At 42.2% G+C, this 72,089-nt stretch overlaps 1 protein-coding gene across 1 annotated transcript; it reads right to left on the bottom strand.

Annotated features, from left to right (window-relative positions):
- Positions 1-41,258: 41,258 nt before the first annotated feature.
- On the bottom strand, positions 41,259-63,893 carry Med30 (mediator complex subunit 30). Its single transcript, XM_052747805.1, has 4 exons — positions 63,618-63,893; positions 55,892-56,050; positions 54,252-54,356; positions 41,259-43,255 (listed from the first exon to the last, which is right to left on the bottom strand). Exons 1-4 carry the CDS (start codon positions 63,792-63,794, stop codon positions 43,160-43,162), a joined length of 537 nt encoding a protein of 178 aa, XP_052603765.1. The 5' UTR covers positions 63,795-63,893; the 3' UTR covers positions 41,259-43,159.
- Between the last annotated feature and the right edge of the window lie 8,196 nt (positions 63,894-72,089).

The following is a 72,089-nucleotide window of genomic DNA, read 5'->3' as shown; positions in this document are numbered from 1 at the left end:
CTCCAGCCCCTTCTACTGATGCCATCTCAAAGAACTGATGACACACAGTCTGTAGGTTTGGTTTCCTGCAGGACTTTGAAGATCTTTGTGTTACTCGCTTTTCTATGGGTGTTAAAATACTTGATAAAAATCAACTTAAAGAGAAAAAGGTTTATTGCGGCTCATGGTTTTACAGATGTAAGTTGATGATCCACTGGCTTTATTATTCTTAGCCATGCATTGAGGCAGAACAGGAAATCACGGCAAGGAATGAGTCATGGAGAGCAGAGTTGCTTATCTTGAAGCAGCTGGAAAGGGAGGCAGTAAGAGGGTTTGGAGACAACATACACTTTTCAACCCATGCCTTCCATGACCTACTTTCTCCAAGCAGGCCTCATTCATGAAAGTTTCCACCCAGAAGTGCCACCAAACTGAGAAGCAAGTCCATTGGAGTCACAGGAATGTTTACGTGACATTCCAGATCCAAATCTTAATAAGCCTTTAAACTGAGGTCACACATAATGAATCTTGGGTGGGAGGACATAGCACGCAGTGCTCCCAAACTGACTTAACTGTGAGCCTCTCCATTGTCTTTTAAGAGCCTCTTTGTCAGAGCTGCTTTCAGCAGAACTTATGGCAAAGCTGATGAGAAGCAGAGATGAATGTGGATGATTTCTGTTGAGAACCATGAGCATTAGATGTGACCTTTGTGTGGCAAGTGCATAAATAATAAAACCCCAGAGTCATCCTTGGTCCTTAGGAGACAGATCTGAAGTGCGAGCCAAGAGAAAGCTGGCAAACATCTTCCCTTTGCTTATAAGCCCCGAGAAAGAAGACAGCGATTAGGTTCTGTTTTTAACTGAATCACGGTTACTGTAGAATTCATTATAATAAAACATGGAAGATTAGAACGTAGTAAAGAGAAAGACGCTTTTGCACCATTTTCACAAGATCAAGACAGAATTAAATCCTTTAATTCCTACCTCTCTGTCAAACATTGTTTAACACTCATTTTTGGTTGCAAATTGACTAGATGGCAGCGGATAGACATTCAACACTGGTATGGGATCAAAAGTTGCACTGGAGGGGGTAGTATGTGGGTATCTCTTTGTGCATCCAGATGCCAAGGTCAGAAGTAGACGGATGTGGTAACTGTGTATTCACAGTCACTGGCAGCTTCTCCTGTGACTGCTCAGTAGGAATAGGAGACAAGATCGAGGCTGCATCCCCTCCAGGCCTCAACCCGAAGGGTCATACTTTTAAATCCCTTCTAAGTAACTGAGCTAACTGCTTAAATGGGTCTTTTGAAAATAGGTTCATTTATTGGCTTAATGGCTTAGGATGCACTCTTTGCAAATTCAGCCCTGAGGGTCCAGTTGGAAGATGAAATATGTCTGCCTTGGCTTTGGCAGGAATTGATTACAGGAGGCACTTGCTTACTTCCTGGTCTTCTGCCTAACAGAATAGGAATTAAAATGCAAGTAAGATATTGCTCTTACCTTCAAGTGGAGCTTGGGTGAGTTTTTTTTTTCCTGTTAACAGGGAAGTAGTTAAGGTAATACACACAGAGAACCTCAGTCTAACATGCTGGATAAACATAAACAAACCTTTCAAAAAGGAATAGCTTTGAAACATATTTAGTTGTTTTCAGTGTGCCAACTTTGTAGGGCATGGAATGAAGATAGTGTGGAATGGAGACTTTTTGCCTAGGCAAACTTGCCTATAGGGATCTGTTTCATTTTCCTGGATGTTGTATCAGATTGGAGAAGGAATGGTCACAAGAACCATGGTGGATCCCGGTTGGAATAAGTTTCCCCCTTCTCTTGAGGTCCCATTTGGACAGAGAAAGGGAGTGGAGCATGCTTCTATCTAAAGCAAGGCTCCGAAGAATCCATCTCCCCTTCTACTTCCAATCGCATCTCTGCTGAGATTATGTTCTCTATTCTCCTGATATCATGCTCTGTATTCGGCTTCTCAGTGCAATGTAATCCATGTTTAAGTGTTTTCAAGTACAGGGACACTAAGTTGTGACAATTGGTGGGGGCATTGCAAGTTTCAAAAGCCTTACTTAAATTGACTTCAAAAGAACCATAACAAGAAGAGCATGGGAAGAGACAGGACTTCCTGTCACCTCAAGCTAAAATGTGTGAGCTTTTTGAGGACACTGCTGTATCCGGGCTGCAAGGAGTCTTCAGCACCCAATCTCCTTCCACTGGACTTCTTTGTCTCTGCATTATCTTCATCCTGGAGCAGCCTCTTTTATGGTTTAGATATGAAAAGTGTCCACATAAGCTCATGCACTGAATGACAATATTTGTGGAGGTCCTGGAAATTTTAGGACATGGGTTGTTGTTGGAGGAAGTAAGGAAACAGAGGCATGCCTTGGAGGGTTAGTACTTTGTTCCCTGGCTCTTCCTCACTATATGATTCTGGTCTGCCATGAAATGACCGGCTTTTGACACATGTCATTATCACCATGGTATTCTGCTAGTTAACATAGACTGAGCCATTGAAACCTGAGGGTAAAATGAAATCTTCCCTTGAAGCTGATTTTTCACCTGTTTTGGTCACTTCAACATAACAGTACCCAGATCCCTCTCCTTCTATGGGAGCAAGCTGATTGGCCATCTGGAATCCAAGTTCTTTATGCCACCAGTTCAGCACTCCTAGTGGAAAAGCAGTGTTTCTTTCCAATGAAATCCCTAAGTTAACTTCCCATTCTTCAAACAAATGAAAGGGAATTACAGCAGTACGTAAGGCAAGTGAGGTCTCTGCCTTCTTCAGGTGCCACTTCACTGGAGATGGTTGTATTGGTTGCTGGGTCCAGATAACTCCAGGACACCCAAACCTTTCTGCTCTCCAGTAAAACAGATATTTCAGAAGGTAGTGCTCCCTCACCGTCTGTAACTTGATTACAAATAGTACTTTTTCTTTGTATCCCCAAGATGAGGCTAGAACTGCATGTCCCAAGTGAAGCACCTTCTCCTTCTCCAACTTGGGAAATAATGATAGTAAGTGCTCATCAAAAGGCTTTGCATGCATCCTCTCCTGTAATCTTTCCTACAGATCAGAGATTATATATTGTTCCCTATACCTATTTTAAAGAGAAAGAGCAGAGATAAAGAAAGTTGGAAAATATGGTCATAGTGCTCAGGCTCTATGGAAATGGGAATGGCACTAACTGACAAAACTTGGGATTGTTTCCTCTTTCTCCAAGTGGAGGGATAATAGATTATTTATTATATTACTATTTGCAGAAGGATCATAAAAGATAGAGAGTTCAAGGGACAGAAATCATCATCCCTTCCAAGCAGCAAACCCACAAAATGTATTTTACTGAATCGATAGCTATGGTTTTGAAATGTGTTTGAAAATCTCCATTGTATAAACTAGTTTCTCTTTTCATTGTTCAGTCTTTGCTAACACACTCAGTGAAGGACACATACTCTTTTATTGTGTTGGAATTTTGTTGAGCGAATGATGATTTAGAATAATCGGACAAGGGTTGAGACTAGGGATTCTTTTCCAGGAGATGGCAGGTTTGTTCTGATAGGTGTTTGCTGAAAGTGGTCATCACCTGTGAGCTCTCTAGTGCATCGGAACAGGGAAACTGACCTCATCTTTTGTTACGACTGTGCTTGTGTTCATGGAGAATTGGCTGCCCTCTAATTTACCAAAAAACAATAATAAACCAATATTGCTTTGCAGTGTGTGTGTGTGTGTGTGTGTGTGTGTGTGTGTGTGTGTGTGTGTGTATGTGTGTGTGTGTGGTGTGTGCATTTTTAAAAAAATTATTTTCCTTAGCTAGAAAACATATCAATTATTTCCTAGCCTATTCCTGGGTGTTTTTACTATGATGAACTTGAACTTAAGATGATAAATGTAATGCTGTTCCCAAGTAGGTTCTGTAAATACAAGTGACAACATTATCTTTAAGGTAGCCAATTACATACTCTGTCTCCCAGTTGGCAATGGGAACTTGAGAAGAAGGTTGTTAGATAGCCATTGGTGGTGACCTACTCTTGGAAATAATGCTTCCAGCAACTGATTTTCATATGGCTGCTGACACAGCAGGCTGTTCAGATGTGCAATGTAAATGTTAGCCCAAATGGCCCTCACAACAGGTACATTAAAGTAAGCTCAACCTTCCAAAGACTTCCAGAGGAAACAGCCTAAAGGGTTTGGGAAGGACTTGGATTTATCATCTGAATAGGAAAGTGGAAGGTATGTTTCCTTTTCTCTCAACAGAGTGGGTGTTTCTCAGAGTTCTAGAAACAGAAGACAAAATGCCCTTGCCTACCAGGTCATCAATTTCAGAGGCTGTTGTTTTCTGGGTAGTTAGAGTCCAAGATTTGTTATCGCTGATGGTCATTTGTAGCATCCTTCTGTGCAGAATAGATTTTAAGATCACAAACCACAAGGCAAGCATCAAACTGAATGTGAAAATCAATGACCCATCATAGCTACAAGTATGTAGATGGCTATGCCATGATGCACAGACCACTGCAGGGAGGGGTATGCTTTACAAGGGCAGCTTTATTTACTCACTTCTCTCTGCCTCCTGCCCACCACCTGATCTGCCACTGAAATGTGTCAGGGAACTTAAGTCACGTAATAATCTGTGACTAATCTATGTTAGGCTTTTAAGCCATAGATCTCCTTCAATTTAGGAGAGACTTCTGAGTTCACAAACATCATTTCTTTCTCTGGCTATCCTTGTTTATACAGAGCATCCTTTATACAAGCTCCTGAAACCCAGCAACTCCATTGACAAGAAAACTGAACATAGTTCTTTAAGATATTCCTCTGGATGCTGGAAGCTGTAGAGCGGGTGAATTCATACTTCTGTTATTATTTGGCACACCTATATCACAGATCAGCTGAGGGCCTTTTGCTCTATATGATGCAAATCCCAGTAGAAAAGGAATCTCTTCCACCATTGGACTTCATTGTTTGAATGACACCCGAGAGTGGTGTCAGGAGACAGCCATGAGTAGCAGCAGGTGGAGCCCTCTAGTGTCACAACTGTTATGCGAACTTTTAGCTCTATGCTTCATCAGGGGCAGAAGTCTGGCAAGCCTAGGAAGTCAGCATACCCTAGGCCTTGAGAGTGGCCCATGTTATAACTTCTGGGACTCGGGTATGGTGGTATTTTATTTGTACTGAAATGTGATTTTAATTGTATGTTAATAAATAAAGTTGCCTGGGGGTTAGAGCTATTAGAGCCATAGCAAAAGCTGGGCGGTGGTGGCGATTGCCTTTAATCCCAGAGCTTGGTAGGCAGAGCTAGGTAGATCTCTGTGTGGTCAAGGATACAGCCAGCATTGGAGACACACGCCTTTAATCTCAATACCATAGAAGACCTGGAGGGCTGTACATACAGGCAGTGACGAGGCAGTCATGTGTTTGGGTTTACAACCAATGAGAAGGCAGAACAGAAAGTCTATATAAAGACAAACAGACAGGAAGTAGCTCTCTTTCGAAGTGGTCTCTTGGCTGAAGAGGCTAGCTGCAGCAGGCTGGTAAGGCTCTTAGCTCTGATCTCTTGGCTTTCTTATTTGCATTGGTTCTGTGTTTCTTATTTAATAAGACGGTCAGTTACATCTACACTCGGGTGCCTGAGACCTTTGGCAGTAAAGATCTGGCAGCTCTCTGCCATGTTTCCATTGACGCAGGCCAGATGCTCCTGTTCCCTGCCTCTTTAGAGCCTTCTATTCTTGGCTCTCAGCCTTTTCTTGCTTTCTTTTATTTCTACCGTTCCCCTTGTTCCTGTCTCGTGCACTCATTTGAACTACTCAGCTGGCTTTTGTAGCAACAGCCACTGCCAAGGCTGCTGCTGCCGGGGGTAGCAGCCGCCACGGCTTCTGTTCCAGCTGCTTTTGCTCTCCACCGATGTTGCTGCTTCTTCCTGCTCCATCAAAGATGCTAAGCTGCTGGCTCTGAGACTTCTGTGACTTTCAATGGCACCTACTGCTCTCTAGCTCCGCTGTTTCTGTAGCTTGGCCTTCCAGTCACTCTACAAGCAAGGCTGTCTCCTCTACCACCTCTTCGTTCCTCATGTTACCAAGTCATCCTGTACTAATGGCAAGCAGCGAAAGAAGGCAGAAACTGCGAGAAAAGCCTTTACTGAGCCTAACTTTTTTTAAAACCCCTTTCTTGATTCTTTGTGGATTTCACATTATGCATCCCAATCCCACTCATCTTCCCACTGTCCCCTTGCATCTGCTCTCTATCCTTGCAGCCTCCCTTCCAAACAAAACAAAATTTAAAAGAACAACCTAAACCGAAAACCAAACAAACAACAACAACAACAACAAATTTCTTGGTGTGGAAGCTGTAGTGTGGTCCATTGAGTCACACGGTTTACCCTTCAGTTCATACATGTTTACTTATAAGTGGTCATTGCTATGAGCCATTGGTCTGGTTTGAGGTCTCAGGCTTCTGCTGCACCATGGATAATAGGCTCTCAGTGGGGCTCCTCTTGGATACTCTGATGTTGTCCTGTGTCATGGTTATCCTGCAGTTTTGGATCTGTAGGTCCAGCCCCTTCGCATGCTCCTGCAGTTCAAACTGAGGTGGATGTTGGGTGAGCTAACTCATAGCCCTGGTTCTGGCCCGGGTGGTAGCTGGGTTGGTCAGCCTACCAACTTTCCCTTGTCATCACCACCCAGGAGAGCTCTGCAGTACTCACCCAAGGCAGCCTGCAGCAAGGAGCAGTAACAGTTCTCCTGCTCTCAAGCCCTCGGGTCCAGCTCGCCCACACTTACCCCACCATTGCTAGCACTACTGTTTTGCTCAGGTGAGGTGCAGGGCCTGCTCTCCTGGTTGGGTTGGGGGGGCAGGGTCTGCTCTTATGCCCTCAGGGCTGGATCACCCGTGTCCCAACCAACAGGGTCAGCTCTAGTTTACTGCAGTCGGTGAGGGACCAGGCTAGCTCTCCCACTCTTGTGACCTGGGGTTAGCTCTCCCACCTGTTGCAAGTAGTTTGGGGGTGGGGGGTAGAATGAGGTGGAGGGGTGGGGGTAGGGGAGTGGTGGGTGGGGGTAGGATCTTTCCCTCACCCATGCCCCCACATGGCAGATGAGTGTAAGGGTGTCAGCTCTCATGCTATCTCACACTTCGGGCTGGCTCACCTGCACCCACACCAACAGCTCTTCTGTACTGCCCAGGTGAGGCACAGGGCCCACTCTCCAGCATGCTGGAGCAGATGAGGGACAGTGCCAGTTCTTCCACCCATCACAGGAGTGGCGGGGCTGGGAATGGCAAAGGTCTTCTTTCCTTTGCCCACTCCAATGTATAGCAGATGAGGGGTAGAGTCAGAGTGCTCTCTCTCTCTCTCTCTCTCTCTCTCTCTCTCTCTCTCTCTCTCTCTCTCTCTCTCTCTCTGTGTGTGTGTGTGTGTGTGTGTGTGTGTGTGTGTGTCTGTCTGTCTGTCTGTCTGTCTCTCTCTCTCTCTCTCTCTCTCTCTCTCTCTCTCTCTCTCTCTCAGCTGTGAGCTGACATGTGTTGCTAAACCTGCATCCTATTCAAGAGAAGCAAGTGCTCTTAACCATTGCCGAGCCATCTCTCCAGCCCTCAGGTTTATATTGACCACACAGCCTGAAAACTAAATTAGCAATGGAGAATTTTCACCCAGAATTCAATGTCCCTTGCAGAACAAGTTTTAAAATACCTTCAAGGCAATCTCCTTTTCTGTTTGTTTTTTAAAGTTATCTTCAAATCACTCAAATATTTATCACTTTAAAGAAGTCACAAATATGTGCCTGTATCGATTCTTAACCTTTTATGTTAGCATGACAACTTTTCATAGCCGATGGATTAGTCACCACATTATTTTTCACTAAATTTCCACAGTGCATTTGTATTTGTTGTTGTGGTCGATATCTGTGTGTTTGTGGGATGGTTCATGATTGTGGAAGGTTGACCTTGGGTTTCATTCCTCAAATATAGTCTTAGACACTTGAGTTTTGAGTCTCTCACTGGGATGTGGGACTCACTGAGTGCTCTAGGCTATCTGGCCACTGAGCATGAGGAATCTGCATGTCTCTGTCCCTCTTCCCCCAAAAAGGGACTTACAAGTGAGTGCCACAACATCCAACTTTTATTTTTAATGTGTGATCTAGAGATGTAATCTAAGTACCTATGCTTACACAGCAAGCTTTTTACCAACTAAATTGTGTGTCTCAGGATCCAATTAGACAGCACCTTTCATTGAGGTATTCCATTTTTTTAAGGCTTCTCTTGACAGTGACAATTTTTCAGACTTTTCTTGTTTTCTGTTTGTTTGTTATTATTTTTTTTTCCGTGACAGGGTTTCTCTGTGTAGCTTTGGTACCTGTCCTGGAACTCACTCTATAGACCAGGCTGATCTCGAACTCACAGAGATCCGCCTGCCTCTGCCTCCCAAGTACTGGGATTAAAGGTGTGTGCCACCACCACCCAGCTACTTTCCTTGCTTTTAATGACCTTAATAGTTTTGAGGATTGATCAGATGTCTGTTGATTTAGGCTTGCCTGATGGTTTTCTTAGGCATCTGTTTTGACTCCTAAGCAAATGCATGTGGGACTGGAGAAATGACTTGGCAGTGAAGAGCTCATACTGACCTTGCAAAAGACCCAGGTTCAGTTCCCAGCATCCATTGCAGGCAGGTTAAAAATACCAAGTCAAGCTCCAATGAGATCTAATGCCTCTGGTGGCACCAGCACCTGGACTCAAGTACACACACACACACACACACACACACACACACACACACACACACACACACACACGTGCGCGCGTGCGTCCTTGCGCTCGTGCAAAAGTACATGTTAAGTTTCACCAAAAAATATTGTGTGTAAGCTTTGCACTATCCTGCCTTCTATGTACAGATGAGGAAAGGAACTCTTTGCTATTCCAGGGCCAGTATTCAGGGAGCCACTTAGGGAAAGTAAACGTATATGCAGAAGTCTTTTGGATGACTGAATAGGAGACATTTCCTAAGAAATTCTTCATCTTAGAAATATACTCCTGCAAAACAAAAACCTCAGTTATTTATAAGAAAGTTAGAGAAAATAATATGGTAGGTAAAGCTATGATTTCAGTTAATGACCAGATTGTCATTGCAAATAGCACATTTGTGGCCAACAAAAGCAGATGTCTGTATAACAATTTAGAGCCATCCAAAGCATAAAGCAATTTGTAGATAATCTCCTAAGCAGATATAGTATCAAAATGTAATCATTGTCAATAAGACATATATCCAGGCTAGATATCTAATTGACCAGTTAATTCCTAGGCTGTCTAGGGAGCTACTACACATGGTTTAAAATGGAGCCCTTGGTACTAAACCTCAGAGAGACCCGATGTTGATACATAAAAGAACACATTCCCCTGCTCATGTAAGGAACAGAGAGTCCAGAGTGGTGTGTTCTTTCTGCAGAATCAGGCATCTCATCAAGCGTTGTTGACTCAGGCAGAATAGTTAATGTGATGGTGGATAAGGTATGATGTCCATTTAGTGTGCTTGCAATGGAAACTGTTGCAAAGAAACATACCTTTCACCACGATGTGGTATTAGATACATGCACACAAGACAATCGCATCCAAGAAAGGCATCCTTAACAGTTCAAGCTGTTTCTAATAGGTGTTCTAAATATACAACTGTGTTTTGGCTACTTTAGTGGGTAAAGATGTCCCTGCTTAGTTACTTCTTTTTGATAGCTACAAAAAAAATCACCTCTCAATGCCATTGATGAGACATACATATCATCTCTTACTTCGATAACTACAGGTAAAGAGAACTACCCCAATAACTTTTTTAAAGGTTTATTTATTTATGTATTTCATGTATATAAGTACTCTATCTGCATGTATGCCTGCATGACAGAAGAGGACATCAGAGAGAAGAGGGTATCAGATCCCACTATAGATGATTGTGAGCCACCATGTGGTTGGTGGGAATGAAACTCAGGACCTCTGGAAGAGCAGCCAGGGCTCTTCACCACTGAGCCATCTCTCCAGCCCCTGTTCCAGTATCTTTCTACAAGATGAAAGTTTATGCACTAGAAGAAACAGACATGATTCATTACAGGAGGGATGTGGTACACCTAAGCAGAACTCATGGTGAGTTTTCTAAATACCCTATAGCTATATTGCTAGTCATGGGCTCCTGTATGCTTTTCTCTATCTCTGCCACCCAGTTGCCCTTCACTCCAGGGATATTTGCAATCCAGGAACATAGCCAGAAAGGGATTGGAAAGAGTGGGGAAGTTCCTGATGTATGGGCAACATAAGGGCTTTATCTTTGACTAAGGGCTCTAAATTTTCTTTATGGGACTTGGAATTTGAAGGCCCTTATCATCTGGAAGGCTGAGCTGCATCAGAAGTTGCGGGCACTGCGTTATGGATTGCAGCTGCGTCCTTGTTTGGCAGAGAAAGACGAGTATAGAAAGTAAACATAGTTCCATTTGGCAAAGGCACATTCCAGGTGAACAGCAATCAGGAAAGATGCCTGGAGGCAGAGTTATAAGCCATGGAGACAGAACCTGCAGTCCTGGGATAGATAAGTGCCTTGTCTCTTAAAAGAGGCCTTCCTCAGAGGTGATGGAGACTAAACACATCTCCTTTGTTTACCTGGGAACACTGACTGCTAGGGTGTGTGAATTCCATGTGTTGGTATATACATGTGAGCGAGCCTTTAACAAGCTTCCATTGGACTTCTGTATGTCTCAACTGGGACTACACAATGATATTTGGAAATTAAACTTGGATGTATTAACCACTTACAGATTCCCTAAAAAAATCTCCTAATATGATGGCCTGTCTTTTTGCTGAGACCAAGTTGCTTGTGTGTGTGTGTGTGGGGGGGAGGGGTTGAGATGTTTATCCGTCCCATAAAGGTTAGCTGCTAATTCATCAAGCACAATACAGTGGAGTTTATCGCAAGAAAACAGCCACTCTTGAGGTAAATGGTAATTTTATTTCTTCATTAAAAATGAAGTGTCCCCTTGCTCAACTATGTTCATAGCATCATTATTCATAATAGCCGGAAACTGGAAACAACCTAGATGCCCCTCAACTGAAGAATTGAAAGAAAGTGTGGTACATTTACACAATGGAGTTTTACTCAGTGTTAAAAAAGCAATAACAGCATGACATTTGCAGGCAAATGGATGGAATTAGAAAAAAAAATCATCCTAAGTGAGGTAACCCAGACTCAGAAAGACAAACAGGTCATAAGTGGATATTAGATGTAAAGCAAAGGATAACCAGGCTACAATCCACAGCCCTGAGAAGCTAGATAATAAGGAGGACACTAAGAGGGATGCATGGACTGTCCTGGGAAGGGGAAATAGATGAGATCTCCTGATTAAACTGTGGGTCTGGGGTTAGAGGGGAGGGGATAGGAAATGGGAACATGAGGGATCAGGATGGTTGAGTTGGGGGAGGGATGGCGAGGGAGAACAACGAAAGAGATATTTTGACAGAGGGAGCCATTATGAGGTTAGGGAGAAACCTGGTGCCAGGGAAACTCCCAGGAATCCACAAGGATGACCCCAGCTAAGACTCCTAGCAATAGTAGAGATAGTGCTTGAACTGGTCTTCTGTAATCAGATTGGTGACTACCCTAATTGTCATCATAGAGCCTTCATCCAGTAATTGACGGAAGCAGATGCAGAGATCCACAGTCAAGCACTGGGTCAAGCTCTGGGAGTCCAGTTGGAGAGAAGGAGGAGGAATTAGATGAGCAAGGGGGTGGGGGGTCAAGATCATGATGGGGAAACACACAGAGAGAGCTGATGGACTCTAGGCCAATAGCTAGGGAACCTGCATGGGACAGACCTAGGCCCTCTGCATGTGGGTGACAGTCATGTAGCTTGGTCTGTTTGTGGGGCCCCTAGCAGTGGGACCAGGATCTGTCCCTGGTGCATGAGCTGGCTTTTTGGAACCTATTCCCTGTGGTGGGATGCCTCACTCAGTCTTGATGCAGGGGGAGGAGCGTGGTACTGCCTCAACTTGATTTGCCATGCTTTGTTGACTCCCATGGGAGGCCTTATCCTTTCTGAGGTTTAGATGGGGATGGAGGTAGAGGGGAGGTGGAGAGAGGAAATGGGAGGAGAGGAGGGAGGGGGAACTGTGGTTGGTATGTAAAATAAATAAAAAACTTTATAAAATGAAGTGTCCTGGGATGAAGACTGTCTTCTGGACTCTGAATGAGCATGAAGAAGGCCAAGAGGACTTCAGATTTAACACAGGCCATTGCAGAGGTGTGAGTTTCCCTCCTGAAATGCCACTAGAGTGTAGGCAGAGAATTTGGGTAGAGGAACTCCTACGAGCCACCACAGAAGAGACAACACAAGCCACAGACTGGCAACAGCGTCCAAACAACAGGGATGGGTGTCTGGAAGGTGATCAACAAGCAGAGGGAGTTAAATAAGTGCCTGAGATTCAGGAGCCACGGGTCAGACACTAGTCCTCTGGGATGCAGGAGAGGGACAGGGGTAAAGACAGGAGATTGGTGGAAAGTGTATCTGATGCATTTAGATCCCCGGGTCCTCGTCTTCATCGTGGCAGTCATGTTTTTAAGAGTTCTTTTATTAACTAATGCATTAAGAAGAAAGAACTGATTTGTGATGTTTCACTGCAGCATGTATACACCACGTAATTTCAAAGCAGGTTAAACATATATCTCCTCAAACACGGATTTCCTTGGGATGGAATATTCAAAATACTTTCCTCTGTGGCTTTTATGAAATACACAATATGTAATTGTTTTCTATGGTGACCTTACTGCACAGTAGGCCTGGAGATCTGTTATCTAACTGTAAATGTACTACCTGTTAGTCAGCCTTATCCCCATTTTTACTTCTGCTGACGGCATTCTCTTGTAAACACAATCATGCTCTTAACTTCTACGAGCGATATTTTTAAATTTCATACATGAGGTCATATGGTATTTATCTTTTTGTGCCTGGGTCACTTAACTTAACAAAATGACTTCCAATTCCATCCAAGTTATTCAACAACAGCAACTAATCTTTTCTTTGGCTGAATAGTATTCTGCTATGTATATGTACCTTTTTTTTTTTTTTTTTTTTTTGGTTTTTCGAGACAGAGTTTCTCTGTGTAGCTTTGCACCTTTCCTGAAACTCACTCTGTAGACCAGGCTGGCCTCGAACTCACAGAGATCCACCTGCCTCTGCCTCCCGAGTGCTGGGATTAAAGAGGTGCACCACCACCGCCCAGCTTTGTACCATATTTTTTTATCCATTCACCCATTCATAAGGATTTTGATGTTGTTTCCCACCTCTCTCTCTCTCTCTCTCTCTCTCTCTCTCTCTCTCTCTCTCTCTCTCTCTCCTCCTCTCTCTCTCTCTCTCTCTCTCTCTCTCTCTCTCTCTCTCTCTCACATACACACACACACACACACACACACACACACACACACACACGAGAGAGAGAGATGTATACTACATACATATTCACACACCACACACATTAATACACATGAAAGATTATTCTTTATAGAAATTTAATCACAGAAGTACCAAATATTACAAAATGGAACCGCAGAAGTGGACCGAAGTGGATCAAGAGGAGGCTGAAAACAAGGGTGCTATGAGAGAGAGTTCCAGCACAGTGCCTTCTGTCCCCTTTGTCTCCAGAGCCAAGTGCACACACATAAGGGATGAGAGCTCGTTAATGGAGGGACTGAACAGCTCTTTCAAAAAGATCTAGAGATAGTGATGCAGAAATCCCACAACAAAAAAACTAACACAAAGCTCAATTGCCCTATGTAGTAATTGCCAGTCCACAAGACCCATCAACACACAAATTAAATGTTTAATTTCTAATGCAAGTATCTCCTGACATTTGGAGAAATTTTTCTCCACAAATGCCTGATCCTAAAATGATAAACATGAAAAAAAAAGAATCTGGGATGAACCTATGAAGAAAAGCAAAAATGTGAAGCTATTCTTTCCCCTCCCCTCCCCTTCCTCCCTCCTCCCCTCCCCTCCCCTCCCCTCCCCTTCCATCATCTCAACTCCTCTCCTGCTCTCTTTAGCCATCAGGGGCACACACACACACACACACACACACACACACACACACACACACACGTGCAGCATTATAAATATATATTGTATTCTTGCATCAGAAAAATGAAAATATAGAAGTAGGAATACACACACATTTTTAGAATTAAGAGAACATGTGGTCAAACTTAAAATTCCATTCAGAGTCTTGAAAGTCAATTTGAGGGAACATTCTGGAAGAAAAAAGACAATGAAAATTATACCAAAATTCCAGGGGAAAACATAAGAAAAGCAGAAATCCAAATTAACTGTCTTTTCTCAATCTACCATTGAAGAAAAAAAACTATCAAGAGAGGGGTCAAATTATCAAAGAAATGTTCCAAGAAAATTGCCAACAAGGGAATTGTACTCGTTCCCATATTAAAATGGCTCCTGGAGCACTCCACAGGATGGAGGAAGGAAAACCCACACTAAGACATGATGAAGTTTCACAGGCTGGCAGCACAGAAGAAGATCCTAAAATAAGAATGAAATTCAGCTTCTCGAGAGAAACGCTCGATCCAGCCAAGAGGATAAAGGGGAGGAGACAGCACATCCGTGACGGGAAACAGATTGTCAACTATGAATTCCAAACGCAGCCCAACTTGATTTTCAGAGATTCAAGGAGTCCAAAAGCGTGCATTCTGGGTCCTATTACTTAGTAAAGTAATAAAAGACAGTGGCTTGTTAAGAAAGTAGTAAAACGAGCTGGGTGGTGGTGGCACACGCCTTTAATCCCAGCACTCGGGAGGCAGAGCCAGGCAGATCTCTGTGAGTTCGAGGCCAGCCTGGTCTTCAGCGCGAGATCCAGGAAAGGCGCCAAAGCTACACAGAGAAACCCTGCCTCAAAAAACCTAAATAAATAAATAAATAAATAAATAAATAAATAATAAATAAATAAATAAATAAATAAATAGAAGTAGTAAAACAGAAGAGACCAAGACATAATTCCAAGAAATGGAAATTGTGCTGTGAAGCACAAAGGTAAATTGAAGGCAAGCCTCTGGACTAGGAGAGAGCTGAGCCAGAAGGTAGCTGGGCAGACTTCAGGTCCCAGGACAATGGTTCTCAACCTTCCTAATGCTGTGACCCTTTAATACAGTTCTTCATGTTGTGGTGACCCCCAACCATAAAATTATTTCATTGCTACTTCATAACTGTAATTTTGCTACTGTTATGAATTGTGAGATATACATCTGATATGCAGGATATCTGATATGTGACCCCTGTGAAAAGACCACTTGACTTCCCTGGAGTGGTGACCCACAGGTTGAGAACCACTGCTCTAGGAACAAGCTAGAACTGATTGTTAAGATTTCAGTTACTTATGTGGGTAGCAGGAATGGTCAAACTGAAGAGTGTAGATCTGTCAGAGTTGAAGGGGTGACTCAGTGACCAGACACAAGAAAGTTAACCAAATAAACAGCAAAATAATGCGAACTCCAAGAAAAAGGCTTTATATAAAATGTTACACACAGTCATGAAATGTAAACATGCAACATGATTTACTCTAAATGTATTTAAAGGACAAGCGTGTGTGTCAGTGTTTTTGAAGAAGGGAGCTGAGTTCATTCAGCAATATATAAACTTTCAAATTGACACATGAAGAAATAAAAGAGTATATTATAAAATTATGTGTGTACTCTAGGAAAAACAATTGAAAACCAAAGGAGATTGGTTCTGAGGCATGAATGATACTTTATAGAGTATACATTTTTTTTTTTTTTACTAATGTTTGGATTTTTGATGGTGTTTATAAATACTTTAGATAAAAGTCAAATTTTATTTAAAAATAACAAGCCCAGCTCCAGTTTGTCATTTGAGATTAGCACTGTAACCAACCTTCATGAGAAACACTTCTCACTGCTGTGGACTGGAGCTAACTGAGAAAGCCCAAGCTGGCCAAAATGCTGAGACTATGTCATGGTAGAGTGCTTGGCCCCAACTGGGACAGCTCTATCACTCCCTCCAAGGCTCAGCAAACACCAAGGAAGAGGAGCAGCAAGAATGTACAAACCGAGGATGGAGCGATATGGATGTTTTCTGGATGTTACATTGCTATCACCTTCTCGAACTCACTCACTGCATCTGGAGTTATTTGCATAAGTTTGGGCCTGTCAAGATTTCATTACAGGAGAAAGATGTTATAATGCTCTTTTCACACTGGAAGTTCTCGACATTCTTTGACTATATCCCTGTCAGTTCCTAAGATTTATTGACGTAAGCACAAATGAAGAAAGAAGATGCATTGTAGGAGATTCCTGGCATCAGTAAGAACTTCTTACTTCACTGCGATTGTCTCTAGGAGTCCTTGAGATACTTCCCTTGGATCATTTAAATCTTTACTTATATCAACCTCAGTGAAGAGTGAAGAAAAGATAGAGGGAAGAGACACTGAAATTTGAAGAGCTGGGAGCTGCTTTGGTTCCTTGGTTTCTAGGAAGACAAGCAAACACAGTCTGGGTATCAGGCGGGCGTGAGTTAAGGGGAAGAGACTGCCTCCACCCATGTTGACATCAACACTGCCCCTGAGGACCATGGGCACTCCTGTGTTGAGCAGGATGCATATTTATCACAGTTAAATGGCACGGTAAAACAAAAATTCCCTCAGCAGGACCTGGCAACTTCTGAGCCTAAGAAACTTGAAAAGAAGGCAAAGCCACTTTGTAAAGGAAGGAAGGAAAAAAAAAATCACTTCCTCTGAATACAGTTAAGGGGAATTTAGGGTACTTTTTAAATTTTTCTGACCCCTATTGAAAAAGCACTGTTACTCAGTGACCTGCCTTCATTGAGGAGAAAGCAGCAGCATGCACAGATAATAGAGTAAACATAAAGGGCAGGTCACCCCCACGGTCTCATGAGGCAAAACTTAGGGGTACAAAAATCTCCTTAGGTTTTTTGAATGGATGGTGACATGTGGCCCCTTTATAGCCACCCAAACCTGAAAATTGTCCCCCAACCATCATAAACCATTATAAAATGACAGAGGTGGTCTGATAACAATACTCTGGTGTATGTTCCCATTTTTGCTGGTTTCTAGAAAGTCACCTCCTCCGCTCTCAGTACCTGCTTCCTTTCCTATCGGGTACTCAGCGCTCCCTCCACCCCAAGGTAAAGCACCTAGCACCCTAGGGAAAAGGAGAAGGAAATCAAGCAACAGCCTTTTGCTGACATTTTAGAACGCAAGGGCCCTTCCATCTCTGCGGCATGTCACCAGGGAGAAGAAATGCCGGTACAGCAGGATGGAGGTCGGCAGTAGTCCCTCCTTTGCAGATTTATGCAGGGCTGGCGAGAACCAGCTGCTGGCCCTGTCAGAGCTGAGATGACACATGAGCCAGGAGCAGCAGCTGGGCCGGCTCTTCTTGCCGGAGACTTAACAGGCTTCTCTGCCTCTCTCTCCTTGTGAACTTGACTGGTCCCCTACCTCCACCGGCTTTTTCCTGAGACCCTGACGGATGACTAGCCCAGCAGCTCAGGTGATTTGAGAGGCCGCTTCCCTTTCCTCCTACAGCTAATAATAACTACGTCATGAGATTGTTATGAATGGTAAAATCAGTGTTAATTAAATGTAAGATAATTAGAAGAATCTATGGTACAATGAGTGTCCATTATCACTCTGTGCTGTAGTCATGGTAATATTTAAAAGTGCAACAAAGGTGCAAGAGAGAAATTTGCAGGTTTTCTGAAGAGGCAGCTGGGTGACAGAATTGCTTTTTATTACATGCTTAAAGTGTAGGTGAGGCTCTAACAAGATATCAGCTGGTGCTGGAGAAAGAGGGTCGATGCGCATGCGCCTGCCGACGAAGTATGTCCAGAGAGGCCCCAAGCACTGAACCTATATGGGTTAGATACCAACTAAAGAATCATAGGGTATGAGAGAATAAATGCTGTGCATTGATTTATTCATGAGCACTTTTGAGCCTTTGGGCCGAGGCCTCCTTTTACAGTTGAGAAAATGGAGAGGTCAAGAGGTTATATCAACTTGTCAACAGAGGAACCGCTAGTGGGAGGTCCCTAAGAATGCTTCTGTCAATTATTCCACTGCGTGTCAGGCTAGGAGGAAAAAAGACTGAAAACCAAAACAAAACAAGAACAAGCAAGCAAAAAAGCTAGACTCAGTGGTGCACACTGGAAACTCCAATGCTCATGGAGACAAGAGAATCAGGAGTTCAAAGTCCAGTCTCAGCCGGGTGGTGGTGGTACACACCTTTAATCCAAGCACACAGGAGGCAGGGGTAGATGGATCTCTGACAGTCCTAAGCCAGCCTGGTCTACAGAGTGAGTTCCAGGACAGGTACCAAAGCTACACGGAGAAACCCTGTCTCAAAAAACCAAAACAAAACAAACAAAATCAGCCTCAACTACATAGTGCTGTGTGATGTTGTGTATGGCAAATGTGTTGCTGATTGGTCAATAAATAAAACACTGATTGGCCAGTGGCTAGGCAGGAAGTATAGGCAGGACAAGGAGGAGAATAAAGCTGGGAAGTGGAAGGCTGAGTCAGAGACACACTGCCAGCCACCATGATGAGAAACAGCATGTGAAGATGCCGGTAAGCCACGAGCCATGTGGGAAGGTATAGATTAATGGAAATGGATTAATTTAAGCTGTAAGAACAGTTAGCAAGAAGCCTGCCATGGCCATACAGTTTGTAAGCAATATAAGTCTCTGTGTTTACTTGGTTGGGTCTGAGAGGCTGTGGGACTGGCGGGTGACAGAGATTTGTCCTGACTGTGGGCCAGGCAGGAAAACTCTAGCTACAACATAGCACGTTCAAGGTCAACCTGAGGTTCATGAGACCCTGGGACAAAAAAAAACAAAAACAAAAACAAAACAAAACATAAAAAACAACAAACAAAAAGGAAGGCCCACTTTTGTTAAGCTGTAATGAGCTTTTTTTTTTTTTTTTTTAATGTTTTTTTTTTTTTGAGACAGGGTTTCTCTCTGTAGTTTTGGAGCCTGTCCTGGATCTCACTCTGTAGACCAGGCTGGCCTCAAACTCACAGACATCTGCCTGGCTCTGCCTCCTGAGTGCTGGGATTAAAGGCCTGTACCACCCGGCTGTAGTCAGTTTTAAGCCTTGGCACCTAAGCAAATAAGGCAAAGTTTTGGAGACTAGAGATCTGGAGAGCATCAATGCACAGCCTTGAAGTTATATAGTTTCACATAATCTTCCTATCATGATAATGCCCTCATACATCAGCCTGTTGACCATCTAGGGTACCAGTTCCAATTTCTGCTTTGGCATGGATTCGCAGGCCAGTTTCCCAAACTCTCTCAATCTCAGTTTGCTTGTATTAATACACCTGCCCATGAACCTCTCAGGATCTAAAACAATATGTAGAGAAGGCTGTGTGATCCCCAACGAAGGAAACTTCTCAATCAATGTTATTTCCTGAGACGGATATATATCCTTTCTGACGAACACAGTGAGAGCTAGAGTCAGAAGCTAGGACTCTCAGCCTGCAAAGCCTTCTGGTCACAAGCATGAGATGAGGGGGACTGTGAGGAGGAAAGATGGGGAAAGACTGCAGCCATGTTTGCGGATCTGCTTATCAGGTTCTGAGCCTCAGAGAGCAAGGGAAATTCTGAACTTGGTTCTGTGGTTGCAGTGACAGTGACATGCATCCACATCCCCCAGAACATCTGGATTCTTTTGCTGAGAGCTAAAGAATCAGAAGCAGGCTAAAACAACAGCCACAGCCTTGGCCCTTTAGGACGCTGACCCTTGAGAGTCCAATCTCAACACATAGGTATTTTCCTTGTCATCAGCCCCAAAGTAAAAACCCACACAGTGTTGGGCAGTCATCCTTAGGACACAGGATCTGGAAATGGACATTTAACACTGGGACCTTGACACTGAATCCCAGATTTCTGTTTGCTTGTTGGCTTGGATGGAGCTAGCCAGCCTTACTCATAAAATAAAGGTGAGTGTTAGGTTACTTGGGAAGGTTTAGTGTAATCACCCATGCAATGGCACACACTGTCGAGTTCCTCAGCAGTGCTATTGCTGTTAGTTATCTGGACACATTGTACCTCTCTTCTGTCTCTGCTCTATTCTTTCTCTTCTTCTTGACTTCTTGCGGCTTCCTCTCATTGTCACTCTTAGTCATCATTGTGCCATTGTTATCGTTGCAGTATTAGATTCCGGAATTAGGCTGAAGCCCTACTTCATTTGGGGAGGAAATACAGTTTGGTGGTGAATGGGATGCAGTCAGGTCAGGGTCAGCACATTATAAAGCTGCACTCTCTAGGGCCAAACACTTCCTGCCAACCTCTCAGAAGGCAGACACACCTGGAAAGAGGCAGGAGCATGCTGAGAACAGCAAGAAGGAAGTCTCATTAGTTGGATTTTTCTTGCACTTGCTGCAACCAAATTATTGACAAACAACTTAAGCATGGTGTGTGTGTGGGGGGGGGGGGTAATTTTGATTCATAATTTCAGAGCACCTAGTCCCTAGTTTTTTGGTCCTAGAGAACTGGACAAAGCATCAATGACAGTGGGAGCATGTGGCATGATGGACTTTCATCTCATGGAAGACAGGATGGGGAGATAACCTCAAGGGCCCATCCTCAGTGATACAGATTGTCCAAGTAGGTTCTACCTTCTAAAGTTTCCAGAACCTGCCCAAGTTACAGCACCAGTTGTGGGCCTTGCTCTTAACACATGAGCCTCTGGTAGACATTTCATAGTCAAACCACAGTGGAAAGGGAAGATGATAAGAGAAGAAGGCAAAGGAGAGCCATGGAGCACCTGAGGGTAACACACACCGTGTAAAGAACATGAACAGGTCACATCTCCGAGCACTTTGCCATGTTGTTATGGGGAGAGTCCATCTTTGACTATTGCCACTACTCTAACTAGTGACCTTGAAGAGTCAAAGAATGCTCCAAGGAAGCCTGTTTTGTCTGACTTGGGATCTCACAGGCCACAAAAAGACTAAGTATAAAAATGGATTGAGAAGTGAAGGCCGAAAAGGGAAAATCGGAAATGAGACAATTTGATACACGCCAGTGAATGAGCTGTATGTAAAGCAAGTTTTATTATGAGCCTCACACACTTGAGAAGCCCAAGAAAAAACGTTCTCAGGTGGGGGAGTAGCCATATTGTCCTTGCTGGGAGTTGCTGATGGGTCTGGCTAGCAGCTTGTTTTCAAGTGCCAGAAGGCACAGAGGAAAGTGAAAATCCTAATTGTGGATTTGGGGGATAAAAACAGGCACCACAGAGAGACAAATTTCTATCAGATACAAGAAAAAGCAAGCCCACTATTCCTGGAGCTGAAGGATTGAGCTAACTCACTGGGGGTGTTGGGGTGGCTCGTCAAGGCAGGAATCCGGCTCCTGTAATGCCCACCCCCCCAACTCTACAGAGCTTCCACCATCTCAGGGGAGGCGAGCACAACTCCAACTCTGCCTCAGTGCCCACGTTCTATGACAGAAAGAGTTCAAGTTTTGCCCCATCTGTGTGAACCTGAGCAAATTGCTTCTCTCCTGAGGGCTCGATTTCCTAGTTGATTAAGTGAGTGACAGAAGAAGCCTGGATCAGGTTAACTTCCCCCCAAGGACAAAGACAAAGGTTCAGTGAGGGCGGAAAAGAGCTTCGCCTAGGATTTTTTCTGCTGCTTCCATGGACCATGTGCTAGCACTACTGGGTGATAAGAGGTCTGGACAAAGGTTTGAAAGTGAAGACTGGAAAGCGCAGACTGGACAAGCTCTATGATTGTCAATTCTGACTCTGATTATTTGGTTCTGTTTCTCATGGGGTGACAGGAGACTGTTGTGCTGAAGACATGACCACAAAGGTGTCTAGGCAGAAATACATTGGGAAAAAAAATGGATGTCACAGACCCCAAGTTTTAGGGGTGACCCTCAGGTCTTGATTAGGAAGTGCTAGTGGAACATTTCTGTCTCACGGAAAGAGCTATTTCCTCCTGTTGACTTCACACTGACAGCTCTCACATGCGAAATTGATCTTTCCTGCCTCAGAGTCCAATTTGAACCTCCTGTTTTCATTAAGAGTCTGTTATGTGGTCTGTAATTCCGTTTAAAATATCTCTCCAAAGACTATGATAAAAATAAGTGCTGTTAGTTGCCCTACTTTGTTTACACTTTCTAAGGGGTGGTTCACTGGCATTTAATCAAAGGACAAAGTACAGCAATGGTTACTACAAACACCCAGCTATCTTTATCTCCAGTGACACCAGAGGGTCGGTCAGCTATTAGCATGTTTTCATAAACAGGCTTACGCTGGTGAAACTGCTGGCATTCAAAATATGCAGATTAGCTGTGAGTATTATAAATATGTAGATTAGCTATGTTTATTTTTAATATTATGGAGACACGCCTGCTCTTACATAGAGTATAACCATCCAGCAAAGCCAGAAGTCCAAACTCTTTACAGTGGTGCCCGACACTTGATTACAATGCTTGTTGTAGAGGTAGTTGTTTCGTCTAGCAACCAACTCCGAGATTGCCCAAGTCTTCCAGACTCCCCTCCTTTCACTGTCACTTTGGGCTTATGCAGAGGTGTGGGCACAATAATGAAAAGGGCAAACACTTAGATTCCATACACTTTATTCAGTAGGTTTCATGCTTGTTTGGTTCCTTTGTGAACACTATGCATGGCTTAAAAATATCTTTCTCATGGCACTAGGCACAGAATTTCGGGGACAGAAATTTATACCTCTGCTACCCATAGCATAGAGCTGGGTACTAGCTGGGGGTGTGTTAGCACACAGAACCAGGCCACCCAGGACCTACTGACACAGTCTGTGCAGGATCTCAGTAGATTCGTGGGGAAGTCAAAGTTTGATGAGTTCTCTTATGGACTTGGTCTTGATATCATAATAGTTACAAAGTGGGAAATTGGCTTGTGTCAGACTGTAACAGCAAACAAGAATTTCTAGGGTCTTTATGTGCTGGGAAGTTCATTAGTTTCTTGTTTATGTGATAACAGTAGAGTTCTTTGGTAAAAGGCCCTAAGGGAGAAAGAGTTCATTTTAGCTTATATTCCAAGGTCCAGTCTAGCATGGTGGGGAAATCAAGGCAGCATCAACTGTAAGCAACAGGTCACATGTCAGGTACAATCAAGAACAGAGAGATGAAAGCATGTTGCTGCTTGCTCCTGGTCTCCATTTTTACAGTTCATGATCACAGCCAGGAAATGGTGCCACCCACTGTGGACAGATCTTCCCACCTCAATCATCATAAGCAAGACAGTCCTCTATAGGCATACCCAGAGGCCTGCCTCCCAGCAATTCTGTAAAAGCTATAATTAACACTCACCATCATGTAAGGCTTTCAGAAGGAAGGAAAGGGAAGGAAACGTAGCGGAGATTCAACTTGGAACCTACAGAGAGAGGGCAAGTTGGAAACGCAAAGTAGAAATGATCCGAATTATTGCATTGTGGAAATTCCTGCCTCTTTACAAACACTTGCCATTACACTGCTCCAAACCAGCACCCCACAGATTGTCGGCCCAGTGATGTCAGAACTTCTCACTTTTATTCATAAGCCCAGGATACACATTATAATGGAAAATTCCATAGTTTTCATCAGCAAGGACCAGTTGACCTGACTGAATCTATGCCCATCAGTTAAGAACAGCTGAGCTAACTTACTCACCATCTCTTTCAAAAGGCCCCTGACAAGTCACTTCTCTCTGCATTTCTATTTGGGTGTTGCTTTTGTGGGTTATTAATAGGAAACATATAATTTCCCAAGTCCATTTGAATAATAATGATGTACTTAGGAGACCTGAGCCACAGGCATTGAGAGTGCATGGCAGATTTCAGCTGGAGATGCTATCCTGGGGAAGATGACAACCTGCAGCCATCCAGTGGCATCTGATGGAGAATCCAAGAACGTGGAAACCAGGCCACATAACCATGTTCTGCTGCTTGAATAGGTGGCTACAGAAGACTGCTCAACTCAACCTATCCAACTGAGATGAGGGCCGGGATACTGTGTTCTCAGAGCATAGAGTTTTATGTCCTCTCTCTCTCTCTCTCTCTCTCTCTCTCTCTCTCTCTCTCTCTCTCTCTCTCTCTCTCTCTGTGTGTGTGTGTGTGTGTGTGTGTGTGTGTGTGTGTATGTGTGTGCATGAGTGGGAGAGAGAGAAGCTTGCAGGGGTTGATTAGAGTCTGTTCTTCCACTGCATGGGTCTAAGGGATTGAACTCAGGTCATGAGGTTTCCAGGGTATATCTTTACCTGCTGAGACACTTCAGCATCTCTTTGATGATATTCTAAAAAAACAACTGCATACTAATCAGGGAATAGTTTTAAAATGAGAAATCCTAAGTCCAATTGTAAACCTACTAAATAAAAATTCTAGGTGTCAAATCATAAGGGAACGTGTGTGTGTGTGTGTGTGTGTGTGTGTGTGTGTGTGTGTGTGTGTGTGTCTGGAGATTGAATCCAGGCCTTTAGGCAGGCTAGACAAATGCTTCGGCACTGAGGTAAAGCCCAGCCTTAAATGAATACTTTAGTGGATAGCTTAGGTACTCTGTGATATTAAATTGTAGAGCTGTAGCATGTCATTGAGATTATCAGGTGGTATCATTTGTTCATTTAGACCAAGACTTAGTCCATTGCATAAAGAATCAGTATGTCGGAAATGACAGTAGACTAGGGTACTTTTGTGAAGTTACCATGCCAGGACTCAGCATGCCTGACTTAAAACCAGGTTAGCTGCATAAGCTAGTTCTCTGGGAACACAACACTCTGATCTATAGCCTTTTCCTATCTCAGCGCCATCGGTTTTTCCACAGTGGCCAACACATGCTGCTAACAGAGCATCAGTGAAAGCAGATATGGGAAGACCATAAAGAATGGGCTCCCGAGAGCCTGTGCCAGCTGGTGGAGCTCATCACAGGGGAGTCCCCCACAAAGCAGGTCCAGAGGGAAATGTAAACACAGGGCAACGCCAGCACAGTATATAAAGAGACTCTATATATAAAAGGACTAAATACCAAATATATACCAACCGCAAGTTTATACTGAATCTTAGGATAGTGGTCCAGATAGTTAGGTTGGACTAGATAGAAAACTGTTTTATCTAAATGTTACTTTACAGACGGAATTCTTGTTAAAATGGACCTTCTAGTTCAGCACACTCTAGGGGACGGCCTGAGAGTCAATACTGCTAACATGCTTCCTGTGGGGCTAAGGATGTTGGTCTGTGGACCAGATTTTCATAAAAATCCCACTGTGAAACCTGCTTTATTACAGATGATTATGCACGTCATGAGTCAATTGTCCAGTACAGACATCACCAATCATATCTAAAAGCTATACCGGCTGGAGGAGCAGGGATAGCCACTGAAAGAAACCAGGGCTTCTGCATGCTGCTGCTGTTTTAGAAGTACCAAGTAAGGACTCAGGAAACATCCTTGAAAGGTTAGGTCTGGCTCCTGGCAATTCTGAAAGTCAACCTTGGTAATTATGACAAATCTCCCCTTGTTTACAAAGTGATAGATAGCACTGATATTAAAAGCTGTGGTCTGTGCCGACTAGTGGAAGAACTACTGTTTTTCCACACGTGGATAAAGGATTTTTAAAAATTATTTAACTTTTTACATTTATTTCTTTTGTATGTGGGGGTGGTATGGAGTGGGTGGGTATCCATGGGTATGAGGATAAGAGGAAAGTTTGTAAATGGCTATCCCTTTCTGCCTTGGGGGTCTAGGGATCAAAGGCAGGTTGTCAGACTTGGTGGTAGGTAGGGGCCTGAAGCCACTGAACCATCTTGCTCATAGGTACATGCCTTTACAAGTATTTTGGTGTATGGTCAAAGATTGTGATAAATGTCTCAACTTTTGTTTTCTAAGTCCTGTGCACACTGGGTTTTCTTGTCTTCATTCTCAAACAAAAGAACCAAGTCTCAGTGAGATGATGTAGCGTGCTCAAGGCCAAGGTGCAGGTAAACTGGCGAATGAAAATGTCTGAGTTCTTTTGCTTTTCCTATCTATAAACTGAGAAGTTTGGACCCCTCTCTCTTCTTCATTTTACTGTTGAATGCCTGGGTAGATAGGTAGGGGTGTGTGTGTGTGTGTGTGTGTGTGTGTGTGTGTGTGTGTGTGTGCATATGCATGTATTTGTGTATGTATGCAATGGGAACTGATAATTGGGTATAAGAATAGAAAAGTTTTAAACCCAGATTGTTTGTATATAAAACATTAAAAATTAATGATAAAATAAAAAAATTAATATGTTTCCAGCCAGGCAGTGGTGGCGCACACCTTTAATCCCAGCACTTGGGAGGTAGAGCCAGGCAGGGAAGTGTGTGTGGTAGGAAGTGAGACTACGTCTTGGTCACTCAAAGAGAAACTAAGGAACAGGAGAGAAGAATGAAGTCAAAGATGTTTTGTGTTGCAGGGGGCATGGGACTGAAAATAAGTATTATTGCTAAGCTGCTGACCTAATGCTGGGACCTAGACTTCCAGAATCCTCGTCAGGGAAGTAACAGAAGTGATTTTGTTTTAGCCACAGTTAGGTAGCTATGATGGCTATTCTTGGTTGTCAACTTGATTATCTCTGGAATGAACTACAATCCAGAAATGGAGGGCACACTTGTGATCTGGATCTTGAGGCAAGAAGACAACATGCCTTTGATTCAGATCTTGAGGTGGGATGACACACCTTTAATCTAGATCTTGAGGCAGGAAGGCACACCTTTAATCTGGGCCACACCTTCAGCTGCAAGCCTTTATCAGTGCAGTGGAAAAAGGAAGGGTTCATTCCTTTTCACCAGCTTGCCCTCACCTTGTCAGCATATCCATTCCTCCACTTGTAGCTTGAGTTTTCTTGCCTGGCCCACAGTCAGGACAAATCTCTGTCACCCGCCAGTCCCGCAGCCTCTCAGACCCAACCAAGTAAACACAGAGACTTATATTGCTTACAAACTGTATGGCCATGGCAGGCTTCTTGCTAACTGTTCTTACAGCTTAAATTAATCCATTTCCATTAATCTATACCTTGCCACATGGCTCGTGGCTTACTGGCATCTTCACATGCTGTTTCTCATCATGGCGGCTGGCAGTATGTCTCTGACTCAGCCTTCCACTTCCCAGCTTTATTCTCCTCCTTGTCCCACCTATACTTCCTGCCTAGCCAATGGCCAATCAGTGATTTATTTATTGACCAATCAGCAACACATTTGACATACAGAACACCCCACAGCATCCACTGGCATTGGAACCTACTTCTTCAGGATTCCAGCATACACAGAAGACTGGTTGAGATACCCAGCCTCATGGGACTGAGTAACTACTAGATTCTTGGACTTTCCATTCACAACTGGCCCTTGTTGAATTAGTTGGACAGCAGCCTGTAAGTGGTTCCAATAAATTCCATATATATATATATTCATTCCATAAGTTCTGTGACTCTAGAGAACCCTGATTAATACAGCACCCTTGTTATTATATCTCATTAACACACAAGTCACTAAATCTCTATGAATCATCTAAATAGTAAGATAATACCACCCAGGAAAGTGATGGGTGGTTAACGATTTGATCTATATGATCTACACAGGCCACTGGGAATGATGCTGTTCACCATTTTGGTTCATCAGTCACCTATACACAAATCCACTTCTGGGTAATGTGACGATCACTGCAGCTGTCTGGTAAACCCTCTATTAGAGGAGATGAATATGTAGCTTGATGCCTGGTTTCATTAAGACTGCTGTACACTATCACTTTACAGACACATTTCATGTATGTGCCAGTATGTGTACTTTCATTCATATCTTTTTGTTCCTATCATACTTTCCTGACTTTCTAAGGAGGTATTCCCTTCTTATCTGGGGAGATAGATTTTTCAGAGCAGAGTTCAATGGCTCAGAAAAGAGGCTTCTGATATATACTAACTATATCCATTTAGTGCTGATAGAGAGCATAAGCATGGGTTTGGGCTTCATTATCCCATTTTTCCTGGCTATATTCTACAAACTTGCATAAGCTTCAGTAGGCACAAACTTTGCCAAGACCTTGGAAGGATGTGCAATGATCTAATATAGAAACATCATGAGCCTCATTGTCTCCCCCGCCCCCCACCCCCAGATGGGGAACGGCTGACTGGTAAAGCTGCCACCACTTCATTTCCCTTCGCTTTGTCCCTTCAGAAGTGGCCGCTCTCAGTCCCAGGTAGTTGTTGAAATCGGCTTTATTTTTCTGCCGCTTCGAAAGCAATCAACTTGTCTATGAAAATCATCCTCCATTGTCAAGGCAACAATAGCCCTTGCAACCTCCTCTCTGTCTTCAAGTAGAATTCAAAAGGCACCAGTCCCTTCCAATTCTGGAGGGGAGGAAAGCGGGTGAGACTCTGCCTCTGAAGTGCTGGGTAAAGTACCCCCTGTCTTTCTTCCTTCTCTACAAGATACATATCTGGCCCTTCCTTCTTGCGAAATTCTCAAGGGGACGGAATTGACAACTTATGAATTCCTCTGACCAACTTTCTCCTTACAGCACACTACACTTAGATTTGAGAGCTCTTTCTTTAGTAAACATTGACTCCAGAGAATGATGCCCTGTGATTGTGACATGTCACTAAATTGAGAAACAAAATGTTGCTTGAAAACTAGTTTTCATGAGTATAGTGCTAACTCTTGGAGGCAGAAACTCCATGTTTCCTTTCCAGATAATTCTGTGATATACCTTATCAAGAAGGGGCACTCCTTCAAGAGTGGAGTATACAGTACTTGTGAACAAAAGTTTTACAGTAACAATGGCCTGAATTTGAATCTCTCTTTTATCCCTTACCACTAAAAAGTTCTAAGGGCAGGTTATTTGACCCAGTTTCCTCATTTGTAAAATGAGAGTTTTGATAAAACTTACTTCATAAAAATGTCTTGAAAGGATGAGGTGATGTAAAGGCTATAAACATACATGATACAGAAGTGGATATATGATCCACTGTGATTTGGCAAATCTCAGGCAGCCTTCTCTGAGTCACCCATTAATTCAATAAATCCTTATTCAATGCCTGTGATGTGCAGAAAATGTTCCTGTTTTGCTGACCCTCATACTGCTTCAGACGCATAGCTTACACACCAACACAAGCTACCCACACATCTGTGATGACAGTGAGTTCACTGAAAGAGCAACCCTTCCTAAGGCAACTGCTTTTTTCAGAAAGAACAACCTCTGCTACCAGAGTCATTGAACTTGGTTTGTGAGAACATTGCAAACCATGCTGATGGCCTCATACTTCTACCTATCAAGCCCCACATGGTGAAGTGTTCCACTCTGCAAGGACTGCTTTGATTTGGTAGCTATATTTCAATGTCCTCATGGTGAAAAGTCTGGAATCTGGTGGATTTGTGCAAAGCTGTGGTTACAGAAAAAGAAAATAGAAAGGAAGAAAGCACAAGGGCTGTCTGTGGGAAATATGAAGGAAGATGATGTTAGCTATCTTTTCAGTTGATGATGTTCCACTCTCTGGGATCTGGTCAAAAAAGTCCTTTTAAAAAGGAGGTCAGCTCTTCTACCAAATGACTTCAGGTAGTATTTGTTCATTTTAAGCCAACTGATGAGAAAATACATTTCTCAGATGAAAACACATCTCTCTGATAAATTGATACCATAAAAGTTGCCCCCTTCTCCCTTCTCTCTCTCAAAGCCTTTCCAGTGTTTCAGAAGGAGAATGTTGCAAGACAAGAATTCCAGAAAGCAAACAGAGCTTGGGTATGTTCTAGGAAACAACAGTTCTCAAGTGATGCCAGTCAACCGGCTAAGCTGTCCGAGAAGTGGTGGTGATGTGATGATGTGATGTGATGAAGGTATGCTCACCACGCATTTATCATGAGCCAGGCCTGTACTAACTATATACAATGCTATGTTGACTTGACTCAGTCATTGTTTTAGGGGACATATTCAATGGATGCTTGGAAAAGTTCAGGGTCTGAAAAGTCTAATCTAGTTGTTGAGATTTTTTTTCAGCCATATACATTGAACTATTTTGTAATGTCTTTATTCATGTTTTTAATCCCATGGTTAGTATATTGCTGTACTGGCTAAAAATGGGGTTTTGAAGCCAGGGTGATGAAGATGTTATCCCTGTTTGGTTACTTTCTCGTTGAGTAGCCTAGGGCAGGTGGTGTAACGTCTGTGGACTTCCATTTCCATACAATGAGAGCAATGCTGTGGTTCTGTTACAGGGACCTGTACAGATGAAATGCTTGTCCTCTGTCATAGCATCTCATCTGAGTTTGAATTTCTCCCATATCACAGCACAGAGACTTATTCTAAGACTGTAGTTTAGGGCTAGGGAGATGGCAGACTAGGTAAAGGGCCTGCTGTGTCAGCCCAAGGACCTGAGTTTGGATCAAAAGCCTCAACACCCAGCCTTGAACACCCCCAGTATCTCCTATACCTAGTGCAATCAGGGACTGCTTTAGCTGAGGCTTCCCAGAAGGGAGCTTCTGAGACAGGGGCTGCACAAAGAGAGTTCAGCCAAGAAGGAATAATGTGGAGAAGAGCATCCCTCTTGGGAAAGGAGGGATGAGTAGGGTAGAAAGGAGAGGCTGATCCACTGGACACTGGAGGGAACTGTCCCAGCAGTAGAGGAAAGGAGAGCCTCAGATCTGAAGCGGGAACAGGGCAGTTCTTAGTGTTGACCACAGGTAGAAACCAAGGTCCCTGGCAAGCCTTGACTCAGAGCAGAGATGAATGATGCAGAAAAATTATCTCAAAGCAGGTGTGTGTGTGTGTGTGTGTGTGTGTGTGTGTGTGTGTGTGAATGCATCTTTGCTCCTTCCCATCTGATTAGTATCTAGTCTCAGACTTGCAACTAGTTACTGCTGTATATAGATAGATGAATTCATAGACACACAAATGGCCCTTCTACTTGCAACCAGTTAATAGACATCAAGTGACCAAATACTTCAGTAAATAACTGACAGAAAGGCTGAAAAGAAAGGTGCATTGAGCTAGGAGCTGTGTTCCCAACTTGTGAAGTTCAGGTGGGAGGGTCACAGATACATACATATATACATACATACACATATACACACACACACACACACACACACACACACACACACACACACACACACACACATATCTTAAAGGCAGTTATGCCACTGGGGCTGACGATGCTTCCCATAAGAACTACAAACTAAAAAAACCCCTGGTATCAAGCAGGAGAAATCTCCTGTAGAATGGTTGGCCAAGGTAATCCAAGTGATTCCCCAAACGGTAGAGACACTAGCTGTTGCCCTTGGTTGCCTCAGACATTGATGGTAAGCCCCCATTGATGAAGACACCACACACTTAGGACATGGGATGGAATATTCAAGCTAGACCTGTCCTGAAAGCCTCTTTCCTGTGGTCTAGGTGTCATTGTGCCAGAAAATACTAAGCTAGCTGCTGAGGAAGGGACACAATGAATAGTCCTACCCTGGCTGTGACACCCATGAACCACCACAATGACCAGCATGGCAGTAAGTGGCACTCATGTTAATGGTAACAAACTGCCATTTAATTGGACTTAAGCCTGCTCAACAGAAGGGAAACCGTGTCTAGTACTAGAAACCTAGCCAGCTTCCTGGGGCTGGTGAGATCATGGGTCTTAGGAGAGAAGGGATGGAAAGACTGTAAAAGTCTGACTATCAGGAAGTCTGCTGTGAAACAGTCTCTCCCAGAAATGGCTGCATCAACACGATCTGAACAATGGTGATATCAGCAGACATGCTGAAGTGAACGGGGGACATCTTATGGGGCCACAGCCCTGGACAATGAACTACAGGCAACTGATAACTGGTGAGAGAAGGGGAGTCTCCCAGGGATGAGCTCCCTAATTGGTTGGTCAATACAAAATGGTTAGTCCTGAAAAAGTACACACACAAACGAAAATGGATTCAGCTGACTTATATATTTGTGCATGCATACATACATATATATATATACATATATATACATACATATATATATATATATATATATACACATATGTAGATGTAACCAACCGTCTTATTAAATAAGAAACACAGAACCAATGCAAAGAAGAAAGCCAAGAGGTCAGAGCTAAGAGCTAAAACCCTTACCCTTCCTCCTGTGGTGGTCCTACCTCTCCGAACCAGAACTACCCCTGTGTTAAAGTCTTTATATTATATAGAGTTCCTGTTCTGCCTTCTCATTGGTTGTAAACCCAACCACATGACCGCCTCGTCACGGCCTGTCTGTATAGACCTCCAGGTTTTCTATGATTGGTATTGAAATTAAAGGCATGTGTATCCAATACTGGCTGTATGCCTGAACACACAGAGACTTACCTAGCTCTGCCTACCAAGTGCTGGGATTACAAGCGTACACCACCACTGTCCTGCTTTCCTATGGCTTGCTAATAGCTCTGACCCCCCGGGCAACTTTATTTATTAACATACAAATAACATTTTAATACAAATAAAATATCACCATATTTCCCCTTTTTTCTTTTAATAAAAAGAAAAAAGGAAAAAGCTTATAACTAACATAAGAAAAACTATATACAAAAGTACAATAACTATATACAATATATACAAGTAATAAATACCTATACAATGTCTAGTTCATTTGTATTTGGCAAATTCAGAGAAAATAATTCCATTATCTATCCTATTGTATCTAATTCACTTTCTATCCTAATTAATCTTCAACTAAAACTACCTAATCTCCAACTCCCTCAGAGACCCAAGAAGGAAATAATACTAGCTAACAAAAATATAAACAGGAAGTACATGCAAGCAACTTCCAAAAAATTGTGAGTTGACAGAAACAGCCAGCTGCTTGGATAGTCATCTGAGGTTTCTCCGCAGTGTTGGGGCATCATCTTCAGCCTATAGGCTTAGCGTATCTGACAGACTCATTTGTGAAGTAGGATGTACACAAGGTCAACAGTTCAACCTCACATTGGGTGACAGCAGTCCATGTATCAGAAACACCTGAATTCCACTAGTGTCATGTCATGATTCAGGATTTTAAATTCTGGAAATTGTTGATGTTTTTTGAATTCAGCTGTCCATTCTTCTTGGCTATGTGTGTATGTGGATTCATCTCAGCACATATATATATATACATATGTATATCTTAATAATTGAGGAAGAAGTTATCAATTTGAGAGTGAGGGAAGGACATGAAAGGAGTTGGAGAGGGAGTACTTGGGAGGAACTAGAAATGCTGCAAGCCACAGGAAAATGTAATGGAATCCAGCTTACTTGGAAAGGTCAAGGACTTTTCTGAAGGTAAAGCCATGGCTTAAGAAGTCTTGGTGATGTTTTAGTTTTTGTATATATATTAGCTAGTTCCTACAATGATTTTCTTGTATGCTATGTGTGCTCCCAAGAACTCCTAACAGTGCATTTATATAAAATACCTATCAAGCATCCAAGGCCAAACAATCTCCTGAACTAAGGTAACACCCTTATGGAAACAACACCCGTCTCTAGGTCAGGCAGATAGCTTTATTTTTGTGCAATTTAAGCTGAGACCCTCCTTTCTTATACAGCCTTACTAACACTATAGACTCCTAACTTCTTACCTAACTACTTCTAGGAATGTAGACTGAGCACATAAATCCCCTTTTTCTTGACATACTAACCGATCATTAGCTCTCAGTTGACCTCCTCCTTTACCACTCCCTTTTTGGGCTGTCCTTGAGGAAAACTCTTGTCTGCCTTTATGATCCTTTAAGAATTCAAGCCTGGCGACCTTGCTCAGCCAGAGGATTGCTACTACTTGGCTTTATAACTGAATACCTGAGCGATGAGGGAGCTGAGAGGTATAAGGAGACTTAGAGAGGAGGATGTGAGAGAAGACTTGAGGACAAGATGGAGAAAAAAGAATGGAAGAACTAGATGGGTAAGAACTGAAGAGGAATGGACTAGATGGGAAGAACTAGATTGAAGGGCTAAAAGAGAATACTAGAGGAGCAAGATGGAAGATGAGGAAGAGCCAGATGGGGAAGAACAGATGAGAAAGAAGGAGATGGGAGAGAAGGAGATGGGAGAGGACCTAGGATGGGAAAAAACTAGATGGATAAGAACCTAGATGGGGCAGAACTAAGATGAAGGAATTAATATAGAACTTAGAGGGGACAGCAGATAAATGTTGAAAGAAATCAGGCAAGAACGGAGCTAGACATGAGAGCAGAATGGAAGCTGTGTCGAGAGAGAACTGACTCAGAATAATAAAGTGTATGGACTAAGGAGTTTCGTGTATGTAGATTCATTTCATATCATCAAAGATTAAATTGTGAGCTAGTTGTAAATTCTTCCCAGACCCTGGGAGGGGACTATTGAGGGGCTAGACCCCCCACAGTCTCCATTACAGAAGGAAGAAAGGTAAGGGGGATTATAATGTAGTTATATTTTAATTAAAATGTATAAAACCAAGAAAATGTTTAAATTTCTTAATGTAAAAATTATTTTTTTACTTCAAAATATTTATTGTTACAAAATTATTCATTTACTTTATGTGTTTAAGTATGTTGCCTCCATATAGACATGTGTACCACATACATGCTTGATTCCTGTGGAGACCAGAATAGGGAGTCAGATCCCTGGGACTGGAGTTACAGATGGTTTAGAGCCATTATGTGGGTGACGGTAATGGAACCTAGGCCTTTGGGAAAACAGCCAGAGCCCTTAACCACTGAGCCATCTCTTTGGTCCCCCAAATATCATTTCTTAAACCAAGTGTGACTGAAAAAAAAAAAACTGCTTGAGGCAATGAACAAAATTAAAAGGTGATTCTCTAAACAGGGACCTGGAAGCCATTATTAACTGAATATTGGTGAAGGTGAGTAAAATATCATGCTAGGTGAGTAAAGGGAGTATGAACCCTGATTTGACAGAGCTTCATATGTATATGGAGATGAAAGGCACACACAAGTGAACCAGAGGGCTTGGAATATTGATTGTCAGTCCCCTGAGTTCAGAGAGTGTGGAAATCGTAAGGGAATGATCTCAAGGGAAGCAGATGGATTCATACCTTTAGATAATTAGATCAGTGTTTCTCAACCTGTGGGTTGCCGACCCCTTTGGGGGTTAAATGAGCCTTTCACAGGGATCACTCAAGACAGCTGGAAAACACAAATGTTTACATTATGGCTCAAAGCAGTGGCAAAATTACAGTTACGAAGCAGCTACGAAAATAACTTCATGGTTGGGGGATCACCACGACATGAGGTACTGTATTAAAGGGTCGCCGCATTAGGAAGGATGAGAACCGCTGTTCTAGACAGAAAGAGGAGATGCAGCATCAGGCTAAGGGAAAGGCCCAGCCAATGCTGGGGATGTCTGTGAGTGTGAAGCCGCTGGTGCTACCTGCTGGAGGGAACTAGAGGGGACTGGTTTGTGAGAAGAGGAAGCCGAATGAAGATGGACCTACTTACTTAAGACCAGTGGTTCTTTATCCAGGTAGTGACAACGATGTTTGACATGTATCGGTTTCTCCCCTCTGTGGAGCACACTGTGCCACACTCTTGTGTTGCTTGGCATTTCCTGGTGGGTATGTTCCTTCTCTCCAGATACCAAGGCCAACAACAGACAAAATCGTTCTATATGAGTCCAGCTTGGTGAATTGAGGGATTTATTGGAGTTATTTACACGGGAATGGGTGACAATAGTAACTTGTCACCAAGAGGCCCATCTCAGCGTGGGTGAGGACTCATGAAACCTCCATCACCAGCGCCTCCCGCATAGCCTGCAGGTGGCTGCACCATCCATGTCTTCCGTCCCACAGCACTTTACTATCTATAAGTACTTGAGCAGGCGTCTGGTGAGCATTCTACGTCTCCTAGGCTTCTGTGCCTTCCAGTTCCTTGTCTCATGAGCCTAGAACAACTAACTCCTCCCCAACTCTACAGGGGCTCGCGGGAGGGGAAATTTAAATCTGGGGAAAGAGTTCCACCACGCCTTATCGAAGTGTGCTCTTGCAAGTAACAAGTGATGGAGTTGTTGGTTAGTTAAGTCGGTGGCAGGGCCTTGCTTATTGAGCTGTTGTAAACAAAAGTTTTCTGAAATTTGAAAGAAAAACTTGATTGAGAAGATTCTATTTTTACAGAAGAAAAACATTGAAGAGTGACAGGTTGACTTTTTTTTCCTCCAGAGACCAGGTACTAAGCGGAATGGGGATTCAGGTCCCCAAGAGCCACACCCTGACTCTTCCCGAGCTCTGCTATGGGAGAGGGTGAGACCTCTGTACTAAGGTGGCATTGTGTCCATGAGCTTAAGGAAAAGACCTTTCCTCATCCACCCCCTACTGTCCCTAATGCAGCAAATATTATCGACAAGGAAAGAAAGAAGATGCTCTGGAAGGTAAAGGACTCTGCTGCGCAAACTTGACAACCCGAGCTGATTTCCAGATCCCAAGGTAGGAGAGAACCAACTCCCAAAAGCTGTCCTCTGATCTCTACACATGTATGTGCACACACACACACACACACACACACACACACACACACACACACACACCATAATGCCACATACTACTACTACTAATTAACAGAAATAACCCAATACTTGAACAAGGTACTCAATATGGAATATTTTGACAGTCCAGTGAAAAATAAATAAAATCAGAAGCCAGCTGCTCCAGGAAACACCCTGAGTCCTTTGAACTAGGTCAACAGATCACAGACCACCCTTACATGGGTGGGTGAGGACAAATCTCATTTCGGAATCCTTCACCATAAGCATTGTAAGAGAACAAACAAGCTTGCTGCTACTTAATTCACGGCCTGCTACGGAATCTGCATTATGTGTTAGTTTAGTTATTCCTCACCTGGACTATTGTTGGTGTCTTGGCAGGCGCTCTATTCATCTGTCATGCCTTTACTGTCTATTCAAAACACAGAGACATTTATTTTTTTCATCTCACCAGCTGTAATTCTCAAACTACCCTTTATGTAGGCAATTATATCAGCTTTCTGTTTCATCAGAGAATTCAATTTAAGATTTTAGTGCCAGTGGTTAAAATACTTACTTCATACATAACTTGAAGTTTGTATGGTTTTAATTCACATTTATGTTTCTGTTCACACTTTGCATTCTTTAATTGATTTATTTGTTAGCTGTACCATCTGCAGATTTTAGATACCGCGCTTTCACAAATGACTTTCCCCCTGATTCATAAAGCTGTTTGGAAAACTATTCCCCTACCTTATTACAATTAAAGCTGCACTACTTCCTCATCTTCCAGAGATGAACATCTTTATAGCATTATCTTCCTGTGTCTTTGTCTGGTTATATTGTTACAGGTTTGGGCAGATACAGCCATAATTTTTTAATTATAGAGAAGTTTTGTACAATATGAGCAGAAGACCCTGAATTTGAAGTTTGTTATAAGTACCACGAAGGTTTTAAATTTCAGGAGACTAAAGTCAGTCCACTAACTGCTTTTTTTTTGGGGGGGGGGGCGGGGAGCACGTATCTAACTTATGAAAGTGAAATCCAAGGGCTGTTCTAGAGTCAGTATGAAGGGGTGACTCTCTTCTAACTTGCGTTCCAGAATTTTGGAATTCTCATCTAGGTACACACATTTCTTGCCTGCTGCCCAGAGTCTGTGATGAATGGTAGTTGGAAAGTAAATTAAGAATCCAGGTTAATTACCTTGTCAGTGTAAAACAAGCTGTGGCCATGTTCAGCTTGGAACTGGGCACAAAGAGAAATGGAGTCTTTCTTTGGATTCCACTTGACCTGTACTATGTTTCTGAAGTGCCACAGCTGCTTAGAGGGGAAGGACCCTGCAACAATCATGCTGTTGCCTAAAAATGTTGCTTGTTGAATGATGTCATCTCTTGTTTCTATTGGTGGTGGAAGTGTGGATGGAAAAAAAGAGTATCATTAACCAACTGTCCAGCTGGACATACGGCTCAGCACTTAAGAGCACTGGCTGCTCTTCCAGGGGACCTGGGTTTGATCCCCGGAACCCATATGCTAGCTAATAACCGCTTGTAAACTCCAGTCCCAGGGGATCCTATGCCCTCTTCTGGCCTCAATGGGACACCAGGCACACACATGGTGCATAGACATACATGCAGGCGAAACACCCATACACATAAAAATAATTAAAAACAAAAACCAAACCTCCAACCCCAAAGCACTGGTATGCACAGGTGAGTTTCAGATTTCTGTCTTCTCAGAGTTCTTTGTTCTAGACACTAGCTGGCCCTCAAAATTCTTTCCATGCCTACAAACCTAGATACGGCAATAGCTCTTAACTCAGGATTCATGTGGAGATCCCCAGAGGAACTGGAAAGCCCATTGAAATCTGGACCCCACCCAGATTTCTGATTCAATTGGTCTGAGATGTGGCTTTGGCATAGAGACTTTTAACATTTCCCCAGTGGGTTCTAATGTGCAGTTGAGGTTGAGAAGTGCTGAGAGAACACTAAATCCTCAAAGCCAGGACTCCAAACATGGTCTCATATGTTTTATTTTATGCCACTACAACTATTTTTGCAGCTTCTCCTCTTAAAATACTTGAAACTGTTTTCAGTCAACTGCTTGGACTGTTGTCCACTCTCAGTGGCAGATCACCTGGAAAATTTGTCAAATGTGCAGATTTTTAGAAGTCCACTTCAGCTTGCGATTCAGTGCATTTGTGACAAGTCCAAAAATATGCATATGAAAAAGTACAACGCCAGTGATTCTTGTGTGCGCTTGTATGCTGCTTCGAAAACACACCTAATGAGAACATGAAAACAGGTACAAGTAGGCCTAAAGGGCACACTACTCCATGGTTTTGTGTTCCAATTGTTATACGATTAATACACACTTTAGACCACAGAAAAATATAGGCTTATTTGATCTTTGATAGTTTTCTAGTAATTATTTGAATGCATAATACATTTTGGTGGAAGTAAGACTTTGGGGGGAAAGAAGGAATCTTTTACAACATTTTGCAGTGTCAATTTGTATAAAAATATAGATAACAAAGTACTCAATAAACCTAATAACTAGTTTTTAAAAAGTGACAAAAGAATTCAACATTCTTGTGTTAAAAAAGAAATTCTCCCACTGAGAATGTTTTCAATTTGTTTTTTAAAAAAATAACCCTTGACACTTCTGTGTTTTAGAGGATTAGAGAAAAATTTGAAGTATCCAGTATGTGAAAACGACTTAAGGATGCGTAGGGTAAATTACACCTTGAGGCTTCAGGATAAGCACACATTTTAGTTCAAGGCTAAAAATCCCCTCTGTCTAGCATATGCTGCAGGGGGAATTTAGGGAAAGAAAATGAATCACTCAAGTTGGAACTACATCAAAATGTCAAATTAACACATTTTGGCTTGTAACGGTGCCATGGGATGTAATGTCTGAATGATCAAGGCTGGGGGGTGCCAAGTCATTTAAAGATAATGTCCTTACCAGTATGCTGGAACTCTCAGTGTTTTTTTTTTTTTTTTTTTTTTTTTAACTCTGTCCTATCTAAGGAAGACCTGACAAGTTCACATTGTAATGAACTGAAACAGCTGCAAGAAAACAGCTGCAGAGGAAAACTCTAATACAGAAGTCTACAAACTTAGAAAACGAGAAGACATTTCCCATGGCGGTGAACGATGTAGTTGGCTTTCTGTAAGTGTTTTGGGGGTTGTGAAGGTTAGATAGCTTCCTTGATTGTCTGAAATGGTATAACAGTGAATGAGGACCACCACTACCTGTGGTTACCACGGTTTCTTTTTCTTCAAAATATTCCTGTTTGGTCTTTTCTTCTGTAATCCTTGTTCCCTGGGGAGTGTGCTTTTCTATGACACCCACACCCAAGTCCTGGCTACAGACAGATTTATAACATGGGTTAGTTCAACTGCAGTACCCATGTACACAACAGATCCATTTGTTGGTTTTATTACTCAAGGGTTTTGCGTCTATTGTGAGGATTTTTAATTTAGGAGTGAATAAGCCTCTCAACTTTTGAGGTCAGGATATAGAAAAGATGTCCAGACCACAGAGGAGCACTGTTCCCACCATTTGGAGGGTCCCTGTCTCTACTGAAAGAAAATGGAGCAGACACAAAGAGGAATTAGGGTGGACCAAGTAATGTTGTGGGCATCAGATCTGGGCTATAATTCTTGATACTTTAGTAATGGCAGATTATGGTGATATTTTATTTGAACAGAAATGTGATTTTATTTGCATGTTAATAAATAAAGTTGCCTGGGGGTCAGAGCTATTAGCAAGCCATAGCGAAAGCTGGGTGTTGGTGGTGCACGCCTTTAATCTCAGCACTTGGTAGGCAGAGCTAGGTAGATCTCTGTGTGTTCAAGGATACAGCCAGCATGGAGACACACGCCTTTAATCTCAATACCAACCATAGAAGACCTGGAGGTCTGTCCAGACAGGCAGTGACAAGGCGGTCATGTGGTTGGGTTTACAACCAATGAGAAGGCAGAACAGAAAGTCTTTATAAAGACAGACACACAGGAAGTAGGTCTCTTTTGGAGAAGTAGGACCACCGCGTGAGGAAGGGTAAGGTTTTTAGCTCTTAGCTCTGACCTCTTGGCTTTCTTCTTTGCATTGGTCCTGTGTTTCTTATTGAATAAGATGGTTACTTCTACAGCAGATTTTTTCATTTTTTGCCACTGTAAGGACTAGTAAATCCCTTTTGTAGGATTAACCTGTTTTGAACTGAGTTTCTAAGATTTCCAAGCACAATTCTAACCTAGAGCATAATATCAACTAATCTCATACATCATTTCACAGGTGAGAGAACAGGTAATCTTGCCTAGGGACATATCTTACAATAAAGTGCCTTTCTTTGCACTTTAATCCATTTGTGTGTTCTCTCTAGAAAAGGCAGAATTGGAGAGCTATCGAGGTCTGCATTTAATAGGCCCCACCACACTCACAAATGATCACATGGTCACTTGTAAATGAGTAGAGTAGCCCCAGTTCTGAGAGAGCATGCACAGCTGCCCATAACTTGGGGCTACAGATCTACAGCAATGTAACCATACTCATTTTTGCTCCACCAGAGATATTCTCTATATATTCAAAGCCTAAAGCATGCAATTTCTACCTTCCTTCCAAGAGCTAGGTTTGTGGCACCATTAATGATCTAAGTGGCTGAGTAGGATATTCAAAACACCCAAACACTAGATCAAAACCCTTTACTACGGTTATCAGGAAAGAAACACTAAATTAACAAGTGTCATTATTACCAGTGGCCAGCATGGGCCATGCATTTCCTGGTTCTTAGCATCTTATTCAAGAATGAAATAAAAATTTCCACACAGACTGGAAAGTAGCAAGGAAAGTTTATTCAAAGAGAAATGATAGACTATGCCAGAATACACTGAGTGAAGACACCCAAGCGCCCTGATAATCTGACTGTTTAGGCCTTCTTAGTCTAAGCCAGATCTGGCCCCCTTCTACCTTCTCGGTGTAACTGAATAGTCTAAGTTTGATGGTCATTAAAAGGAAGAGAAACTTATTCCATTATTCAGAGAGGGTGTACATGCAGCTTGGATGCAAGTAGGTATCCTATGTTGCTAACAGCTTGCTAGGTAAATTATTCAGAGGGACGTGCAGACACCACACGTACAGGTATGCTCTCAGACTGCCAAGTGTTTTGTTCAAAGACAGGTCTAAGCCAAGTGGAGCTCAGGTTAATATTATTCTCTGTGCATACATGCCTCATTGTATTGTCAGTAAATAATATACTAAAGTCACAATGTCACAATGGTAATGGCATACAGACTATGCTGCACATGAAAACCTACAGAAATCCTGACTGTCTAAACAAACCGTAGTATCATTAGGTACGGTGGAATAGTACACCAAGCGAGACTTTTGGTCTACATTCTTCTCTGTGTCATAGTTTCATACAGTTGCTTTTGCCCTGCAACTATACAGAGCTTCCCCTGTGGTTCTCACCAACAGTGGGCTTGCCCAGAACTGCATCAGCAAAAGTAAATTTAACTCTTCTTGTAGTCTGTCCCCCACGACTGGAGGCAATCTGTCTGACTCAGGATGGAAGGTACAGTTTTGATCAAGTACTATTTGAACAAGCTATAACATTCAGAAGGTGCAAAAGTGTAGACAATGAAAGGTCAGTACATTTTGAACTCTGAATCCCAACCACCCATTCCTTCCTAGAGGAAGCTGGTTACTAGTTTCTTATGTAACCCTTTGGAGAAACTTAACCCACAAGCAAGAGTCAAATGCAGAACTGCCATAGTCAAGTCAAGCCAGGTAGGAGCTTGTGACTCAGGCTGGAACGCCCATCACCTTTCACCAGGGGTCACCTAAGACCATCTGCATATCAAATATTTACATTAGGATTCACAATAGTAGCAAAATTATAGTTACGAAATAGCAACAAAAATAGATTTATGGTTGAGGGTCACTACAACATGAACTGTATTGAAGGGTTGCAGCATTGGGAAGGTTGAGAACCACCGTTCTAACAATAGTCTAGATTAGAACTCTTTAAAGTGCAGCATATTGAACCATACTTGGGACTAGAATGTCGCTGACAGGCAGGCCCCTGCTACTAGGTCCAAGGCAGGTCACAGCTAAGCGTGTGACCAGATTGTATCTTCTTCAAATCGCCTCTCTCATCCTAATTCAGAAAAACACTCCAAGAACCTGGTAAAAGTGATTGAGCAACCAAGTATTTTCTTATTCTAACTGGTTTGAAAAAAAAAATTGATATGTAAAATAAATGGTATTTAAATAAAAGAAAATAAAGGAAAAAAACTGAATTAAGAAAGGAGCTTAGGCGGTAATATGTTTTTAATTTTAATTAATTTCTTTCAGAGATAAACTTTGGTTGGTATTTTAATACGCTAAAATATTTATCCTTTACCTCTCTTTGAAAAGGGTAACTAAAACAAGCAACAACACTGGTTATGTTTAAAAATTTATTTATTAAAGTTCATTTTGCCTTTAAAAAGCAATTATTCAATTCATGAAGACTAACCAAAACTTACACCCTATCAAAGGCTATTACAGTAATCTTCTATAGAACCAAGAGCATTAAACAAACAAACAAAAAAAGTCACTGAAAACTTTAAAGTGGAAACAGGAACTTTAGTGCCAGTCAGTAAAGAGATAAATAATCCTTATCAAAGGATTATACTTGAGGGGGAAATCCAATTGTATCACATGAGTAGTGCAAGAGATTTAAGTATCAGTTTAGTTCCTCATTGCCAACATGGCATTTATGTCCCAGATGAGATTCCGTAATTGATCCATAATCTGCTTCAGCTGTTGATTCTTCTGTTTGAGTTTCTGTGAAAACAAAAGGATTTAGCAACACTGTGAAGTGAAATACACAATGATGTTAAAAGACTGAACTGTAGTAAGTTAGGCCCCTAGTGATCCAGACAGAAGTTAACCCCAACATTCCTGCATAACAAAAGTTCTCTGTCTCAGTTACTTTCCTATTGCTGTGATAAGACTCCATGACCAAGGCAACTCAGAGAAGAGTTTACCTGGGGCTAACCGTTCCAGAGGGTTAGAATCCATGACTATCAGAACCCATGACTACCATGGTGAGGAGCATGGTAGCAGGGAGGCAGACATGGAGCTGGAGCAGTAGTTGGCAGCTCACATCTTGAGACAACCACTACCAAGTAGGTAGGCAGAGAGAGACAGACAGAGACTAGGAATGGCTTGAGTCTTGTGAAACCTCAAAGGCCATCCTTAGTGGACACCTCCTCCAACAAGGCTGTACTCCTCAAACAGTTTTTACCAACTAGGGGCTAAATATTCAAACACATGAGTCTATGGCGGCCATTCTCATTGAAAGCATCACAGCTTCTACCTTTTCTGATCTCACAGTCCCTGACAGATGCCCTGATTTCTAACTGAGGTCCACAGAGGCCTCTGGCCCCTGCCCCCATCCTATCATAAACTACGTGACACATTGAATTGTGATATATCTAGTATTTAGATGCTGTAAGGGCAGTGGAACATAATGGTTAACACTACACTTTCCAATCACATGTTATGGTTGATCAAATGCTCAGCTCTCTACCAATTATAAGTGGAGGACACTGGCCAAATTGTTTAACCTCACACCAGAAGGATGAAGGCAATCACTGACTTTATACCTCGTAAGAGTTCATGGGAGAATCAAATGGTTTGATTGCTTAAAATATTACAGTTGTCTGACAGAGAAGTAAGCATTTGGCACTTGATGACAGGCACAGAATGGAAGCTGTCAATATAAAAAACATAATACAATGGCCCAGGCAAAATCAGTCTTCTAGAAATGTAGCAGAAATTACTGCCCTAAGATGAAGCACAGCCTACTTCTAATTCTAGAAATGAAAAGAAAGCGGCCCAGTGACAAGGAAGACTCCCCACACTAAGGGTTATGTAGGCCTTGCGCATGCCCCTGCATCTCTACTCCTGGGCTCCACTAGAATCCTTTCTTCAAGTGCTATGTGATAAATATCAGCTTAGACAACATGTGACACAAACTAAGATTCTGGTTAGCATCCTTACAAGTTATAATCATAATTATTATTCAGTAATACTTGGAAAACATTAAATTCAAAGATATAATATTTTAATTAGATTATTTTAAAAATACTCTATTTAATTGCCTCCAGGTAAACTATTATATGTACACTAGGAAGAGGTCTAAAGTATTATTACTTCATTAAAAAGCAAGCTGAGATTAAGCAAACTGCTTTTACTACTTGTATCTAGACTCAGAAGTCACAAACAGGAAGAAGGTCACTAAAAGGGACATTAAACACTCTCACTAGGAAGCATAGAGGCAATTACACATACTTTAATGGTACTAATAATACTGATTAAATTAAATTCATGTTTGAAAATAGGATAGCACAAGATGCAGATGAACCGTCCAACTGCACAGCACACAGGCCTTGACTCTCTCAGGGCTTGAAAAGGTCTTTGGCAAAGAGGACTGACAAATTGAGTCTCTTTGGTTAGGTGTTCAGATGACCCATCCCACGTGACTACGTGGTAGTCAGTCAGTAAGGTGGTGTGCACACTGTCTAATTCAGGGGCAGAGGAGGATGTACTTTCTTGCCACAGAGACCAAGACAGGGACATTTCACCTTGACATACACCGGTGGTGGCATCACACTGGTAGGCTGGCAGTCTCAGCCTTCACCTCTGTAACCTGTTATTTGATCTCAGACTAAATTCCCCCCTCAGTTTCTCACGTAGGCATGGGCTAGAGCTTGAGGTCCTGTCAGCCATGCTTTCTGTGCACCCACCCAGAAGGTGATGACCGGCCACACAGACCTGTGACCGAAAAGGATTGAGTCTGAGTTAGTGAAAGGACGCACGGCTTCCCCGTGGTTCCAAGACGGCTGCTCTTTATGGATGTGCAAGTCTGTGGCACATCAATGAATCATCACTTCTAGCTGTGAAAAACTTCGGCTACCGTGGTTTTCGTTTTCATTCCAGCTCTATAAAAGGGAGCTATCAAGAAAGAATAAAAGGATGAAGAGGAGTATGAATTGGTATTTTTTTAAAAATCGAATTTCAGGAGTGGGGCAGGGTTGTTCACACCTGCATTTCCAACATCGGAGACGCTGAAGCAGGACGACTGCTGCAAGTCTGAGCTGAGCCCGCGTTACACGATGGGTCCAACACCAGCTAGAGCTGCACTCTGGGACCCTTTCTCAAAAAATCAATTAAGAATTCGAACAAATCAGCTTTAACATATCTTGAATAAAATTACTTTGAGACGTTTTAGAACCTCAGCACCAAGTAGGAGGAAGGCATAGCCAGACTGTATCCTGTAAGGTAGCTGGTAGATGATACGGAGATTCACAAGGCAGGTCCTGCCTCCGACAGAAAAGGTCAGCCGTCCAAAATATCCGCCTGGGATCTCAACAGGTTAGTGGTGAGGAAGACGTGAAAGGACTTGGCTGAGATGATGGACAATGAAGACCATTAAAAGTCCTGGAGGGCCCAAAACACAACTAAGATGAAATGCAAAGGCTAACTGCGTGTGGGATGACAAAGAGACAGGAGCGGGACTTCAGTTTTAGGGACAGCTGACAACTACCCAAAACTAGGCCTGATGAACTGTCTTCACACTGTCCAAAAAACGTGGGGGCAGCTAGAAGAAATAAAATCATGTTCTTGGGTAGTTACAAACAGACTTTATTATAAACAGTATCCAAATGCATTTGTAGAGGGCTCCTTGGTGGCGCCATCACTGGGTAAATGTGAAGCCTCCCAGTGAGACTGCTTTCAGGAGTACTCATTTGCAAATATGAGTTCTAATATGCTGGTCTCATTAGCTCCTAAAAACTAAAGTGTACCAAAGAATGGGGGGCATTTCTAAGCTTACATCAAAATCTGAGCAATACTTTCTTTTTAAGTGTAAAACAAAGTATTTGGGTAGTTTTACTCAAAAAAGACAAAGCTTTAAGGAAAAAGTATCACACAGGTAAACTATCTGGAGGCAAAGCACGCCGAGCAACTGTCAACAGTGAAGCTGACAGTCATGCTTATTAGTGGTTAAATTGTAAATACATTTTCATGACACGATATAAGATTTAATGTATACAATCTTGCCACTGATTGATTTTAACAGGGGATGACAGCTGCTATTTTCAAAATCCATCAGCTGTGCATAATTTGTTCCATTAACAGGTGAGCATGTAAACAGAGTAGGTCCTTACAAAGGACATCTATGCTAAGTCATACCATGTAATTTAATATTCATATAAAGGCTGTGACACTTGAGAAAAAATGCTTTAATTTCCAAATGCCTAGACTCGATTACATGTCACTCTTTTGATACTACCCAGTACCTCTTTCAATCTCATTTCCCATCAACAGAGCACTGTTCAGCAAAGTAAAACTCAATTCTGAGGTTCCCAAAGCAGGTTCCTTCTTTACTTGGAAAAGAGAGCTTAAGGAGCTCAAAAACAAGATGCAAACAGTAAAGTATTAAAATCAAGCAATATCTGACTATTACAACCAGGCCATTTCCCCTAGTGATTTCCAACAAATACTGAGGACCAAGTGCACGGCTCAGGGTTTCCTAGCATGACCATGGGACAGGTAACAGATGCCCCCAGAATCAGCCTGCGCCTCTGCAATCTCAGCTACATGGTGTAACATCTGAAGATGACCAGTCAGAGAAAAACCAGAAGTTTAAGCCTACTGTTTCGTACATTCAGAATGGAGACCATGTACTATAATAAAGTTGTGGATGTATTTTTAAGAAAAATTTGTTACTGATTATACAGATCTACGAAGCACTTTAATATAAATGCCAATGTATTAAAATACAGCACAATATTCTGCTTTCAGTAAATAGTCCCCTAACTGTGCCGGGGGCATGGGAAATGCTGCTGCTTCCTCGAGACTTTTAGTATCTTAAAATCCCCAACCACCTGGCCACCAGGCACAGGAGGGCAGACCAAACACTGGGTTACTACTACGTGGCAGAACTTTTAGCAGTCAGCAACACTTGGCATACAGCAGGTGCTCAGATATTTGAATATTAAAAGGAAGAGTTAAGAATAAGGCCAACAGAAAACTTACAAAGCCCTCAGAGACAGAAAACTAAAACTCCTTCACAATCATTTCAAAACTGTCCTTTCTATTGTTATTGTTTAATGTTGCCTTATAGCATTAAAGCCAGACATGGCTATTATTTTAAAGTATTCATATTATCTATCCATATTAAAGTATTCCTTATTATCTATCACAGTAGGTAAGACATATTTTGCATGTTCTGCTGCTATGGTTCAGGTAAGCACCTGCCAGAGCCTCGTGTGCTAAAGGCTAAGTTCTAGGCGGTGCTGCTCTTGTAGGGTGGTGGAAGCTCCCGGAGATGGAGCCTGGTGGGAAGTTCTAGGTCACTAGCAGCTGAAGGATTATAAGGCTCTCCCTCTTTTGTAACTGGACAAGATATGAATTCAGGTCCTTGGATTGGCAGCTGGTGCTTTTACCTACTGAGCCAGCTTACCACCTTGAAAGTATTCATACACTGAGTTCTCAGGGTCAGTTGCCATATACATATATGTGCACATTTATATGTATATACTTATGTGTATATAATGCCCTGAATAGCTGCCTATAAATGTATAAATATAATCACACGGTTGCTATAATAAAACAACAGGTACACTGATTTTACTTGCAAACGATTTGAAACACCTTCCTGCTATAATGTGCTAGGCCACAACAGGCCCAGAAGAACAGGGTCAATTAGCAATGAACTGAAACCTCCACATTCTAAAGCAAAACAACTTTCCCTCTGTTTAAGCTTATTTGTCTCAGGTCTTTGCTACAATAACAGAAAGCTGACCGACACATGAAGGGACAGTCCCCACTACTTAAGTACTCCATGAACTGATGAGAAAATATGTATGTGCATTGAGAAGAATGTGTTAAGAATGTGTATTTTAACATAACAGATATGGGGAAGACAAATAGTTCACATTTATCTGCTGTGGATTTCTTTCTATATGCTGTGAATGTGTGTTGCTCTGATTGGTTGATAAAAAAAAGCCGTTTGGCCTATGGCAAGGCAACTTAGAGGCAGGCAAGAAATCCAAACAGATGGACAGGAAGAGAAAGGAGAGGCAAGGCAGATGCTGAAAGCCACCGCCAGGAGAAGCAAGATGTAAAGGTACTGGTAAGCCACAAGCCATTTGGCAAAGTATAGATTTATAGAAATGGGTTAATTTAAGATATAAGAGCTAGCAAGAGGCCTGCCATAGATCATACAGTCTGTAAGTAATATAAGCCTCTGTGTTTAATTGGGTTCAAGCAGCTGCAGGACCTGGTGGGACACAGGAAAACGTTCAGCTACATTTATCAATATACATATTTATAAATCCTTTACAAATGAAACCAATGAAATGTTTGTTTCATTATAACAACCATGTGATTAGATTTATACATTTATCATCTAAGGGCAACTAACTATTTAGACCAATATGTACATATAAATATATCAACAGACCAGGAGAACTCAGTATGTAAACATTTTCAAAGCTGGCAAGTCGGCTTAGTGGGAAATGGCACTGCCAAATCCAAGGACCTGATTTGATCCTGACCCACACCATATAGAGAACCCATCCCCTCAAGTTGTCCTCTGACCCCGATATCCTTCCAATCTACTTATCCTTATCATTCTGGTTTGAAATTGAAGTGAAGCAAATCTTAGCCCGCTTCTATCTTTGGCCTCTAGTCACCACCACTCTCTGGTGCTCAAAATATATAACAGGGGCTGGGGAGATTTCACAGTGGGTAAGGTGCGTGCTGTGGAAGAATGAAGATCCTCGTTTGCATCTCTAGCACCCACAGAGAAGTCAGGTGTATCCATGCACATCTATAACCCCAGGTTCCACAGACTGTTCTAGCCAAAACACCAAGCTCCAGGGTCAGGGGACCCTTCCTCCAGAAAATAAAGTGGGGCAATAGGGTAGGGTACCCTTCATCTGGCCTGCCCATGTACACAAAGGAAAACAATGCAGGACTAACAACTCTTAGGAAATATAGAGAGCTTGGAGGTCATCCGATGGGTGCTGTCTCTGGCCTGTCAAGAGAAGATATGTACTCCCTCCCTATCCCACATTCCTTTGAAAGCATGAACTTCCACACAATAAAGAGTTTGGCTTTAAATAGAGAATTTAAAATATTTAAATTGATCGTTTCCTCTTTGTAAGAACCTGCAATTCACGAATGTAACTATAGCACCTAGAATCTGAGTTAAGTCACTCAGTATGAAGCAGAAGAGTAACATGGAAACACTACCTCTTATTACAAAATAGCCAAACTTTCCAGAATCTGTAATCTGTATATCTACCTATTTGCTGAATTGTGAAAACAAAACAAAAAACAACAAAAAAAAAACTTATTCCAGGAAAATAGTGTTGGAAACGTATGCATGAGTATCTTTTTCTTCTTCTTCTCTTTTTTCCCCCCACAGCAACAAAACTTATAAAAGCACATGGAGAAAAGTAATCAGAAAAGATAAGAACTTGCTTCTCTCTCTCTCCCTCCCTCCCTCTCTTCCTTCATTCCTTTTTGGGTGTGTGTGTGCTTGGCAGGCAAGTGCTCTCCCACCCAGCTACATCTCTAGCCTGACAATTCTTTTGTTTTTTTGTTTTTCGAGACAGGGTTTCTCTGTGTAGCTTTGCACCTTTCCTGGAACTCACTTGGTAGCCCAGGCTGGCCTCGAACTCACAGAGATCCGCTTGCCTCTGCCTCCCGAGTGCTGGGATTAAAGGCGTGCACCACCACTGCCCGGCCCTGACAATTCTTAATGTATGAACACAGTTTCAAATCTAAATTCCATTCCTCAGGCCCCTCCTCATTCCAACCAATTTCCTACTGTGAGTTTTTTGTCATAATGGTGATTAATTACGTCTACCTTTGTTGGAAATGTTCTTTTTAAACTCATCATTCAATTAAAAAAAAAAGTTGTCCGGTTCTGTAAGCTATAATAACGACCCGCCTACGGGATACGGTCACTGCTGCAATAATGGTGTGAATGCTAGGGGAGTGCCCAACCACCTCTGGTGGGGTTTAGGGCCCACTCCATGAGACAGAATCTATACCCGCTATTGTTAATGAGGCCAAGAATCTGAGACTAGATAGTCCACGAACCCAGAAGAAAACCTACTATTATTATCCTGCTAACTGAATACAGCAATCAAACTCCCAATGATATATTGTTATAGGCAGAGATCAGTGCTTCACTCAACCCTCATCAGAGAAGCTTCTTCTTATAGTAGATGGTGAGCAACACTGAGACTCACAATTGGACAATGTGTAGAGAGTGAAAGCCTTTGGAGTACTTAGCCCTAAATAGACCGTGTCCCTATTATATCCTTCCCCTCAAGGCTCAGAGATCTATGTTCAAAAAGGGGCAGAAAAATTCTAAGAGCCAGAAATAGCGCATGATTTTAAGGAAACAACTTTTCCCAGACACCAGGGTAGATGCACATACGAACTCACAGAGACTATAACAGCATGTACAAGACCTATACAAGTTCAAGCCAGACAAATCCCAACACAGAGGTGCTGTGGAGTATTATTTTAAGGTGGGTTACTTTTGTTATGTAATTTGTTTAACTCTGTGAAGCTGTGTTACTGTGCCTGTCTGGAACACCCGACTGTCTAATAAAGAGCTGAATGGCCCAGAGTGAGGCAGAAGAAAGGATGGGTGGGGCTGGCAGACAGAAAGAATTAATAGAAGGAGAAATCTGGGAGTGGAGGAAATCAAGGAGAGAGAAGAGGAGGATGCAAGGGGCCAGACACCTAACAACCAGCAATGGATAAAGAAAGAAAGAGAAAGAAAGAAAGAAAGGAAGGAAGGAAGGAAGGAAGGAAGGAAGGAAGGAAGGAAGGAAGGAAGGAAATAGAAAAAGGCAAAAACAAAACAAAACAAAAAACCCAAAACAGAAGCAAAAGGTAGACAGACTAATTTAGGTTAAGAAAAGCTAACAGGAAACAAGCTAAGCTAAGGCTGGGCATTTATAATTTAAAGTAAGCCTCCGTGTGTGATTTACTTTGGGAGCTGAGTGACGGGCCCTTCAAAAGAGCAGAAACAAACAACAACACAAGGGATGGGAAGTGGGCATAAATCCCCATCCCCGGCCAAGAATCTCTTTGTAATGATAGCTGGGAGAGGGAACATCAACTTTCTTCAGTAGAGTGACAGAGCATATCAATCACACTACAGAGCAGGCCCTGTGCTCAAGATTGCTCGGGCAATGCAAATCCAGCCCCATATATTTAGTGGTGCTTTTTTTTCTTTTCTTTTTTATTGTTGTTATGTTTAAAATCTGTTAAACTATATCTTTATTCTTTCTTTTTAAATGTGTTTATTTATTGTACATCCCAGCGGCAGTTTTTCCTAGTCCCTCCCTCACACCTCCTCTGTTCCCACCCCAGAATCCACTCCTCCTTTTCTGTTTAGGAAAGGACAGGTCTCCCATGAGTGTCAACAAAACATGGCATATCAAGTTGCAGTAAGACGAAACACCTCCCCATGTATAAAGGCTGGGCCAGGAGAGCTGGTATGAGGGGTAGGGTCCCAAAAGCCTGTAAAAGAGTCAGAGACAGTCTGTTCCCGCTGTTAGGAGTCCCACAAGAGGACCAAGCTACGCAACTGTACATATATGCAGAGTGTCTAGGTCAGTCCCATACAGGCTCCCTGGTTGTCAGTTTAAGAAAAAGAAAGAGCACGAAGTTGAGCGGGTTTGGGGGAAGTCTGGAAAGATTTGGGGGAAAGGAAAATAATGATAACAATATACTATATGAAATTCTCAAAGAATACATTCCTAAGTTACAGTATTTAAATCTAATTTTTTTCTTTCTCTTTGATTTTAAAGTACATTTTTCCTCATTATTTTTCTAATAGTTTGGGTTTTTGGACATAATTCTTAACTCTGAAATTCATTTTAATATACAGTAGTGTAAAAGTTAATTCCCCCGCCAATTTTCTAGTTCTAAAGATTAATTTTCCACATAATCCCTTTCCTGTCATATTAAATTCTCATATTCATCAGAAAAGTTGTTTTTTCTGGCCATTATTTTACCAGTCTGTCTACTCCTGGGCCAGCATTATATGCTTATTTATGCCTTTATAATATGCTTCACATTCATTTTAATTTTTGAAGCAAACAATTCTGCATTATTAATCTTATTTATTGGATTTTTAAAATATATTTTTTGTATATTTTCAGAAGAAAATCTCATTTTGGTTTTACTTTTTTTTTCCTAGTATGGTACTAAAAGCCTCCTATTTTGTGTATGCTTTCAAGTTAAGTCTTATGTGGATTTGGATTATTTTGCACAAGATTATGAAGTAATTAAGACTGGTACTTTTGTAATATTTATTGCTTTCCCAAGGGTTTTATATGCTCTTTTTAATTATTCAAAAATTACTTTATGTATCTTAACAGGGCTAGTCACTATTGGAATTCCAATCCACTTAGTCTTATTTCAGCTGTGAAGGGAGCTGGGAAGAGAGTTACAGTATTGTAACTAACAGTATAACTTACAGTTAGTAAGAGCCTAACAGTATTGAAAGTGGATCGTTTCAGACTGTCTGGTGTTAATCCCTTCTCTTACAGAACTTTTTATAGACCATACTTTTCTTTTCTTTTCTTTTTTTTTTTTTTCGTTTTTCGAGACAGGGTTTCTCTATGTAGCTTTGCACCTTTCCTGGAACTCACTCGGTAGCCCAGGCTGGCCTCAAACTCACAAAGATCCGCCTGGCTCTGCCTCCCGAGTGCTGGGATTAAAGGCGTGCGCCACCACCGCCTGGCCTTAGACCATACTTTTCATCAGGTGAATTTTTCTGAACATGCTAACAAGCATGTTATAATAATAACTTGTAATAATAACTCCTATTTTTGAGCACTTGTGTGCTGTCTTTTTGAACTGGTTATAATCTCTACAATAATACTAAGCACACTGGTAGATTTTATTATACGACATTTTAAACAGGAATATTTTTATACTCCTCTCGTATAAGAACTCTGGCTATTTATAAAAAATCAAAAGGTAAAAAGAGAAACTGTTCTTGATTCAAGCACCGAGTCAGCACAAGTGGACTGGAGTATACCGAATGCCTTTTAGCCATCCGAGAACAATGCTTTCCAAGGTAACTGACCGTCGACGTTATGAATGTAAACTGAATTACCCTCACCTGGCTCAGAAGGCCGTTTATCTAGAGTAGACTGTTAACACACTGGCGGAGTCTACCAAGCAGACTGAAGACTGTCAGTGACCTGTGTTTGTAAGTGAAGAGGGAGGCTGGTCGCTTAGCCCTTAGCTTTCGGTGGGCGAGGCCAAATCTCCACCACTGTGAATGAACGACTCTCTCTCCTGTTCTGTTTCATGAGAACTATCGGAAGCTTAATAAATGTTTCTCAGTGGGAACTTTTTGGACTGGAGGTAGGACAACGCTGTCCTAACTCCTGTCGTTTCTCAGTCACATCTCCTGCTGGTAAGTTTTCATCACGTGCTGTCATGTGGAAAGGCAGAGTTCAGCTCAGGGAAGAGAATGGGCTGTGACTGACGCCCAGCCATGGGCTCTCTGAGGGCTTTACCGGTGAAACCATGCTCTTCCCCAACTCTTCAGACGGCAGATCTGCTTTCCTTTCACTTCTCGCCACTGCTCTAAACAGAGTCAATCTGCCACAAAACACACCACGCAATTCCAAAACTCAAACTACGTTTTAGAGTTACACTAGCTCCCTAATAATTTTTAATCAGGACTCTGAAATATAAAGCATACAGACTAATAACTCACTTTATTTACTTCCGCAATTTCTCGTCTCTCTTCGCTGGCAAAGCGAGGTGGCCCGGCCCGGTCGTCGTTCTTTGAGCCATCTTCATCCACATATGGAATAAGTTGCTGGAAGTGGGATCCAAATATGTGAATTAGATTACCACAGAGACCGCATCTGCTTTGGATCCATGTTCTAAATATTTTTAATGCTTTAGAAATACATGGTTTTCAGGCAAAGGCCTGAAACAACAGCTTTAAAAGCTTATCATTTCAGTGTATCTATGAACCAGACTTCGGCTTTCTTTTGCAAAACAGCACATATACAAACGAAGAAGACACCAGAGGTCATGGACTTGAGAGGGAGTGTGGGGGACGGGGAGTGGTACATGGGAAGGACTGGAGGGAGGAAAAGGAAAGGCGAGGATGATGGAATTATATTTTGATTTCAAAAATTAAAAAAAATTAACCACTAAAAGACCTTGGTTTCCCAATAAAGTTCACTGTGTTTAACTGAAAACAACAACAACAACACTAACAAAACTCACCCTCCCCTCCAAAAACTGGCAGTCATGTATGGAGTTATACTTTCTCCATTCAGTCTGCTAATACGTAACCGCTAGATGCTGGCTGAAACACTCCAAGACTAATGTCAAGTAAACTGTGGCGTCTACTCCGACAGATCCAGTCTATTCAAAGTAAGACAGGTTTTCCTTTACACTACAAGAGAGGACCTTCGAGGACATGTGTGATGCAAATGTCACCAACCTGACACTCAGAACTCCAGTGGCTGCAAGACTTTTTATTTGTCTTAATTTCTTTTAGGTATGAGAATTTTTTGTTAATAGGATAAGAAATTTACAGAGCAACGATGCTTCTAGCAAAAATATGCTTAATTATGTGTGGACTGGGATGGCACTTACTGGAGGAAACCCCTTGTAAATGCGGCCGACATTGGGAACCATGTCCCTACCCTGGTAAGCCGTCATGAAGAAACAAAGAAGGATCCACCCGGCAAGCGGTTCTGTAGTCTTGGGGCACATGTAACTGGCCCGCAGGACAAGCGCCCTTCGCTCCTCTCCTGCTGCAGGACTGTCTGAAGACAGCCTCCATCTTGCACTCTCTCCTCTGTCTTCTGTGCATCCCTCCAACCTCCCCACAGGCTTCTCCTCCTTTATCATTTTCAAATGTGCTGGTCTCTTGCATTGGTGGCAGAAGACAATGCCTCAACCCAATTCCACCCTCCTTCCTGTCCCTGCTTCAAAGACCGATCTCCAACTGCTGGCTTCGGGTCATTGTTTCCCGGTTCACCTTAAGTCAATTGTGTTCTGACTTCTAGCCACCACCATTTCGATCAAGTTCTACTCAAATACAACTTTTCTCAGCAATGGCAAAAACCACCACTAATAATAACTAAATATTTCTTCTAAGAATAATAAAAGAAATCACTGTCATTAAAATACCAACAAATATAGAAGTAAACACAAAAAATAGCACAAGAAGTCTGGAAAGCAGATGCTACAAAAATCATTAATGAAAAATAAACACATGTATCCACATTTTCATCTCAGAAGTAAAACAAACAAAATTAAAAATGGGGAATACCACTAAAAGGGGAAATAAAAAGAGTCACTGACGTGCGCGCTCCTGTGATAGAAACTCACCTCAACGGGAACGGGCTCCATCCCGCCACAGTTCTCATTACACTTGTCATAGACCAATCTTAGCTTCCTGAAGAGAATAGAAAGCTGGCGAAGATGGTCCTGCAGCTTTGTTAACCGGTCCTGGTAAGTTCCAGTATGGTAAGTGACCCCATTTGGCAACTTGGCAGGCAAAAGAAAACAATAAAAATATTGAAGTTTTAAAAGCAATCCATATCAATTTATTAGCAACCTGGTACAGTACTTTACCGAAATAAAAAGCCTTGGAAAAGGCTTTGTGAAGAGACTGCTAACGAGATGAAATGCCTTTGCCTTTTAGTGTTATAAATATACGATTTTAATATCACTATCACATAAAAGCAGCAAGCTGCTGAACTTGCCCAAGAATTATATATATATTTATATATCCACACACATATAATATATATAATACACACATGTATATATTATATACACACACATATATATTTAAAAGTGAAGCTTAGGGTTTTGTTTTGCAGAAACGGAACAGCATGCTTGCATATTTGCAAAAGCATTTTCAAAATATCTTAACTATGACCAAGAGAATAAGATATGCAAAGTACAAACGAAAACATAAACCACCAAAGTTCACTGAAGACAATCTTAATAGAAGAAATGGATACAAATCAACATACACTCAAACAATTATTAACGAATTGTTACAAATTACTATGATCGTATCTGTTCCAAGTCATCAAGTTTTCTTAATTCAAGATTCTTATCAGCGAGGCTTGGTATTGTAGGCCTGTGACCCATCTCAGGAGGTTCACACGTTCAAGGCCAGCCTGTTACATAAAGTGAATTGAAGGCCAGATGGGGAAATGTAATGAGACCATGTTTCGAAACAAAGAGTGAAAGGCAGCCAGGCAATACAGCCCAGTGGTACAGCATTTGCCCCACATAACACAAGGCCCTAGGTACATCTGCCAGGGGTAGAACTATCAAAGCTAATTAATTAATAACACTTTTTCCAAAGAAGTACTCATTGAAATAATGATAAAGTCACAGACAAATGTAATTTTGGGTAGGCTTGAATAATTTGTTTCTCATCTCCAGAGTCCCTTTTATAAATGGTACAGTTTCTCAACTCAGGAGACAGATCTTTTGAAGTTTCTGAATTATTTCTAGTTTTAGGAATCCTCGGCATTAATACATTTTAAAATGCTTCAGTGAAGTGTGATAAATTACCAATGGCTCTTCTGCTCACAACATTTAAAATAAGATGGCACTAGAAGGCTTCATACTTCCATACAGTGTGGGATTTCCCCTAAGAACTCCTTTACAGACAGACACTGACAGTCACCAACAATGCAGAGAAACAGTTAAATGACCCCTGATTTCTGGTCTGAATCATAAGGGTGTGATGATTACATCTCACTTAGAGGAGCAGTGGGCTCCTGAACCATGGCATCTTATCAGGGTTGCTACTTTGCCTATATGCTCTACTTAGTAATAACTCGAACTTCTCTTTGTAGCATATTTAGCACAAAAGTTTTAGTGTATGTCCTGAATAATTTTTATGAGCATTTTACTCCTAAGTCTATGCTTATGCGTTCATGAGAAGTGTGTGTCATACACAAAAAGATTGATGAGTCTTATTATGAAGAAAAGCAATCTTGTTGAAATGCAAAGAATTATCCACCTGAAATCTGCCAACTTAGTAAGTTTGGATATTAGTTTTTATACCCCATCAGCTTCCCATTCACCTTTCTCGTGTCAAGCATTGCTCTGGCCGAGAGTGGCAGTGAAGATGAGTGATGAGGCTTCCATACTCTACAGAACGGGTGGTAATAGCACCTAGGATCCCTTGCTGCATGCTGTGGTGTAGCTACTCAGCTGGAAAAGCTCATCAATAACCATCTCCCTCATGAATATGGATGAAACCTCATAAATACATCACACTCCCAGATACTAAAAAGGCATTCAACTAAATTCATCATCTATTCTTATAATAAAATTCCCCATATATGAACAACATATTTAGGTTATAAAGTCGGCATCACAATGGATGTGCAGACATTGGAGGAATGCCCACTAAGGTCCGAACAGAAAAAGACATATACTAAGACCACTGTTACTGTTGATGCATTCTGTTGCAGAGGAGCTGGCCAGGGTGATGAGGGAAGAGAGAACGGCTGAAACATAAAAAAGGAAGCAGTATAGTGAACACTGTTTCCAAATGACATCATAAAAAGCCACCAATGGTAAAAGGATTCCATAAGGAGTTAAGTATAAAGCTAACAGAGAAAGTAAGAGCTTTGGTTTCATCTCTAAAAAGAAAATGGAAAAGCAAGGACCTAGTACAACAGAAAAAGAGAGAGAGAGAGAGAGAGAGAGAGAGAGAGAGAGAGAGAGAGAGAGAGAGAGAGAGAGGGAGGGAGGGAGGGAGGGAGGGAGGGAGGAAGAAGAGAAGGAAGGAAGGAAAGAAGGAAGGGGAAATATGTAGGAATAAAGTTAGAAAAGATAAAAATAAAAACTTCAAACTCAAAACAAGAAAAGGACATTCCATGTTCCTGGTTACTAAGACTTAACAGTGTCAAGGTTTTCTAGGCTGAAAAAACTAATAAAAGCACTAACAGGTGTTTCTTGTTGTTCTAGGTCTAAGATGTGTGTGGAAAAGTGAAAAAGGACACTTATTCTGAAATAGAAATACAAGCACATCCCAGAAACTCAAAGACTACATGAGAACGAGGCATCAGAGCATCGACGATGGAAGCAAAGAAGAAAGAGTCGAGCATCCCCGGCCAGACACATCTGTACAAAGCTGCGCCTGAACCAACCTGAGGAGTGAGATGAGTTTTCAATCAGCCTTTTGTATAACAAGGTGAGTGTTGTACGTCACACTCATAACAGGATCAATCCCACAACAACCAAAGTTTTGAAAGTAAAAATTCCAATGAAAACTTACAGAACTCATTGGGAGTGGGGAAGGCTTTCCTAACGAGACATAAAATCTGTAAGTCTAATAAACTGTACAAACTGGAAAACAAATTGTATATTAAAAAAAATAAGCAGGGCAAAAACTATATATGGGGAATCAAAAGGTAAAATATAAAAAAAAACCAGACTGGATATACCAGGCACAGGAGCTCAAGTCTATAACCCTACAATCTCAGGACTTAGGAAGTGGAGGCAACATCACAGGTTCAAGGCTAGTTCTAGCTACACAGTGAGACCCCAATTCCAAAACAAAACAGAAGAAACAAAAGAGGAGACTGGGGAAAAACATTTACAAATAAACCACAGAGATCAAGGGAGATAACACACACACACACACACACACACACACACACACACACACACAGAAATAATAGGAACAAGCAATAGCAGAAAACAAAACATTCATGATTCATAAATATATGAAGAAATGTTCAAATTCAATCAAATAAGGGAAAATGTAAGGTAGAAGTTTCATCTATCAAGTAATCAAACACCTAAAAGCATAATCAATCCATTGTGATGGTCTGAGTCAGGACACAGGAACACACGTACAACTCTGGAGTTGGAAGGACAATACAGGATGGCCCAGTGAGTTACAGTACTACTTCTAAAAGCTCATCATCGGGCACAGCTGCTCCTTTGTGTGCGACATTATCATTTGCTCCAGCATAAGAGAAACTGAAAGTAGCATAACTGTCTGACTAGAGTTTTTCCACCCAATGGAAATACTATAAGGTATAAAAAGAGAAATAGAGTACTTTATAGATATGCGTAAATTACAATATATCAAATGAAAAAGACAAAGTACAAAACAGTATGCATAGTATACTGTTATCTGTGCAATAAGGAGGGATGAGACAATATATATGCACAGATTTGATTAAATATGCAAAGAGCATTTGGAAGATAAATATAACCAGTGGCTAGAATCATTAGCAACCATTGCTCATAGAGAGGGATTAAGTACCTAGCAGACAGGGAATAGAAAGGAGAGTGCTCACTGCATGTGTTCTGTTATTCCTAAATTATGAATATATTATGTAGCCAAAATATGAAATAAAAGATTAAAAGGATAATAAGCAGAATCAAAGCAATGCTATTTTTCACAGGGAATCTTAATGTGGGATTCAGGGATATTAGGGGAGATGCTTAACACCTTGCAAACTTACTTTTCAAAACGTGTTTACTCTTTTTTTTTTTTTTTTGTTTCTAAGAAGTCTATAGTTTTCAGAGTCTTGAGCAGCTAAATGACATCTAACAGACAAAGGACAATTTTTTGCAAAGAAATTAGCAGTGTGTACTTATGCTGCTTCTCTTCCATGGACTAATAGAGGTGACCTGAAATCTGAGTATTCTGGAGATCATGGGGTAGTCCCTCCTACCGGGGTCCTGAAAGAGCCTCACTCCCCAGTGGACGCCAGAAACTGTGGCGTGATGTATACACAGTATATACAGACTACGATGGAGTACAAAATTAATAAAAATAAAGCAGGGCAATGATAACGGTGTGCTGTTCTGAAAGCGCAGTACAAAGAGTCTCGCTGCGTTCTTTTTTTTCAACATATCCTCTTAAATATCCATGATGGACTATGGCGAGCGGAAACTGGATAAGCTGCCTATGATTAAACAAACAGCCATGTTGTTCCCAGTTAAGAACGTCTGTTTATATCATCACTTCTGACTTTGGGAACTCAAGGGCCACACTGTTGTTGCCTTTTGAGGGTCATTGTTATGCGTCCCCTAAAGAGTTTGAGATGAGTCGGAGCACAAAGTGGAAGGCAGATTCGCAACTGTAGCAGCCCTTGTATCAGTTCGAAATTCGGGCCTACCTGGAGCCTAGCTATGGGCAGGAGCTGTCGGAAAGAGTCATGTTCTGTTCGGGTGATGGAGTTCAGTTCTCGCTCTGTTAATGATACAGACGGCTCGTTAAGTGAGGTAACAGCAGGTTATTAGAGGCATCTGTGATGGCGGGTCTTCCACTTATTCCTTCTTTAACCTTCAGTTTTCTTAATTATAAAATAGGAATAAAAATACTTCTTGAAATTGTTCCTATAATTGTGGACCTAGCCAAGAAAAGCAATTGATAGGTGTTTAGTGATCTGTGACCACACCTGCTTCTACACGCTCTAGTTAATTCATATTGCTGGCAGAGGGCAGGCTAAAAATAAGGAATACAGTGCACGCTAAAGTCTGGGACGTCGTGAAATCCACACTCCAGTCATTTTCGTTATGAATCTATTCACCTGAAACTGCCAAAGAATTTCAATCTTTTCCTTGAGTCCATTTATAACGATACTAGCTTTGTATGTATGGCATTTCACACTGAGTTATTGACACAGTACTAAAGATTCCCACAAAACAAAATCAGTTTTATAAAAATAGACAAAAATCTCAACTATCTTTTCTTGAAACAAACAAACAAAAGCAATAAAATACTCTTTAGGGCATCCATAGAAGTAAAAGTTGTAAGAGTCTCAAGGCACACCTTCAATTACCCCACACTGAGTAGCTTTAGGGCATCAGTTTACCTCTCTGACCCATAGAACCCTCATCAGTAGACCAAGGATGCTTTCTCCATCTTGTAGTGTTAGGATAAGCAAGCACTAGTGTAGATGAATTTCTAAACAGTCTTATTAAATAAGAAACACAGAGCCAAATACAGAGGTCCAAGCCGTAGAGACCAGAGTAATAGCCACCAACTAACCTTAGCTTACCACCTCACTGTAGCTTCACAAGAGAGTTTCTTCCTGTCTAACCTGTGCCTTTATTGCCTTCCTGTTCTGCCTTCTCATTGGCTCTAAGCCCAGCCACATCACTTCCTCATCACTGACTGTCTATACAGACCTCGAGGTCTCTATGGTTGCTACTGGGATTAAAGGCGTGTGTCACCACGCTTGGCCGTGTCCTTGAACACACAGAGACTCTGCCTGCCATGTGATCGGATTAAGGGCATGTGCCACCACCGCCTGACTTCTGTTTATGGCTCACTATGACCTCTGATCTCCAGGCAAACTTTATTTATTAACATACAAATAAAATATCACATTTCAGCCCAAATAAAATATCACCACACACTAGCGATGACTTACAAACTGTACAGGAACAACCTGGATACCTGAAGCCGAAAGATGAACTTAGACCCAAACTGATCATTATAATCACCCCACCACCACCACCCCCAACACACACAAGAACTTAAGTTATAAACCTGCGGGAAAACGTAAAGAGCAAAACTTCTCAGAGAAAACATTCACTGCTTCGGGTTACACACACAAACATTTTAAGTGTGACATCAAAAGCAAGACCTGTAGAAGCACAGATCAACAAGTGGGATCCCATCACAATTATAAAAAGATCCCATCTCCTCAAAAGATGGTTTGAAGAAAAAGAAGCGAGAGCCACAGACTGACAGAAGTATCTGGCCAAGTAAAAAGACACACCAGTAAGAAATGATGCTGAAGATGAGAGAGACCAGAACCTCAAAGACCACTGATGGAGATTCAAAGAGGTCAGCCACATTAGAAAAAAAAAAATTTAACATATATATTATGTACATGATATAAACATGATTCAATTACACTCTTAAACCTTCTACTCAAGAGAAATGAAACACACACTCACACAAAAGTCCGTAAAAAACCAAACTCTGACATTATTTATACAGGCAGCACTGTTTGTAAGGGCTCCAAAGTGGAAACAACCCAAACATGCACCCACAGATCAACAAACACAAACGCCGCAATACAGTCATTCAATAAGACAGTAAGAAAAAGAAATCACATACAGATGGATGCTGAAAGAACCCTGACCCACAAAGCTCCTATGCTATGTGATTCATATCACATAAAACCATTAAATGTAGACAGACCAGCAGTGGCTCCTTGGGGAGAGAGGCAAAAATGTCACAGGGGGAGTAAGGAAACATTTTGGGTAATGGCTATTTTTACTATTGTGACTATGATCAAGTCCCAGGTATATTCCTAAATATGTCAACCCTTTACATTAGCACAGCTTACTGTAATCTAGTTACGCCTAGAAACGGGGAGAACTATTGTCTAAATTCTTCTTCAGTTTCTGGGCATCTCCTTCAGGAGAAATTTTGTTCGAAATCTTCTCAAGTAACTTTAAAAGGCAAGTACGGTGTGATCCACCTGCACTTCGGAAAACACAATGTTTATAAAACAAGTACACGACTGGGCCCAATCTAGAAAAGGTCCCTTCAATACCACCAAGTCCTAGATCTTTGGGGATGGACACATACTGGGGATACTGTGGAGCTGGGGGTAAAGGTGATCACACCTGATACCTCCTGGGGCGGGGGAGGGGGGGTGGGGGGGGACACAGACACATGCTGGTGACACTTCTGGGGGTAATGGGAGTCTCCTGGGGTGGGAGAGAGATGCCTGCTGGGGAATAGTTCTGGGGAAAATGGGGGTGACCACATCTGGAATCTCCTAGGTCAGGAAGCAGACTCATGCTGGGGACACAGGGTGTAAGGGGGTGTGTCCACGCCTGAGGGTTTTCCAGGGCGTGGAACAAACACAAGCTGTGAGAACTGGGGAAAGACACATTCTGGGAGCAATGGGTATAAGGGCGTCTTCCAGGGCTGGGGACACTGGGGGGGGGGGGGGGGGCGCGTCCGCACTTGAGATCTCCCAGGGCAAGGGGCAGGCACATGCTGAAGACGTGGGGTGTAAAGACGACACCGCCACCCCGAGGATGCCCGGGGAGGCCCCCTTTCACCCGTCCTCCCGCCCCAGGCGCCCACCTGCATGTTCCTGAGCAGCTGGAAGATCTCCATGGTGCGGTACACGATGTCCTGCACCGTCTCCTGCCCGATGCGGCACAGCGTGGCCGTGTTGACCTCGCGCGCGGCCTGCTGCGCCTGCGGACCGCCGAAGGGCCCCGGCGCCATGCCCCCGGGCGCCAGCGGAGGGGTAGACATGGCACTCGGCGGCTCCGGCCGGCTGAAGCCGACTCGGCCGATTTCAAACCAGCGGCGCCACTTCCGCCCGCTGCGGCGCAAGCGTCCTCCCGGAAGACCTGGGAGCCAGTCTCCACGCGAAGCCCAACGCGATTGGGCTACGCGCCTGAGAGGGGCAAGATGGACGGGAGGTTAGCCAATCATCGGCGGAGTTCCGGCCAGGGGGCGGTACCAGGGGGGTGGATTGGGTGAGTTTTCCCAGAGTCCCGTCTGGGCTACAGGAGGTGTCTCCAATTTTGCCTTGGGTTCTTGTGGAGCATTTTCTCCTAACAAACCTATGAGGTGTTTCTGATTGTTGTCCTTTGACAGATAGGATGCAGGCTCAGAAGGCTGAACTACATGTCAGCCGTATATAGCTTGCACTGGCAGTCTGCTGTTCAAAGGCAGAAAATATGATTTCTGTTCTTGTATACTTCAGTGTAACAAGAAACCCACCCCCGGGGATTGCTTTTGTTCCCTGCTCGAATATTTTCTAAGTTTCTCTAAGTAACACACGTGCACGCATGCGCTACTTTCTGATTGTGAAACTTCAGCAACGATTCCTCATAGGAGGACCCCAATATGAGTCCAAAATTGCAAAGTATCTGGACCCAGATAATTCTCTACAGGAGGACCCCAATGTGAGTCCAAAATTGCAAAGTATCTGGACCCAGATAATTCTCTACATTTCCTATCTATAAATATCTATAATACATGCATATATATATATATATATATATATATATATAATATGACACAGTAAGACATTAAAGGTAGTGTGAGCATAGCAATAGAGTGCCACAGGTATTTCAAACTTGGCAATTATTTCTAGAAATTTTTATTTAACCGCTTTGAACCATGGTTGACCTAAGCTATATAAAATCGTAAAAAGTGAAATCTCAAGTAATAGTGATAGTGTGGTATGTTTACTTCCCGATTTCATTTACTCAATGAACATGCAAAAATGCAATTTCAGTAAAAACAGACTTGTTCTAATTTATTCATGTCCTATAATCTCAGGATTTAATGACTGGCTCACTGAAATGGCTCCATAAGTAGTTATGATTTTTAAATAGCGTAAGAAATGTAAAAACAATTATAAAAAGAAAAAGAAAGCCGGGGTGGTGGTGGCACACGCCTTTAATCCCAGAACTTGGGAGGCAGAGCCAGGGGGATCTCTGAGTTTGAGGCCAGCCTGGGCTACAGAGTGAGTTCCAGGAAAGGCACAAAGCTACACAGAGAAACCCTGTCTCGAAAAACAAAACAAGGAGGAGAAGGAGGAGGAGGAGGAGAGAGAGAGAGAGAGAGAGAGAGAGAGAGAGAGAGAGAGAGAGAGAGAGAGAGAGAGAGAGAGAGAGAGAGAAGAGAAAGAAAGAAAAAGAAAGAAAGAAAGAAAGAAAGAAGTCAAGAATGTGAAAATTGGTAACAGGGTCAAAAAGATTACATCTTGAGAAGTATGTAATTCAGACGTTCCAGAAAATGGCTTCTAAAAATGGCATGGGAAACGTCTTGTAGAGCAGTAGTTCTCAACCTTCCTAATGCTGCGACCCTTCAAGATCGTCCTCATGTTGTGGTGATTCCCCCACAATAAAATTATTTCACTGCTACTTCATAACTGCAGTTCTGCTACAATTGTAATGTAAATATCTGATAGGCAGGATATCTGTTGTGTGTCCCCCTCATTACTGTGATAACTGACTGTATTGGAGTGAAAATTTGAGGTCCTGACATCAGGGCACCAACTCTTTAGTGGAGCTGGTACAAGATGAAGGGAGCAATCTGGGGCTTAAAGGTAGATGGAAATGGAGTGCTCACTATGCCCAAATTGTAGCTTTGGAGATGCAGAAGCCATCACCAACACTTGAAGGAATGCTTCCCATGATGTAAAAGAAATTTAATACAAGGACAAGGGTTGGGAAATATGATTGAAGACAGTGGAGCACCTAACAGTGTATAAAAGCTCTAACTCTGGGCGAAAAAGCAAGTCATTGAGGTGTTTTGAGGGAAGGATCTAAACACACGAAATCTTCAGGGCAGAAGACTTACTCTTGCTGTTCAGTGGAGAGTGACTGGTGGGAGAATATTGCTTCTCTCTTTCCTGAAAGGTGTTGATGCTGATGATCTGAATTAGGGAAGGGCACAGTGGATGACGTAGTGGTGAAAATGTAGAGATTTGGATGTTGTCAAGGACGGGTACAGGTGGAGAAGAAGGAATAAAGGAAGCACCCACTTCTGCCCCAAATAGATGGGCAAAGCTTCTGCCATTTACCAAAACAGGGTGCCCTGAAGAAAAAGCAAGTTTCAAAGAAGTTGTACATTCTGTTGTTTTCCTAAGGCTGTGATTAAACTATTACCCCAGCTAACAGTTTTAGAGAGAGCTAAGATCCCTGAACCAATCTCAGGTGTTGGCAGGGCTTTGACCTTTTCTAAACTATCAGAGTTTCTGATTGTTTGTCTTTTCCTGTTTCTAAGGGCTGCATCCATTCTGTGCCTCTCAGCTCCTTGCCTGCTCAACACTCAGCTTCTACCATCTTTGAAGCCACCATTGACCCCCTCAAAGTTCTCTCCCAATGCCATCTGTTTCTGAGATTTCTGTTTTCCTCTTCTCTATCCAAGGATCTTATGTTTGGGTTGGAATCCCCCAAATAGTTCAGGATAACTGTTAGTTTTAAGGTCAGATGTTCTGCAACTTCAATTCCATTGACTACTTTAAGCTCCAGACCCCTTGTCATGTAATATATATTCATAGATTCGGAGGATTAGGAAGGACATATTTTGGAGAAAGTAGCTATTCTTCCTACTCCCTGCCTCCATTCCAAACTACCTGTGAACTGAGACTCAGGCACCTGAGTTGGAAGACCAACTAGCATGTAAAATTTAGCTCACCCCAAACCAAGTTCGGAATTGGGATAGAAAAGGGAAATGGTAGGATTAGCATCCAAGCACAAAGAAATGCCTGCTCGTGAGGGGAAAACGTGTAGGAGAAGAAAGTTGGAGTGAGTGGGGAGGATCAACACTGTGGCATGTTAAGCTTTGTGGGGATGTTTAAACATTGGCTGAAGTGTCTTCCTATCATTCTTATGATAAAAATAAACGCTGAATGGCCTGCTCATCTCCACATGCGCTGGCCAAGGGCTCTCTTGCTATCTCATTCTCCTGCTCTCTTTCTATGCCAGGCACAGTGGCCTTTGTTGCTCCTTTTTGACCTCCCATTGAGGTCATTCTTTTTGCTTGGGAAGCTCGTCTTTCTGCTATCTCTCAAGGTCTCCACATAGAAGTGTTTTCCGTGGTCACTGGACTTAACAACAGCCTATGTTAGTTTGTGTTGCAGCTACAACAAATGCAGTTGTTTCTTTTCTGTTGCTGTGATAAAACACCATGACCAAGGCCATGTATAGAAGGGAGGATCTGTTAGGGCTTGTGGTTTCAAAGGGACAAGAGCAGGTAGGCATGGTGGTGGGAGCAGCAAGCTGAGAGCTCACATCTTGAACCACAAGCGAACATACATGCACACACACACACACACACACACACACACACACACACACACAAACACACACACACACACACACACACACACACACACACACACAGAGAGAGAGAGAGAGAGAGAGAGAGAGAGAGAGAGAGAGAGAGAGAGAGAGAGAGAAGAAGAACACCAAGACCTGGACCAGCAGGTCATCTTTCAGTGACAGGGTCCTCAGGGGAAAGTGCCAGTGGATGAGAAAGATAGAAAAGATACAAGATAAAGCAAAGCTGGGATGAAGAGGTCTTGCACAAGCTATGTCTTATGTACTTAGTAATACGTACAGCATCTTATCCAGGGAAGAAATGGGACAAAGTCAGCAAAAACTATCACACAATGGGACTAAGTCAGTGGGAGGCTGAATCAAACAATGTTGCACAAAGGGAACACAAGCTGTCTTAAGTACATCAGAGACCCAGTACACAGCGGCCTTGGAACTGTTGGGACTGATAACTACAGCCCCGAAAGTGGGCAGAATTGATTTCTCAGGATCTGAAGCTGCAACTCTCCCAAGGCCCTGGCCCCAGGCCATTACCAGCTCTGCCAAGCATTTTCCTGGTTTTGAGAAGCAGCTATGTTCCAGCTCCATACATCAGGGTCTCCCTCAGGGGAAGCCTCACTTGATCAAACCAGAGAGAGAGAGAGAGAGAGAGAGAGAGAGAGAGAGAGAGAGAGAGAGAGAGAGAGAGAGAGAGAGAGACCCACCTCTAGTGACATTCTTTCTCCAATAAGGCCATTGCTCCTAACAAGTGCTACCAGTGTTCAGATGCAGGAGCCTATGGAAATACTTTTATTCAACTCACCACAACAACTTAACAGAATCTAGTGGCTTAGAGCTACAGAAATGCTTCACTGGGTCAGAAGCTCATCACAGGTTTTCTCAGCCTAATATAATCTGCTGGCAGTGCCATGCTGTTTCTCACAAGTCCTGGAGAACCTTTCTGCTCACATCGTTACAAATCCTGCAAATCCTACAAATAGGATGGCTAATATCCACATTTTATCACTGGTTATAAGCCATGTTTGCTTCTGGAAAATGCTGCACTCATTGACTTGTGGCCCATGCCTCCACTAGCAAAGATAGCCACGACCATTGAGTCATTCTTTACATGTTTCTTGCTGCTTCTTTCATTGGCCTAGTCACCAATCTCTGACATTTCACAGTTAAGGGTCTTTGTGATTAAGCTGGGGCTGACCACATTATTTTAGATAATCTCCGTGTCAGGTTCCATAAACTTAATTATATCTATAAAATCTCCATTTCTGTATACTTCATTAAGATAGTCACAGTCTGCAAGGATTTGTAATGGACGTTTTTTGAGAGGCCACTCTTCTACCTGCCATATAGCCTTCTGCATCTATCTACCTCATTTAGTTTCTGTTCATTATGTTCTATCGTGTATCACAAATAGATTCTATTTGTTTTATGGTTCATCTCCCTAAAGAGACAGCAACCTTCATGAAGTCCAAGATTGGTCCTTTGTTTACTTTGGTAAGTTCAGCACCAAAGCAGGGCCTGACCATGGTAAAGCTCAATAAACAACCAGGCAAAGAACTATGAATTTACTGGGAAGATAGAGTTTAAATTTTGGGGGCAAAATGATGAAGCACCCTGGTATGTGTGTGTGTGCGTGTGTGTGTGTGTGTGTGTGTGTGTGTGTGTGTGTGTGTGTGTGTGTGTGTAAATTCAGACATCCTGGGCTAAAATAAAAAAAAATGTACTACTCAGTGATATTGGTACTCACGGATGAACAAAGACTACATTATCCTCCATATAAAATACAGGAGTAAGAATGTTACCTATCTTCAGGGTTGCTAATAGGATTTAACGAGATGCCGCGTGGAAAGCATTTTTAGTTTCCAGCCTAGAGTGTATATAAATAAATTTGTACTGTATTTGCTTTCACTATGCTTCACAGTAAGGTGATGAAGAAATTTTCCCAGGACAGAGCCACAGGAACTCTAAGAGACAGCAAGAGAGAGAAGAGTGGCGATAATAACAAAAGTTGGGACTAGCTAGAGAGATCCAAGGAAAATCATGACAGTATCATGCCATGAAGGAAAAAACTACTCCAAGAAGTAGCTAGTGCTGGAGAGTGTTATAAAATTATTGAAGATCAAGAGTCAACAAAAGCATAATGATTAGTGCTGTCAACTTGGCAGGTTCTAGAATCACCTTTAGGCATGTGTGTTTGGGAGTATTTTGGTTATGGTGATCGATGTGAAATGACCCTTGCCGATTGTGGGCAAGTCTGTCCCTGGGCAGGACTCTATGAAACAGAGAGTGTGAGGTAAGCACACGCGTGTGTGCCCTGATTCCTTTTGGTTTCCTGAACTCAGATGCAATGTGACCAGCGGCTTCAAGCTCCTCCTGCTGCCCCAGCTTCCCTGCCACGACAGACTGTACCCTTGAACATGAGCCAGAACAAATCATGTCTGTCTCACACTGCTTTTGTCAGGGTGCTTTACACTGCAACAGAAAAATCAATCAAGACAATAAATAAAACCTTCATATACAAAGTGTAGGTTTTTAGCAGCAAATTCTTACTCAAAGACCCAAAGCTAGTGAGGGAATAAAACAGAGTATCTAGTATCTCTCTACAGTATCTTCTTCTCTACAGGGAGGGTACATAGTTTTTATTAGGATACTCGGGGTGAAGGAATATGTCTTAGCCTTCCTTGTATCTTGTCCAGGCCATTTCATTAAGGTCTGGTCAGGCAGCTCTGAGTGACATGTGACTATTGGTAGTTATCCTTAATGTAAAAGAGCCTCCTGCTTTTTTCTTCCTAGTAACTGGGAGAGAAGAATCATGACTGTATCTCAAATAAATCCTTGCTTAGGGGTTTTCTGCTTCTTTCAATTGAGTTTAATACTTACTGCTGAAGCCAGCAGCTTGGTCATATTCACCCTAAATACCACGTTTGTATCTGAAAGTAAAGCAACTTCCCCCAACACAATGATTCACTGCCTGTACTCAAGTTACCCAAAAGGCAAATTATAATCTCTTTTGGCCTTACCCATTCCTCATAGCAGCGCCCCTAGCTCTTACATAATTTCAGGTTTAAGTCAGCTTTGTGTATGTTGTCACGAGACATGCTGGCCTTTGTGTTTTCTAACACCCAGGAAATATGTGAAATGGTTTTGTGGGAGTCAGGACACTGTCAGGGGTGATTTAAAAGGCCACTGGTCGCCATTTGTTTGAACCCAAGAATCAGCATTTGAAAACACACTGAGTTGAAGGTAGCAGGCTTTATGGATAGGGGAGGAAGTTATAAAACGAAGAAAGATCTAAGAGACAATATGGATAGAAGCCACCCCATAGGCGACTATAGTAGGTTCCAGGTTTGGCTTGTCATTGTCTTACTTACTTTTCTATCGCCATGCTAAGATACATGATCACGGCAACTCGTCAAAGAAAGCATTTGATTTGAGGATCATTGTCTCAAAGGGTAGTAGAGTCTATAACCACCAAGACAGGGAACGTGGCAGTGGGTGGACCAGCATGGCACTGAAGCTCATGTTGAGAACTTACATCTGATCCACAAACATGAGGTAGAGATAAAGGAAGAGAGAGAGAAAGAGATAGAGATAGATGATAGATAGATAGGGGAGAGAGAGAGAGAGAGAGAGAGAGAGAGAGAGAGAGAGAGAGAGAGAGAGAGAGAATGCAAATTGGGAATGGTGTTGGTTTTTGAAACCTCAAAGCTCAACCTCAGTGGCACACCTCCTCCAACAAGGCCACACTTCCTAATCCTTCCTAAACAATTCCATTCAAATACATGAACCTATGGAAGCATTATCATTCAAGCCACCACCATCATTAAATGGTTTTGTGTCCTGGAAAGACTAATAACTCACATACTGTGCTTCATTTTAAGCTCTTGCTTTCTTGGTTAGATGGCATATGCCACAAAAAGACTCTTCAAAATTATCTGCATTCTCCAGGAAACATCATTTATGGGGAGGGCCTGGCAAAAGAAAGGGAAGCGACTGGGCCATCACTGTTGTAACCTTGGTGCAACCTTGATCCTTTAGTGGTTGTCACAAAATGTCCCAGTTTATGTAAAATTTATTCATGACTAATCACCTATTTTTTTTTTCAGTTCAGCCATTCATAGACTAGCCCTTCTGGACACAGAATTATTGAATTTTAACAAACACTTATTGAGCACCTATAATTGGTCAAACTAACAAGCACTTAGGTTGATTTAGACTATTGCCTAGACCTAATTAGCATTCCAATTTAACAAACTGTGCTAACTGGTCCCTGAAGGTTCATTAGTGAAGGTTTCCTTTGCCTCTCAAATGCTCACTTAGAATCTCATACTTAAGACATGCAAGATTTAAATCACAACTTCACATTCTAGAATGGTTCTTCTTGCACATTTAGTGACTTTGTAAGCTTTTCTCGACTGTTTTGGATAATTCAGATGTCTAACATCTTTCCATTAATGTCATGATTATTGCCAACTGAAGTCCAGTATTTAGAAACACTTAGCTGGGATCAAAAGATACTTGGAAACACCATTAACGAGGGCATCAGATTTAATTAAATAAACATGGTTTGGGATGAAAGGAGCCTTGCTGCATGGGAATTAGCCTATTGCTTGCGGTTGATTCATTTTGTAACCACATATCCCAGTACGTGATGGGGAGGGGCTCTTTGCTATGCCTGAAGTCAGTACCCCATCCTCTTTTCAAAGTTTTACAGACATCAAAAGAGCTAGTAAAACCACATTAAGCTCTTGTG

Source organism: Peromyscus californicus, unplaced genomic scaffold, assembly GCF_007827085.1.
Source record: "Peromyscus californicus insignis strain IS unplaced genomic scaffold, ASM782708v3 Scaffold_20__1_contigs__length_68692818, whole genome shotgun sequence".
In the NCBI taxonomy this organism is placed as follows: Eukaryota; Metazoa; Chordata; class Mammalia; order Rodentia; family Cricetidae; genus Peromyscus; species Peromyscus californicus.
Note: the sequence above shows the minus strand (reverse complement) of the source record. Positions and strands in the feature narration are given on the sequence as shown.

What these genes read in the sequence shown, in the direction of transcription:
- Med30 (XM_052747805.1), bottom strand. Translation starts at nt 63,794, where the DNA reads ATGTCTACCCCTCCGCTGGCGCCCGGGGGCATGGCGCCGGGGCCCTTC. An exon ending in AGCTGCTCAGGAACATGCAG is followed by an intron (nt 56,051 to 63,617) that starts GTGGGCGCCTGG and finishes TTGCCTGCCAAG; the next exon opens with TTGCCAAATGGGGTCACTTA. An exon ending in AAATTGCGGAAGTAAATAAA is followed by an intron (nt 43,256 to 54,251) that starts GTGAGTTATTAG and finishes TTGTTTTCACAG; the next exon opens with AAACTCAAACAGAAGAATCA.